The 72,089-nt window shown below is 44.1% G+C and overlaps 2 long non-coding RNA genes across 2 annotated transcripts; one reads left to right on the top strand and one right to left on the bottom strand.

The window, feature by feature from the left end:
* Positions 1-23,318: 23,318 nt before the first annotated feature.
* Positions 23,319-30,896, bottom strand: LOC140911377 (uncharacterized). The gene is made up of 3 exons (XR_012158925.1): positions 30,546-30,896; positions 24,340-24,503; positions 23,319-23,484 (listed from the first exon to the last, which is right to left on the bottom strand). It is a non-coding gene; the product is annotated as an uncharacterized lncRNA (long non-coding RNA).
* LOC140911378 (uncharacterized) lies at positions 29,139-40,959 on the top strand. Its single transcript, XR_012158926.1, has 3 exons — positions 29,139-29,224; positions 33,059-33,153; positions 40,689-40,959. It is a non-coding gene; the product is annotated as an uncharacterized lncRNA (long non-coding RNA).
* The last annotated feature ends 31,130 nt before the right edge of the window (positions 40,960-72,089 follow it).

Here is a 72,089-nt window from a genome sequence, read left to right as displayed (position 1 = left end):
TTTTTCTCTCTTTAAAACGCTCGTATCACTTGATGTTTAACACTCACCATTTGCCTTCAGTTTAACCTTCACCCAGTCTTCCTGAATTCTGCCTCACTCTATTCCAACCTCCCATCCTTCTCTTCTCTTCAGGCAGTTCACTAGTCACCTTCTATCCAAGGCCCCATATAATCTGCAGCAAGATGGATTTAAATTCTGTAGCACAGCACCCTGGATTCTGTGGCACTACTGTGCAGCCAGATGGAAATTCTTTGGCAGCTTTATTTAAAATACTTCCAAATGGAGGTTTTATTGAATTACATGTGGACATAAATAATACAGTCTCAGAACAGTCGTCCATGTACCATTCCTTTTATTTACGGTCTTCAGGTATTTTCAATTTTCAATATGTTGCAGATTTTAAGTATGGAAAATACAGAACCGCATCGTAGTAGTGGGGTAAGAGCTAGGTAGACCCTTGGGGCTTTTGATATCTGGGAGATGTGGGAGATGATGAGGAACTGTGTAATAGCCATATGAGCTGGATGTTTCTGGTATTGTGATCAGCAAATAATTGTCAGTATTGACTGTCATCTTTGGATTTCAGAGTTAATAACCCATTGAGATGAATGGGGCAGTTCACCCATTTCAGAGCTATTTTTTAGACTGCCACAAACTCAGTGTGACAGTGATTTATGCTTGGTTCATGTTATGGCACTGGCAGACCAGGTGCCAGCTCAGGGCCAGGCCACTGGGACTCACTGACCACGGACAAATACATAGGTGGAAACCAGTCTGGCTTGCTTGTGTGTTAGTATTGTTAAAACAGAAGTTAGAGTAACCAGAAAGTGTTGAGTGTTTAGATTTTATGAAATACTTGGAGGATGCTGCATGTATTGATCTCACTTATAATGTGTGTATCGCATGTTATAAAGGAATATTTAAATGTTTGCTCTGTAACTATAAAATGGTTGCTAAGACAATAAACCGCCACAGTCAGGGGAGAAGCATTATCAAGTGTGAAAACTTTACTACAAGAGGTATCATCACCTCCCCAACAAAGGAAAGCCTATAGATATTAGACAAGCCACTGTGGAACATCAGTGGCCAAAAGACTTTGTTGATTGCTTCCCCCACACCTATGAAGTGGATACATACACAAGCCCTTGTCCCATCACAGCTTGAACACTGGGTCGAGGGAATAAAAATCCTTGTTAAGGAGTAATTGTTATCCCTGTGCTGCTTGAACTCTAAGGGGAGAAGATTTCTAAGCATAAGCAAGGGATTCCCAAACTACTTAGCTTTGGTTGGCCCTAATGGATGCACAGAAATTGTACATTACAGCAGCTTCTATTACTTTTGGAACCTAAAACTGTAACTTGTTTGTGTGTGTACGTTGACGTGCTTTAACCTTGTAAATAACTCTCACTTTTTTTATTAGTTAATAAATCTTTAGTTAGTTTATTATGGGACTGGCTACAAGCTTTATCTTTGGTGAGATCTAGGATTACTCCTGGGGGAATTCTGCACCAAAAAATTAAAAATTCTGTGCATAATATTTTAAAATTCTGCATATTTTATTTGTCAAAATAACACAATATAATCATGCCAGTTTCAATTATTTTGGTAATTATTTCAAAATACCTGTCAGCAGGTATGTCTGTAATAATATAGACCAAAATAATAAAAGATTCGGGAAAAGTTTTTTGATGGATTCCTTACCAGACAAATTAATACAGAACCTTGAGTAATTCATTTAAACTAAAAAGAAAAGGAGTACTTGTGGCACCTTAGAGACTAACCAATTTATTTGAGCATAAGCTTTCGTGAGCTACAGCTCATTTCATCGGATGCATACTGTGGAAAATACAGAAGATGTTCTTATACATACAAACCATGAAAAAATGGGTGTTTACCACTGCAAAAGGTTTTCTCTCCCCCCACCCCACTCTCCTGCTGGTAATAGCTTATCTAAAGTGATCACTCTCCTTACAATGTGTATGATTGCGAATACAGACTAACACGGCTGTTATTCTGAAACCTGTCATTTAAACTGCAATACAGAAATGTGTTTCCTGCATGCCTCAGAAGTAGTGCAAACACTTGGGGGAGTCAGTGGTAATTGAGTAGCTAAAGGAGAGGGAAGGAGCCTGGGCATGAATTTGGAGAGTTGTTGGGTGTGGGCGGGAGAAGTATGGAACAGGGTTTTTTGTGGGGGAGGGATTGTTAGGGAGTTGGGAAGCCTCCCCTATGCAGACCCTGACTGACCCCTAGCCTCTCCCATTCAGTTAGGGGCATCTGCCCCCCATCTCTGTGTGTCCCTGCACCCACCATCACCAGGTGGTCCTGCAGCCCCCCGCCCACATCCCCATCTGGCCCTGCAGCTCCCTACACCCATGTGGCCCTGCAGCCCCCTCCCATTCAGCACCTGTCTCAATGATGTCACCTCACTAGTGTCTGTGACCCCCCCCTCAGCAGCCCCGCGTGTCCCACTCTATCTGTCCCGTTCCCACATGCCCTGCCCTCTGACCTGGGCTCCATGGGCAGGGTGCTGTGATGAACATAGCTGTTGCTGTTGGTTCTTGCACCACAGCGGCCTCTGGTGGGTGAAAGATGGAACTGCCGCACTTCTCAGGCAGAATGTATTTTCTGCACAGAAAAAAATTCTTCACCGGACATGAATTCTGCATGTGCACAGTGGCACAGAATTCCCCCAGGAGTATAGGGTGCACATGACCTTGTGTAAGTGACTGGACCTTTGGGACTGTGAGTAACCTGAATATTGATAAAAGAAAAGGAGTACTTGTGGCACCTTAGAGACTAACCAAGGTGCCACAAGTACTCCTTTTCTTTTTGCGAATACAGACTAACCTGGCTGTTACTCTGAAACCTGAATATTGATGTGAGTTTTGGTGTAAGGGACCATCTATCACAGGGCAGGCTTTCCTGGGTGGCAAGTTAGACTGGAGTGCCCAAGAGGACTGTCTGTGTCTCCATATGAAGGCTGTTATAGTGTTTTAGGACTTCACACTTGTTACTGGGTTGATTAAATCTAATTATAGAACATACAACCAATTTGGGGTTTGTGTTCTGCTTCTTGACAGTCTGCCCAGATGGTGGCATCCATGTTCGTGAGCCACTCCAGACAGCATGACGTATGTTTTTAGGAATTTGTTTGTAGTCATTGTGGTGTTACGCCTTCTTCATAGAATTATTGTTATGATATGAATATGGCATAACTAAAATGTGTTTTATGCAAGATGGGTCATGTAAGGTATCATTGGAAAGGTTATGATTTATTGAAAGTGTTTATCCAATTTGTATGCATGTATCATTTCTATATCTAAAGTTAGGAATACTGTTTATGTAACAATTACAACTATGTGCGTATGTGCTTGGGAAATGCCCACCAGACAGTAAGCAATCAGCCTCAATGGGTCATTAGGAAAAAACAATGAGTCTTTGAAGATCTGGATCTTCCCAGGAGTTCCTTGCTGTGTACCTTGCAAATAAACTTGTCTCATGATTGCCCTGACACTGCAAGGTCGTGTGATAATGTCACCTGGTACAAAATACCACCTTGGACACTGCTGGTACTTTTCCACTGGAAACAAAGGCTTCCTGCCTTATGTAAATTTGATTTAAGGCTGGGAAGGAAAGCAATCAGGACTCTCCTCCATTGCCTGCCTAGGAAGGAAGAGTGTTAAAAACACCTGGCGGAAAAGGCAGGGTTGAGTCCAGGCTGAGACAGGGGTCCAGTCTGTAAGGAGAAATAACTGGAACTCTAAGCTACAGAAACTCTGCAACTTGCCTAAAACAACATTGAGGGTGAGAAATTACATTATGTAACCTGTTTCTTACATGTATTAAGCTTAGTTTGCGTGTTTTGTTTTATTTGCTCAGTAATCTACTTTGTTCTGTTTGCTGTCCCTTATAATTACTTAAAATTTACCTTTTGTAGTTAATAAGCTTATTTCTTGTCATATCATCACCCAGTTTGTGCAATTCATATCTGCAGGGGAAAGAAGCTGTGCATATCTCTTTCCACATTGAGGGAGTGGGCGATTTTTATGAGCTTGCGCTGTGCAGATTTTTCTATACAGCGCAAGACAATATTATTTCGGGTTTACTCCCCAAAGGGGGGTGCACATGAGTGCTGGGTGAATACCAAAGCTGATTCCTCCCACAAAGAACTGATCTCAGTGTCTGTGTGTTCATTTGCAGCTGGGTGTGTCCCTGCTTGTGTGTGTGCGCCAGAGAAGGCTTGAGGGCCTGGCACAGCTAGGACAGGGTGAGGAAACCCAGGCTGGTGGAACAGATGGAACCACTGGGACCCCAGCACACCACTTGGCATCCCAGATAGGAGGTCCAACCCATCACACTAATCACAGCTAGAAACTTATTATAGCTTACCTCTTGGAGCATATTTCTTGTACGAGGGATGGATTGCGTAGGAAATTCCATAGCTGCAGAAGCACAGAACACACAAGGCCCTGTTTATAATACACCCTCATCCTTCTTACTCAGGCAGTGGCTGGGTTCGATATCAGGATACTATTCTGCAAACTCATGCCACAATGGACATACCTCCTGCCTAGTGAATACAGACATCCCCAGCACCACATATGCATAACCATGTAGGATAGGATTTTCAAAATCATCAGTAGTGATTTAGGATGGCACACAAATCCCATTGACTTTTAGGCACTTTTGAAGATTCCATGCCTAGAGCAGAAACACATCTGCCTTAAGGGCTGGTCCTAAGTGCTGATGTACAATCCTGGTTGGTGGAGCTAGTGTAGGTGGGTGGCACTGGTGTTACTGGGTGAAGCTGCTGGGACTTAGGGATTAATACTATATGTTTCTGATAACTGGTTGAACACTTCTGGTCTTAAAAGGGGTTTTCATGGTCTGTCACATTTTTTTTCTGTCCCGATGAGTCACTAAATGACTCTGAAGCATGGCCATCACTGTCACCCAATTTATTACATTATTTTTTTCCAGTATTTTTGTGGTCAATTAATGTTAGTTAGATAAAATAACAACGGTGTCACAAAAACAAAGAGCAGATACTATATATCCCTTTCTTTGTTCCTCACGCAGCAAATTCTGAGAGGCCCGTTCAAGTACCTGTTGCTGCTGAGGTTCTTGTGAGTTCCTGTTTTCATGTCTGAGGAAAGCCACAGTGGCAGAGTCTAATACCGTCTGTTCTTCTCATCCCCCTAGACCAATATATTCTCCACTTGAAATCACAGGACAGCTGACGATCCTCTTGAAGCTGGAAACAGGACCTGCTCATGACAGGGGCCGGTACACAATGATACATTGGAGTTCTGAATAATTTATCATTTAAAAAAATTAATAAAATACTCAGGGGATAGCGATTAGGCCTCATTTAAACTGTCTTTTTCACTTGGAATAAACTTCACCTCGACAAGGTCCTTCATGAAAAGTAAGCCCTACATTGCCCTTAAAAAGGAATGGTAGAGGCACTGGCTGTATAGAAAGGTCTTTACTCTGTGGAGGGAGCTCCATGCTTGGTCCAAGTAGGCTGGTGAAGATGACATCTTTGGTGGGAGGCTAAGTGTGGGGCTATTGGATTCTTGTGGCCTGGCCAGAGATTGGGGAAGAGTTCGACTCCCATCCCTAAACTCCTGTAGAGTTCCTCACACAAAGCCCAATTATTTGAGCTGGGAGGGGTAAATTTCATCTTTGAGGAGAATTAAATGATATATCCTTAAGAAGATCACTGATGCTTCCTGGTGAACTACAAGCTTCATTAATGTTCCTAGGACCTCTGCCAAACATAAACTCTGAAGGGAAAAAAAAGGCTCACAGTAAAATCCTTGTTTATCTTCAATAATCTCCCATTGCTTTATAGGCTTATTTTTAAAATATTAAATATAAGGCTATTGTTAGACGTTATTTATTTGAGGATTTAACAGGTTACAGTTTCACACATGAGTGCTCTCCCAGCCTGTTTGTAGCTAATGCTTTCCCTAGGGAAAATGACTTCATCCTTAATGTTACAGATAATAACATGAAGACCTTCTAGCATTTGGTCACACCTCTAAGAATAAAGCTATAACCCTACACTGCACTCACTTTTACAACAATATCCCATAAAAAACACAAAAAGGCAGTTTGAGGCTTTTCTCAGATGATCATCTTTGTAATGCCTCTGGCTCTTATTATCTTATAGGATAATGAGCTCAAGCCATATAAAGTTTACATTTAAAAATATCTTGTTCAATGGGATGGCTGCTGAGGGAGGGAGGAGTTATGTTTTATTAATGACACCAATTTTCATGAGATTATTTTGCATTCCATTTTCATGGTAGTTCTCCTTACAAAATCTTGCATTTCATAAAGGGGAGCCTAAATTCTGTATCTTTAAATATGTAACTTACAATAAAGCAGCATGTGGAGATAGAGAATGTTTAGATACATAGATGCCAAGGGCAGAAGGATCCACTGTGATCATCTGGTCTGACCTCCTGTATAATATAGGTCATAGACCAGTGATACTCAGACCTCAGTGGTTCAAGAGCCAAATTAGTGATCAACATTACCCAAAAGACCCACAGTAGTGTGAATTCATTCTTTCATTTACTGTTTTATATGTATGTACATATATAATTCTCACATCAAAATGACTGAACAGCTATTCTACAACTTGTCAATAACATAATAAAAGCATCCTGATTGGTTAATAATTAAATTGCACCACATTTTAATATCATGTGCAGCAAAAAGCCACAGGAGACACATTAAAGAGCCATTGCAGCACCCAAGCCTCAGTTTGCATATCACTGCCATAGAACTTCCCCAAAATAATTCCTAGAGCCCATCTCTTAGAATCAGGGCTTGGCAACACTTGCCAGTTAGAGCACATTAAAGCAGCCCCGGGCGCTCTAACTCCTGACGTGTGCACATTGGCAAGGCATGTAGAGCGCCTGGACTCTGCGCCCCTGGTAATCCACCTCCATGAGAAGCATAACACTTGCTGTGCCCTGGCTGGAGCGCCGCGGTGCCAGTGTGGATGCCCTGGTCTATTAATGCTCTCTGATCGGCCTCCAGCAGTGTCCCACAATGCCTATTCTAGCCACTCTGGTCATCACTTTGAACTCTACTGCCCTGCCCTCAGGTGACCAACTGTCAGACCCGCCCTTTAAATTCTCTGGGAATTTTGAAATTCCCCTTCCTGTTTGCTCAGCTGGGCATGGAGTGCTCTCAGCGAATCCTTCCAGGTGACCATGCCTCCATGCGTCAGGCGATCCACAGTGTGGAGCAATGGCAAGGTGCTGGACCTCATCAGTGTTTTGGGGGAGGAAGCTGTCCAGTCCCAGCTGCACTCCAGCCATAGGAATTATGATACCTGTGGGCAGATATCAAGGGACATGATGGAAAGGGGCCATGACCGGGATGCACTGCAGTGCAGGGTTAAAGGGAAGGAGCTGCGGAATGCCTACCACAAAATCCATGAGGTAAACCACCACTCCAGTGCCCCCCCCCCGACCCGCAACCTGCCATTTCTACAAAGAGTTGGACGTAATACTTGGGGGCAACCCCACCTCTACTCCAAAGACCACCATGGAGACTTCAGAGCCCAGTTCAACAAGGCAGGAAGAGGAAAGCGGGAGCGAGGGTGCTGAGGAGGAGGGGGACTCCTAGATGTCCCTAGAATCCCTAGATGCATGCAGCCAGGAGCTGTTTTCAAGCCAGGAGGAAGGTAGCCAGTTGCAGCAGACGGTGCTTGGGGAAGAACAAACATCAGAGGATGTGCCCGGTAAGTGGCTTTTTTTTTGGGAAGGAAGTTGTTTGGTGCAGGCTCTTGGGGCAAGGAGGGTTAGCGCTGCATGCATGCCTAGATACGGAATAGGGCGTTGATGTGCTGTCTCACATCGCGGTAATTGGCCTCAGGGATCTCTTCAAAGGTCTCATGCAGAAGCTGGGCAATGCACTTGCTCAGGTTCCTTGGCAGAGCTACTGTACTCCTTGTCCCAGTAAGGCTAACATGTCCGTGCCACTGTGCCGTGACGGGCGGGGGACCCTTGCTGCACACAGGCAAGCTGCATATGGGCCAGGGCGGAAGCCGCGTTGTAGTAGAAGACCCTCCCTTGCTTCCCAGGTCACCCTCAGCAGCGAGGTATCTTCCAAGACGAACTCATCCTGTGGAAAATGTGGGGACAGTGTTCAGTATAGGGGCCCTCTGCAGCTGTTGGCTCTCCCCAAGGCATAAACCCCAGAGGAAACAATCAGTCCCCCTTGCCCCTGTGCTTACTCACCATTTTGGGGCTCCTGTGGGTTATGTGTGTTCACTTTGGGATGGGCAATTTCTGCTATTGTGTAGACTGTACTTGTCTTTAAGTACGGCCGAATCATTGCTCTGTCTGGTGTGAACAATGTTGCCTCTGTTAAGTGTTGCATTTTGGATTTACAGATGCAACCTTGAGATCCCAGCCGTCCTTGTTATCAACGGCCGAAAGACCCCAAAGAATCAGGAAGCGTCTGTGAAGAAGCAAAGAGGACATGCTGCATTAATTCATGTAGCAGTCCCTTAGTGAAAATCAAAAAGTGCAGGAGTGGTGGGAGAGTGAAAGGAGGGTCTGCCAGCAGAATGTGGATCTTGGGCACCAAAGCACGGAGCGGCTGCTAAGCATCATGGAGCGCCAAGCGGACTCAATACAGGCACTCATAGCAATGCAGGCGGAGCACATCCACGCCCCCCCTCCCACAGCCCTTGTCCCAAAACTCTTTCCCTTGTGCCCCCATGTCACCGCCAACCCATTTTTCCCAACATCTGGGTTCTTACCACCACTAGCTGCCTCCAACACCTGTAGCGTCACCACCCAGCCCTGCAAACTACGACCCTTACCCGCTGCACTCAATCCCCATCACCATGCATTTTAGCCAGGCTGAAGAGCAGCACTCATTGCACGGCACTCCAGACAGGAAGGCTGAGTATTATAACCGGACATATACAAATCTCTGATTGTCCCGTTCCCCACCCCACCCCCTTCCCTCATCCTACACAGCACAGATTTGTCATGACCTTTCTCTTTCCCAAGCAGCTGTGTTTCTTTTCAATAAATGAATTTTTTGGCTTTGAAAACATTCTTTATTATTGCATTAAGTAAAAGATGCCGTAGCCCAGGAAAGCAACAGGCACTGCAAGTCAGTGCATCATATGTAGCAAATGCAGATTCCTACTAACACTGGAACCACTGCACTTCACTCCCATGTAGGGGACCAGACATTACTCGTGGCTTTCAGCATCAAATTGCTCCCTCAAGGCATCCCTAATCCTTGCAGCCCCGCGCTGGGCCCCTCTAATAGCCCTGCTCTCTGGGTGTTCAAATTCAGCCTCTAGGTGTTGAACCTCCAAGGTCCATGCCTGAGTGAAGCTTTCACCCTTTCCTTCACAAATGTTATGGAGGGTACAGCACGCAGAAATAACTGCGGGGATGTGGTCATCGACCAGGTCCAGCTTCCCATACTGAGAGAACCAGCGGCCCTTTAAATGGCCAAAAGCACACTCCACAGTCCTTCTGCACAGGCTCAGTCTGTTGTTGAACCGCTCCTTGCTGCTGTCAAGGCTCCCTGCGTAGGGTTTCATGAACCGCGACATTAAAGGGTAAGCAGGGACTCCAAAGATCACAATGGGCATTTCGACTTCCCCTACTGTGATTTTCTGGTCTGGGAAGAAAGTCACGGCTTGCAGCTTCCTGAACAGGCCTGTGTTCTGAAAGATGCGTGCGTCATGCACCTTTCCGGACCAGCCTGCGTTAATGTCAATGAAATGCCCATGGTGATCCACAAGCGCCTGGAGAACCACAGAAAATATCCCTTCCGATCTATGTACTCGGAGGCTGGGTGGGCTGGTGCCAGAATTGGAATATGCGTCCCATCTATCACCCCTCCGCAGTTAGCGAAACCCATTTGTGCAAAGCCAACCACAATGTCAAGCACATTACCCAGAGTCACGGTTCTTCTGAGCAGGATGCGATTAATGGCCCTGCAAACTTGCATCAACACGATTCCAAAGGTCGACTTTCCCACTCCAAACTGGTTAGCGACCTATCGGTAGCTGTCTGGAGTTGCCAGCTTCCAGATTGCAATAGCCATCCGCTCCTCCACCGGCATGGCAGCTCTCAATCTCGTGTCCTTGTGTTGCAGGGTGGGGGCGAGCTCCTCACACAGCCCCATGAAAGCGGCTTTTCTCATCCGAAAGTTTTGCAGCCACTGCTCGTCATCCCAGACTTGCATGGCGATGTAATCCCACCATTCAGTGCTGGTTTCCCGAGCCCAAAAGTGGCGTTCCACTGTGGTCAGCTCCTCCATGAATGCCACAAGTAATCTTGTGTCATATGTGTTACGCAAGTTAACATAATCGTCGGACTCCTCACTGTCAGTTTGTAGCTTAAGGAGTAACTCGACTGCAATTCGTGATGTGCCGGCGAGACCCATCAACATATTCCTCAGCACTTTGGGCTCCATTCCCGCAGACCTAAAGGGAAGACAAACCGCACAGTACAAAAAACGTTGAAAGATGGCACCAAATGTGGACGGAAGCACCGGGATTGCTGGGATGCGAAGCGATGCATCACAGGGTATTGGGACAGGACCCAGAATACCCCACACCCTCACTCCCCCTTCCCACAAGCCACAGCGCCAAAATGGGAAGAGGTGCTCTGTGGGATAGCTGCCCATAATGCACTGCTCCCAATGCAGCAGCAAGTGCAACAAATGTGGCTACCCCAGTGTGCTTGCAGCTGACTATGTGAACACACTGCGGCGCTTTCCCTGCTGCAGTCTCCGAGGGCTGGTTTAATTCACAGTGCTCTACGTCTGCAAGCGTAGCCATGCCCTTCGATAATGTAATAACTCTGAGCTCTTCATTTTATAACTACTTAAAGGGGTGAGTCTTCCTAGTAGACGGTTACAACATGCTGCCTTTTGTAGCTATTAAACTTTAAAGCCATGACCGTATTTTATCACTTGCTTGAGTTTGGCTTTGAAAATAAACAAATGAGAAAAAGTAAATGATCTTAAAGACAAAAATGTCTGCGTATATAGTGATATTGCCCATGCTCTTTGTCAGCGTTTGTGATGCTTTCTGTTAAAAATCTTTTAAGTGAATTCATGCCCCTCGGGGGGCCCAATCCTGCACTCTTTACTCAAGAAAAACATGCATTGTCTTCACCAGAATTTTTGCCTGAGAAAAGGAGTGCAGTCCTGAAGTGTATGCTGCATCCTTGATCTTGAGAGGCTACGTCTATGGGTGAGAGGGAAAATACTTCTGTCCTTGGTTGATACATTTAGTGGTCTCTCTGCTGAGCCTGGCAGTTTATAGTGTCAGTCATGGTGGTTGTTACTGGCACTAGGAACTGGAATGAAACCCACCAATTTGTTTCACATAGACCATGAAGGGGGTGAAAGGTTTCAGGCTGGAAAAAAGGAGTGGCATGCTACTCTAACTCTGCTCACATTCACCAGGTTCACTCAGGGTACAGCTGCACTGCAATTAAAAACCCATGACTGGCCCATGCCAGCCGGCTCAGGCTCATGGGGCTCGGGGTAAGGGCCTATTTCACTGCGGTGTAGATTTTTGGGCTCGGGGTTGGAGCCAGGGCTCTAGGACCCTGCGAGGTGGGACGATCTCGGAGCCTGTGCCCAAACATCTCTACTGCAATTAAATAGCCCCTTAGCTTAAGGCCCTTAACCTGTGTCCACTGGCATGGCGCAGCTGTGGGTGTCTAATTGCAGTGCAGACATATCTTTAATGTCCAGGACTAGCTGGATATTTATGCAAAAATGATCAACAGTCATAAATGACAACGATAACATTTTCAGAACAGTTGTTAATTTTAAAATCTAACACCCAATTAAAATTAATGGAAGCAGTTCATATCTACCTTCAAACTACCGAGCCAAATTGTGCTCTCAGTTATACTTATCTAAATTAAGAGTCACTCCATTGACTTTGTGGAGTGACTCCATTTTGCACTGCTGTAACAGAGAGCAGAACTGGATGCATTGTTTTTATCTTTTTGCAGAATCATGAACACAACATAGCATTAGTTCACATTCAGAAAGTTATCTGGGTAACCCCAAGAGAGCTAAACTTTTTGTTTTTGCAAATGAAAGCTTATATTCTGCAAAAAGAAAAGGAGTACTTGTGGCACCTTAGAGACTAACCAATTTATTTGAGCATGAGCTTTCGTGAGCTACAGCTCACTTCATCGGATGCATACCGTGGAAACTGCAGCAGACATTATATACACACAGAGATCATGAAACAATATCTCCTCCCGCCCCACTGTCCTGCTGGTAATAGCTTATCTAAAGTGATCATCAAGTTGGGCCATTTCCAGCACAAATCCAGGTTTTCTCACCCTCCACCCCCCCACACACAAACTCACTCTCCTGCTGGTCATAGCCCATCCAAAGTGACAACTCTCTTCACAAAACTAAAACTAGACAAGCCATTTACAACGCACACTTTGCTTCTCTACAAAAGAAAAAGGACACTAAACTTTCTAAACTACTACATGCTACAAGGGGCCACAGCAATGGTTCCCTCAACCCACCTAGCAATATTGTTAACCTATCCAACTATACTCTCAGCCCAGCAGAAGCAGCTGTCCTATCTTGGGGCCTCTCCTTCTGCCCCTCCACCCCCACGAACATGATACAGTTCTGTGGTGACCTAGAATCCTATTTTCGACGTCTCCGACTCAAGGAATATTTCCAAAATACCTCTGAACAACATACTAATCCACAGAGGCCTCCCTACCAACATTACAAAAAGAAGGATTCTAGGTGGACTCCTCTTGAAGGTCGAAACAGCAGACTGGACTTCTACATAGAGTGCTTCCGCCGACGTGCACGGGCTGAAATTGTGGAAAAGCAGCATCACTTGCCCCATAACCTCAGCCATGCGGAACGCAATGCCATCCACAGCCTCAGAAACAACTCTGACATCATAATCAAAAAGGCTGACAAAGGAGGTGCTGTTGTCGTCATGAATAGGTCGGAATATGAACAAGAGGCTGCTCGGCAGCTCTCCAACACGAGTTTCTACAAGCCATTACCCTATGATCCCACTGAGAGTTACCAAAAGCAACTACAGCATTTGCTCAAGAAACTTCCTGAAAAAGCACAAGATCAAATCCGCACAGACACACCCCTGGAACCCCGACCTGGGATATTCTATCTACTACCCAAGATCCATAAACCTGGAAATCCTGGGCGCCCCATCATCTCAGGCATTGGCACCCTGACAGCAGGATTGTCTGGCTATGTAGACTCCCTCCTCAGGCCCTACGCTACCAGCACTCCCAGCTACCTTCGAGACACCACTGACTTCCTGAGGAAACTTCAATCCATCGGTGATCTTCCTGATAACACCATCCTGGCCACTATGGATGTAGAAGCCCTCTACACCAACATTCCACACAAAGAAGGACTACAAGCCGTCAAGAACACTATCCCTGATAATGTCACGGCTAACCTGGTGGCTGAACTTTGTGACTTTGTCCTTACCCATAACTATTTTACATTTGGGGACAATGTATACCTTCAGATCAGCGGCACTGCTATGGGTACCCGCATGGCCCCACAGTATGCCAACATTTTTATGGCTGATTTAGAACAACGCTTCCTCAGCTCTCGTCCCCTAAAGCCCCTACTCTACTTGCGCTATATTGATGGCATCTTTATCATCTGAACCCATGGAAAAGAAGCCCTTGAGGAATTCCACCATGATTTCAACAACTTCCATCCCACCATCAACCTCAGCCTGGTCCAGTCCACACAAGAGATCCACTTCCTGGACACTACAGTGCTAATAAACAATGGTCACATAAACACCACCCTATACCGGAAACCTACTGACCGCTATTCCTACCTGCATGCCTCCAGCTTTCACCCTGACCACACCACACGATCCATCGTCTACAGCCAAGCTCTGCGATACAACCGCATTTGCTCCAACCCCTCAGACAGAGACAAACACCTACAAGATCTCTGTCAAGCTTTCTTACAACTACAATACCCACCTGCGGAAGTGAAGAAACAGATTGATAGAGCCAGAAGAGTTCCCAGAAGTCACCTACTACAGGACAGGCCTAACAAAGAAAATAACAGAACACCACTAGCCGTCACCTTCAGCCCCCAACTAAAACCCCTCCAACGCATTATTAAGGATCTACAACCTATCCTAAAGGATGACCCAACACTCTCACAAATCTTGGGAGACAGGCCAGTCCTTGCCTACAGACAGCTCTGCAACCTGAAGCAAATACTCACCAACAACCACATACCACACAACAGAACCACTAACCCAGGAACTTATCCTTGCAACAAAGCCCGTTGCCAACTGTGCCCACATATCTATTCAGGGGACACCATCACAGAACCTAATAACATCAGCCACACTATCAGAGGCTCGTTCACCTGCACATCCACCAATGTGATATATGCCATCATGTGCCAGCAATGCCCCTCTGCCATTTACATTGGTCAAACTGGACAGTCTCTACGTAAAAGAGTAAATGGACATAAATCAGATGTCAAGAATTATAACATTCATAAACCAGTCGGAGAACACTTCAATCTCTCTGGTCACGCAATCACAGACATGAAGGTCGCTATCTTAAAACAAAAAAACTTCAAATCCAGACTCCAGCGAGAAACTGCTGAATTGGAATTCATTTGCAAATTGGATACTATTAATTTAGGCTTAAATAGAGACTGGGAGTGACTAAGTCATTATGCAAGGTAGCCTATTTCCCCTTGTTTTTTCCTACCCCCCCCCAGACGTTCTGGTTAAACTTGGATTTAAACTTGGAGAGTGGTCAGTTTGGATGAGCTATTGCCAGCAGGAGAGTGAGTTTGTGTGTGTGTGTGTGTCCCCGGGAAAAAAGGGGGGGGGTGAGAAAACCTGGATTTGTGCTGGAAATGGCCCAACTTGATGATCACTTTAGATAAGCTATTACCAGCAGGACAGTGGGGTGGGAGGAGGTATTGTTTCATGATCTCTGTGTGTATATAATGTCTGCTGCAGTTTCCACGGTATGCATCCGATGAAGTGAGCTGTAGCTCACGAAAGCTCATGCTCAAATAAATTGGTTAGTCTCTAAGGTGCCACAAGTACTCCTTTTCTTTTTGCGAATACAGACTAACACGGCTGTTACTCTGAAACTTATATTCTGCAGAAAAGGACAGATCCAGTATGAAAATGCCAGCATGATGTACCACTGAGTACTGGCTCAAGCCAGCCCCTGATTTTTTGGTCATTGCTAGCATAAACAGATTCAGAAAACTGTGGTCTCTACAGGAGAAAGATTCTGTATTAATTTATAAAACTGCTAGTCTGTATTGAGCTCTATATCTGTATAAATGTTGCTTTTTGAAAGTTTAGAGATTCATTTACCATGACCAAGCTCAATACTAATGTTGTAATATAAAAATATGGAATTCTCTCACATGAATCTGCCCAGATATAGAGTATACACTACTCTTCCACACAAAACATAAAATAAAAACAAAAATGTGTCCAGCTTACTTATTAAACAACAAGGATTTCAGCCAACACACAACCTAAAAAAGACTAAGTGTTCTCCCCTCATAAATGACACCTACACCTTTAGACACCATGCCTAATTGCATCACTCTTTTTCCTCACAGACAGCTACTAACTTGGAAAATTATTTGATGTAAAGAATCTGCCATCAACCAACTGTTCACTTTTTAAACCCACCCTCAAAAGTCACTCCCTAAATGTGACAATTCTGGGATGTTTGAGAGAACTAGGGCAACAAAAAACAATGTGGGAAGAACCATACATATTATGTTTACTTTATGGTTTGTGGTATCTTTACCTTGTCATATATTAGATATTCAGTTCATGGGTGCTAGCATAACTTTTCAATAACTGGCATTTGCAGTTATCAAATGACTTAGCTTCACTTCAACATTCATTCCACCCCAACCTCAGAAGTCAGGTATTGCTTCTTTTTACGTTATGACATGTAAATAGCTTATTATAACTTTAATACAAATACAGATATTTTACTGACAGTACAAATGAAAAAACAATTATTGCTGAGAGGCCGTGTCATCCAGTGGATAGGGCACTGGACTGGGGCTCAGGAGGCCTGGCTTCTGCCACTCAATGACCTTCAGAGTCAGTTTATCTCATCCTTTGTCTATCTTGTGCATTTAAATTGCATGAGCAATCTCTTACTGTGTCTTTACAGGGCCTAGAACAATAGAGGGCCCCAACAAAGATCAGGGCCTCAGGTGCTCCTGAAATAACAATGATAAATAATAATGATGATGTTGCATATTCTACAGGCATCAATCATAGAAATGCAGGGCTGAAAGGAACCTCAAGAGGTCATCTAGTCCAGCTGCTTGTGCTGAGGCAGGACCAAGTATACCTAGACCATCCCTGACAGGTGTTTGTCTAATCTGTCCTTATACCTTTCAGTGACAGGGATTCCGCAACCTCCCTTGGTAACCTATTTCAGTACCATGGGTGGTGGGTAAACCCCTCCCTTCGGGGATGCTAGCCCCCGCCCCGCCCCTTCCACCCAAAGCCCTGTCCCTACTACCCTCCCTCCCCTGTGGCTGGAGGAGCCCCAGAGGAACCACCCCAACCCCTGGGCTGGCCCAAGCACTGGCTGAAGGATTGGGCTGGCCCGAGCAATGGCTCAGGCCGCCAGCCAGCGTGCGCACCAGCCTGACTCCCACGCTGGCCTGAGCAATGTCCCAGGCCACCAGCTAGCCTGAGCACCATCTGGAGCTGCCCAGGGCTGCTGACCAGCCAAGCCTAAGCCATCTTGGGCCACTGGCCCAAGCCACCTGCAGGCCTCTGGGGAGAGAGGAGTGAGGAGATATGTGGCGGGTGACCTCGCGGTGGAGGGGTGTGGAGGAGAGGAGGGACATGGTGGCCGGGGGTGGGGGGGTTTCACAGTCGCGGGGGTGAAGAGGGACACGGAGTAGTGGGGACCTCCAGAAGTGGGGGTGGACTGGAGAAGAGGAGCGAGGAGGGACTCACCAGGCAGCAATGGGTGGTGGGGGCCTCAGGGAAGGGGCAGAGCAAGGAGAGGAAGAGGTGGAGTGCAGGCGGGCACACCCCAGCCCAGGCGTCTAGGGGTGGGTCAGCGGTAGCTGTGCTAGGGGAGGCTTAGCCTCCCTTGGCCTACTATACCCACCACCCATGTTCAGTACTAAACTATCCTTGTAGTTAGAAAGTTTTCCTCATAGCTAACTTAAACCTTGAGATGACAACCTTGCTTAGCAAGATCACAAGTGATCCCTCCAAAAGGAGTGACAGATCATAAAAAAGGAGTGACAATACAAAAATTATACTGTACTATGCCATCATGTATTCTGTACAGCCTCCATATTTTTCAAAAAATGACTTTATATAATATCATCTCTAAAACATTTCTAAACACTAAAACTCTTAGTAGCCCTCCATCTATAAAGCCAAGTGCTTTAGTTACTATGGTCCTGGTTCCCAACTGCCTTGAACCCCCTAATCTCTCAAATTCTTTATAGAAAACGCTCACCATTTGAAATCTGATATGTCAATCCACTCCAAGTGCAGAAGAAAGTGCTCTGTAAAGTTGGATATATATGTAGTATACACCCTTGCCACCATGCCCTGCCCCCCCCCACATAACTTATACATAAATATAGGCTGAGGGTGTGGAAATTATTTTTATTTTGTGGGGTATATTTTGCTCCTTCATGTTAGTGGATGAGTATGTCATTTAATTGTGTTGTGTGTGGTTGTGACATTCCCTTCTGGTGTTATCTGGACCAGTGATCTGCTAGGTCACTCCAGTCCTTGACTCTGGGAGCCAGTCTTACCCTGCTCTGCTGTGAGAACTCCCACTCCTGGACTGTTCACGCACAGCCTCTGACATGTAAGCTGCTCCCAGCTACTTGCAACCGAATGACGCTAGCCAATATCTCTGGTCCCAGACTCAACCCTGAGAACCTCCATCTTGCAGTGTCCAGTTATGCCTGCTGGATGCTGCAAGCTTATATGAGTTCATCAACTTAACAAAGAAATGTATATGTACCAGGCTTGTTATCCCAAGAGGAGCCTCTGACACGCTTCAAACCAAAGGCACTGCTTCAGGTAGAATAAACTAACAAATTTATTAACTATAAAGATAGATTTTAAGTGATTATAAGTCAAAACATAAGTCAGATTTGGTCAAATGAAATAAAAACAAAATGCATTCTAAGCTGATCTTAACATTTTCAGTGTCCTTACAAACTTAGATGCTTCTCACCACAGGCTGCCTGGTTGCTCTTTAGCCAGGCTCTCCCCTTTGATCAGAGCTTCAATAGCTTGGTGTGGTGTCTGTAGATGTAGGTGGAAGAGAGAGTGAGCATGGCAAATGTCTCTCCCTTTTATCATGTCCTTTCTTCCCTCTTGGCTTTGCCCCCCCCCCCTTCAGAGTCAGGTGAGCATTACCTCATCACAGTTCCAAACTGACCAAAGGAAGGGGATGACTCACTCAAGAGTCTAACAGATTCTTTTGTTGATGCCTAGGCCAGCATCCTTTGTTCCTGGGAGGCTGGACTGGGTTTGTCCCATTCATGCCCTGATGAGGTGTGAACTGCTCCTCTGCTTCTGGAGAGTTTTTGTCTGGGCTTGCTTTAAACCATGAGTAAACATTTTCAGCCTCATAACTATGTACATGAAATTATAACCCATAACATCACTATTGCATCACTATAACAACAGTGCTCAGTACATCATGAGCCTTCCAAAGACACCCATGACAAACTTTGCATTGGACACCACACAATCATTTTACAAGGATGAACATGGGGATGCTGGGTGTTCCCCTGAGGTACAGAGCATCACTGTGGTTTTCTTTTGTTATTGGAAAATTATTCTTATAAGGATTGTTCTTTAAAATAATGGATAGGACACCAAGAATTGTGAAGGGACACCCTTTTTAGCATTAAAAAAATTAACAAATAATATAATGGATACATATCTTCAGCCCTGCATACATGCATAAGAAGTATGGCATGTTCTTTTCTTGTTTCACACTTGTTCTATACATGTTAATGGAAGTTCAAACATGGATAACAAGAATTACCAGTTCTGTTGCTGTTCCATTGCAGATTCATATTAATATGTTGAGCAGTGTTAGAACTGAGTCCTAAGTATCTTTGAGGTCCCTTAAAATGGGAAGTAAGGCATTCAACTAATAGTATTGTGGGGTCATCATAAACATAGAGAGCAAAGCCTGAAGGTTTTGATGTTGCCTGTATGTCAAGACAGAATTATAGTCTTAAATGCATGATTTTGTTTCTTTTGTCTGTGGCAATATACAGTAACAAAGCACATTATTTTTGGTCTCTGCTGTTACGTAGGATCTATCTTGATTATAATTGCCCTGTTCCATTTGTTCCCCTTTGAAGCATCTGGCACTGGCCACTGTTAGAAGACAGAAAACTGGGCTAGATGGACAATTAGTTTGACCCAGTCTGGCCATTCTTATGTGCTCATGTCTCCACTTCTGCTACACCCTCATCAGGTCTCCTCTCCCTGCTTCATCTCTTGTCTCCTACTCTTCCCAATGTCTGACTCTTCCCCCTTCCATAGCACCCTGATGTTTCTTTGTCTTCATCCATGTTTGCTATCTTCACCTGCTACACTAAATGATTGTTAAATGGGTGTAGGCTTCTTTTGCACTTCACTGTTCTTTGAAGTGAGACATCATTGTTTTTATTGTTATCTGGCTTAAGAAGAAAAGGATACATTTGAATATAGCTTTATTTGTGCAAGGAAATAATTTCTGTCACCGAATTACTAATGAAGTAGAGGAGATCTGGACATTGTGAATGAGCTCTAACATAAATCTGGTCTTAGTATATTTATTCTAATTTTTGGCACAATAGTACTGCAAGATCACTGCTGAGACTGAGAAATAATAGCAACACTAAATATAGCAATAATCAATTAACCTTCTTCAGTTTGCTTTTATCTTGTTTCCGTACCATTAGCTGGGCTCCAGTTATCCTAAATGTCTGAGACTGACCTGAATGAATGTCCTGAAGAAGAGCTCTGAGTAGCTTGAAACTTTGCCTCTTTCACAACTAGAAATTGGTCCAATAAAAGTTATTACCTATCCCACCTTGTCTCTCTAAAACTGAATGTGATTTTTACCCAGTTTTCCTACGATGGCTTTTTTATATTTAATGAGTCATATATTTTGCAAAAAATTGTTTATGCCCAGAAAACATGACACAGTGGATAAAATATAGGGTTGAGAGTTAGGATTCTATTCTCAGCCTGCTATGATCTTGCTGTGTGATGATGAGCAAGCCCTTTAACCTCTCTGTTCATCAGTTTCCCCATAAATGTAAATAAATAATGTAAGATAGGGTTAATACTACTTATCGATTTCATAGAGGATTTTGTGTCATTTTATTCTTAAATGTTTGTAACGTGCACTGAGGCCCTTGGATAGAAGGTACAAATGCTATAAAAATCAAATAAAAATTTAAAGTATTATAAATGTACATTAGGTCATGCATATTTACTTTTGGTGTAAGAATAATATATTAACTTGTTATTATTAGTAATAACAAAGAAACTTTAGATATTTTTATACTTTCATTTTATTTTCAAGGCAATTGTGAAGCAGTTCAGTGTTTGGTTTCAAGATGAGAGGTGAGTGGCCCGTCCACATACAGCTGACTATTTCATGTTCATACTATGTAATCTCGTTGACTGAAATGACATGTTTTTGCGGGTGGTTATTGTTGGTTGTTGTTGATGAGACGATTGATAGTTGAAGGGGGATTAAAGGAGTGCTATATTTTATAGTTGGAGATTTAAGAAATTGTAAAAAATTGCCTAGAGCAAGGTGTTATGTTTCTTGGCATGCACCCAGAGAAGTTAGATAAAAACATAAGTACTTTTGCTGGAAGGTTGCAGTGTAATACTACTTTTTTTCCCTTACAATTCAAAACAATAACTCAAAAGAACCCCAAACCAGACTGAGACAAAGCAGGCTGCTCCCTAAAACAGCGAGGCAGAACTCACTCCACCTTACTTTCTGCTGGAAGTCTGCTAATTGTCACGAGGCCCAGATAACTTGCTTCCCTACAGAACTCTAGCCTGCAAGCAGGACCAGAAAATAAAAACCCTAAAATTGAAAGTAACAGCCTTCAATTTTAACACAGTTTTCAATACACCACACCAGGGACAGACACTTCCTTTTTTATGGACACATGTATAAACGTATCTTACCTTATGGTTTTGTATTACTGCCCATCACCAAAGAATCTGAGTGCTTTCCATGGAAAACAGATTGGCAATAGCATGTCTCTAGAAGATATAACGAAGTCTCTTGTTCTTACAGGTGATCAAAGATCTGCTTGTGGTGAGTTTTTTAAATAATCTTTTATTTATCAACAATAATTAGTGATTTTTTGTTTGTTTTACATTTCTAAAAACAGCATCTTTTATAGTGGTGAGTGTGAGCTCACATTTGTGAAATACAGTCCTTTCATGGCATGTTAGCAATAAAAACACCCTGTCCTTTGCTGGCACTGGTCCTTTTAAGCTCTCTCTTGACTTTACATGCAGAATAGTCAGAATTTGCTGAGCATCACAGCTGGGAAGGGGGACCTTTGGAAATGAAGGTGGTAACCATCCCCTTTTGAAAACAAAAATACAATAGTCAAGGAAACTCAGCTTCTGAGGCACCGTAGGATGAAGTGCACCCCTGCATAGAGGTCCAGCACTAGGCACCCTTTAACTCTCAGGCCTATTGCTGGCACTCTACACAGAGCTGAATGATTTTCATCCCTAACAACTAGGAGTCACTATGGGGAGATTCTTGTTTATTTAAAACAGCAGCACTTTGGAATGGACTCTCCTGGTTACTACTCTGACACTATATTTCAGCAGTTAGGAAAAGCATAAGGGGCATTTCTCATGGAAATGTGGCTGAGTGGTTGAGGGGGTAGGTTACACTCAGCGTATGGGCACTGGCCATGCTTGGGACTATGATGCCATGAGTGGGAATCTCCACTACTCCCTCATCCCCTTATTCTACCCTTCTGTCCTCACTACCACATTTTGCCCCCTGAGCCTGCTCACTTGCTCTTGCCTGACCTGTTGCCTTTGCCTCCATTCTGTGTCCGGGCAACTGCCCCATAGCCTTCTGGATCTGCCCCCTCTGCCCTCATTTGCCCCCCTCTCCTCAGTGGCCCCTGAGCTTGACTTGCTGCCCCATTGGCCCTCTGGAATCTGCCCCATTGCTCCTCAATGTGCCCCTTGCTCTCCCTCCTCCCAGACTCGCCCCCTGATGAGCTCCCCCCTGCCCCCGAACCTTTTGTGAGTTCCCAGATGGGATTGTCAGCGTGAAGCTCACCCAGCTCTTCACAAGATGAAGAGACGACCACCCAGGTTTCAGGCTCAGGCCTGGAGCTGATCTGAGCCGAGCTAGGTTGCTAGCTGTACAGCAGAGCCCTACACAGCCCTACCAAGACACAGCCCCAAACATGTGTGTATGTGTAACTGACACATCTTTAGGGAGATGGGTTCCACTGGGTGACTTATTACGCAATAACATTATTGCTGTGCAATACTTATCCATTCAGAAAAACAGCTGAAACAAGAATGCTTTCAAAGGCCAGCCTGATGTGAAAGGGTGTGTGTAATAAGAACCTTTTGTGGGGGGGGGGGGCCACATGCCTCCATCTGAGCTGACACACACCAAACAGACAGCACTTGCACTAACCTTCTCTATCACGGATTCCTTTATATTGTCTTAAGGGAAGCGTATATTATTTTAGGGCCTGGGAAAACAGCACCTTGAGCACGTGAATGGGACACTACCTCTTTCCCAACCCAGTAGAGGCAAAGGCAGAGGTGTTACAAGTTTGACATTTCTATTAAAATGTTATTGAAAATTAACTCAGCCTTGATGTTATCTAAAATACTAAATAAGAGATGCTTTCAGTCCAATTTCTCATTACAGGGGATACACCAGGTATGTTTCTTATTTTTATTTTCCCCATAGTCTGTTAAATTGACTAATCAAGTCAACACAGAGTTCTCTGTGTGGCTTCAAAAAACTCAGTAATTTTGTTAGAAAATGTTGAAATCCAACTCCAAAGTATTCAGCCCAAATATTTAGTTAAAGTAACCCTGTGGGTTAATAAACTAAACAAAGGCAAACCATGCAAAACTGCAGCAATGAAAACCAGGCTAAATAAACGAAGGAAAGTTTATAAGAACCCTTTAGCAGGAAAAAAACAGCGAAGGAAAACTGCATGAAAGTTTAATATGAAGCATGTGATAGACAGGGGCTCATTTTACAGGTACTGGGCTTTACTTCCAACATTCACCATCAACAAGGAATTTCATATTAGTTTTCACATATTTCGAAACCATATCGATGCGACTTCTGTTCCAGATTCCAAAGGCAGATTACATGTGGCCTAAAAAAAAAAAAAAAAGTGTTACTCTTGTTTAGTTTCCTTTCCAAAACTCATTACACTATTAATTTCAGTGTCTGACTGATTTACCTATTTCAGTTTTAGAAATGTGGTTACAAAATATTTATCTTTTGCACAAGAATCTGGCTTATTTTGGTTAGAGACCGATGCTCTGCTGCAATGTTTGCTCATTTGCAAGAGTTCTTGGAAATAGAGATTTAACTAAAGTATCTCATTTAAATCACTTCTTTTAAAACTAGCTAATAATAGGAAATCAGACTTTTATCTAGCTGGATCAAGGTAGTCTGTTAAAGTGACATGATTAACAGAGCAAAGTTTTTGTTATTCAATATTACTGGAAACAGGCTTCAATGCGCTGACAATTTGGTAATAATTATAATCATTATTATTCTGCAGTTTACATCAGGACAAAAGAAACTTTCACGTGCAATTGTTTCTTTGATCAAACAGAGAGCATGGGATTGGTTAAATGTTTTCCTGTGGAATAATGGGTTTCCAAAATTATTTTCTTTTGCATTATAACCCCAGGAAGAAGTCGGGGAGGAGACCACTGGAAAAACAAGCCCCAAAATAACAGGAGATTGTTTAAACTTCTCTTAGTTGCTATTCGTTTTCAAAAAAAGCTGAATAAACAGCCCCGGCCTCTCCCGACGCTGCAGAAAGCAGGTTTGTAATGAAAGAAGGGCAAGGGAAAAGTTTTTTTTTTCTTTTTCAAGCACTTAACGTTCCTCTTTTCAGAAAGTATCTGCATGCAACCCGGGGAGCACCTTATTTACCACGTAGAGGAAACAAGTCCCATTTAAAATTAACCTTCGCTCATGCTGGGAATATACCGACCAAATGTGGGGGCTGTTCCTTTTTTCTTCTCATTCTTTTTTAAACTCCACTGCTTAGCCATCACCCCGTTGAGCTGCAAAGGAAGGGAACGGTCCATTTTGGTGACAAGCCCTGATGAAATTATTTTCTTTTAAAAGATGGGCTAAGCCAGTGAGGCAACAAAGCTTTACAAGAAAAAGAGAGAGAGAGAGTTGGGTAAAATACAACACATTTCTCTATCAATTGCTAGACAAGACAAAGAGGGCTTAACAACAGTTTGAAAAGAGTGGCCTGTGAATGGTTACTATTCAATTTGTATTTTATTCCCCGCTGGTCATGGAATTGAGATCAGAAGAAAAAGTGAAAACACATGGCTGAGGTCAGTAGGATCAGAGAACCACCACATACAGCAAAGGGAAGGAAAAGCAATGGGAACTTGTGTGAAGAAATGGATTATATAAACAGAGCTTACCATCGCCTGCACCCCATTATCCTATAATTTACACTGCATGGGAGCATAGAAATATATTAAACTAGTGATAGGTTTCACCATTGCTTTACAACCTCGCCTTATGCCAATCAATTCCACTATATACTTTCAGACATGTTTAGAATTCTTGAACTAATGTGTTTATTTTAAATATCACAGGGAAATTATTACATCACCAGCAAATAATGCTGGGGAAGGTTGCCTTCCTTTTGAAGTATGCAGCAGTGAAACATGATTTTAATTACATAATCATTTTGAAACTGTAATTATACAATAAACGAGGGGGATTAAGCGGGAAGGATATAGTATATTAAAAATTGCTTAGGTCTTGAGAAAACAAACACAGACACAAAAGAAAAGCTGGTCATGGGGACTGGTTGATAAATTTGAGCAACCACATTTATTTTTTATTTTTGTCCAGGGGCTAAAACCCACCAGCTAGGGCAGTTTGCTTTCTTTTCCGAAGTAAGGAAACCCAGAAGTTTATTCCCTGAGGGTTCAACACAAATCTGTTGACGTTTTGCAAAGTCGAACCCCAGAAATGTGAGTGGAGGGTAGAATCAAGGCAGCAACTGGCTTATTACGGCCTTAGCAGTGTATGTTTGCTGTTATGTTACCTAAAAACAAGTGCACGTTAGGAAAGATTCCGTGTCAGGGCGACCTGGGAATTCAGAGAATGAAGCCAAATGAAATCGAACGGCTCAGCCTTTCAGAACAGTTTTTTCCTTCTTTGCAGAAGGAAGCAGGTCCATCCATCCATCCTACTCACCTCAAATCATCCGCAATCAACAGCAGATCACCTCATTCCAATATGCAGGCTCCTTTTATGTATGTATTTTTGCCCTAAGAATTTTATCTTTTTGCGTTCGAGATCGCTTTTAACGGGACGGGCTGGATACTCCTCAATACCCCCAAACTTTTCTTTATTTAAAGTTTAGACTAACATTCGCCCCGTAAATGTGTGTCACTTCTTCCCGGCCTCTCATTAATCACATTAACTAGTTTCCAACAGAACCCAGATAAAACAGATAGGGTTGAAACAATATAAACGCTAAAGAAATAGCCAAGTCATGAAGAGGGAGCTAGCATCCGTAGCCATAATTCATCTTTTTCATCTGAAAAGACTGAGGCAGACAGAAATCGGTTTCCAAAAGGTGAATTAGTAGCTCTTCCCTCAATTTGGAGATGAATTACATGAAGCCTAATCACTGGGGACGTGCCCTTTAGGTGACACCTATTTTCCATTTTAGCCTTTCTAATCAAACTGTCACAGAATCTGACATCTTGGGTATCTTACATTAAAAAGAATGGAAACAGCAGCCAAACAAAGGCTCGCACGTCACTCAACCCAGAATCCTCTCAGAAAGCGTCCCCTTGGGCTGGGGCTGTATGAGATTCTCTTCCCCCTCCCCCTCCCCCCCCGAAGAAATGCGTTGACTTTCTCTCAAGGGATTTATTTTTAACAAATGAAAAATTAAACAGGCCAATACTAATCCAAGTGAAATCCAGTGGAAGCCTTTTCATAAATGTAAAGGCTAATTTGCATTCAGCAAAAGCCTATTTAGAAATGCATCTGGATCACAAAACCCCCAGGGATTTAAAAGCAAACAAAGCCAAAACAGAACACACTGGAGAGGTTTGGAAGGGATATGAACTCTACCCTTCAGAGCATGAGTAAACCTCTGACTCCGGAGGAGGGAGGAAGAAACTTTGATTCATGGACAAGTCTTCCCATGACTGCCTACTGGGGTTTCTGGTACCGTCCGCTCTGGAGCATCTGATCTTGGCCACTGCCAGAGCCAGGACACTGGACTGGATGGACCGCTGGTCTGGTGCACTGTAGCACTTCCTATGGTCCAGTTTCCTTTGGGAGGGGAGATCATCGGTTCTGTTTTTTAAGTCTTGGTGGCAAAACCCAGGTGTGCAGCGGGGGAGGGAGTCGACTCGAAGAGACGGTGTCTGCTCGGGGCATTAGTGCAGGCAGCCGATTTATTGGGAGGGGGGCACCAGGTGCCCAGCAGAGCGCACTTTTGCTACGGCAGCTCCTTGGAAGAGACAAACCTCGTTTTCTAAGCGCACAGAAGCTGTTTCCCGCCTGAGGGTTCGACGCTGAGATATCCCGTCTGCTTGTCAACAGCTCTTTTGAACCGCACAGAGCCGTGTTGATATCAAATGTACCCAAGCAGAGTGGAAAGAGAATTTAAAACATCGACAGCAACGCGGGGCAAACAGCCCGGCGGAGCGGGGGGTTTCTCTCGCCGCTCCGCCTGGCCAGTCACGCAATCACCCGCGCCTGGGGTCGATCTGTGGCAGGGCAGTGCCCCGCACTGTGTGCCAGGGACACGGCTCCGCCCCTCCCCTGAGGAACAGCTCAATGCTAATTAATAATCCTCGATCACCAGTGGTCAATTAATGGGCCAGATAACGACCCCCCCCCCGGTAATCTGGCGCAACTAGTGTCCCCACAAAGGGGCAGCTCGGGTAGGAAAACATGATACCTGCCCCTGGGCAGTGTTCATTCAGGAGAGATTGAAAACCAGCCCCAAAATCAGAGGCGGGGGCGCTGAATCCTGTGCTCCCCAAGCACAGTGATCAGCCAGAACACCGCCCCGAGGGTGCCAGGCAGAGGCATGCGGGGCTCGGGCTGGCCAGTGCCGCACGCCGAGCCCCGCAGGGGCAGCAGGCTGCCCCGGGAGGCGCACGTGCTGTAGCTCACTGTCCGGCTCGCTAGCGCGCCTGGCTCGGACCTGGTGCCGAGGAGGGTTCATAGCTGGCCTCGGTCTCACCCCCATTCGTCCCGAGACACACGGGAACGCCAGTCGTTTCCAACGGACCATCGACGAGAGGGGAACCCGTAACAGAGGGGCCGGTCCCTGCACTGTTACAAGGGTTTCTGATTTATCTGGGTCAGTTCGTGACTCTGGTTTCCTTATTGCAAGCCAGTGAGCAAAACACAGGACAGCGCGTTCGGGGGCAACACCATTCTACCCCCAGAAGCGAACCCTGCACGCGTGGGTAAAGGCATGAAACCAGTGGCACTGTCTGCACTGCCGACGGTAGGTGCTTTTAACATCAGCTCCCCCACCCTGCATTTCTTATCGTTTCCTTTTCTACACTCAGCTCCATTTATTCCACCGGGGGGAAACCGAAACACAGGACAAACACAAACAAACCCCAAGTCCCGGCTATTTATCTTCATTAGGGAGGGGTGGCATGAGAGACATGTGTAACATTCGTTCCCACCAGAGCATCTGTCCTACCGGTACTCTCAATAACCGGGACTTCATCAATTTGATGTAAGCGATGTAAAAGTGACCGGTTGCGTGGGAAGTGCCTTATAAGCGATCCCACACCAAACTCCCACGTTACAAATTGTACTCGCACTCTGGATAGGGTAATCACAGTGTGCGCTGTCAAATGTACTAATCTTAGTACCTGGCTAACAAATTAACGCCTAAGGGAAGTCATAAACGAGTAAATATAAGCAATGCCGCAGTCGCACAAGTTCATTCCCGATTGAAGAACTGCTTCTATTATAATGCCCAAGTCTCTGTTTACATAGAAACACATCTGAATTGCATCAACAGACGGCGTTTACATGAGATTTCCAATTATAGGCGTTTGTGAGCCTGTATCAAGGGATTAACGTGGCTAAATGGTATAACCCGTTACTTTCTCAGTACATACCGAACATGAAAGTGTGTTATTATTTCAGAGTAGCTTTATTACATTAAAGTGGATTTTCAGTTGATTAGCTTTCCTGATTTTCTCTGCAGAGAATGGTGATTGGATGCTTTCACATATTGATACTATACGGATCACCAGCTGGTACAGACGGTACAAAATTTGTTGACCTCCTGCCTCGCATATTCATATTGGAAACACGCTATATTTTGAATTTCTCATCAATAAATAAAGGCTCGAGGCTTCTGGGAAAGTTTGCATGGTGGTTTAAATAAAAGAGAAGCCATTGCCCCATGCTCATTGCAAAGACCATTCTGGGACCCTTGTGCCTGCAATTCTTGTCGTGGTCACCGTATTTCCTCTTGTGTGTTGTGGCCGTGGCTAAGTCCCTCTCTCTCTTCCCCGGTCTTCCTAAGACTTTAAGATGTCCTTCAGTGAGCGTGCTTCTGGTAAACACGAAGTTCAAAGGAAATCGTGCGTTCTACCCTCCAAACTGATGAGGATTTCACCGAGCTGGGGAGCTAATCGCGCTGCAGCAGTGTTTGCCTTGGCTCAAAGAGCAGGTGCTCTCCAGTCCGTTGCGCCGCCTTTGGTAATTGAGGCAGCCAGACATACGATTTCCCAATTCGCCTTCACCGACAGCCTTGGTGGGAGGGGATCATGGAGCGCGCGAGGGAATGAACGATAATGGTTAACCCGGTTGGACTAGCGCCCCATATGCCCAGCGGCCAGGTAGGACCCTCTTCACCTCTCTGTCCCCCCGATCTCCAGTGCCTACGCCCTCGCCTTGTCTGAGGGGAGGGCAGCGGACAGGGCTCCGCGAGATTGCCAAAACACCCGGGCTTCAATCAATCCAGCTGGAGCCAATCACGTCCTTGCTTGTTCCGCCCAAGGGTTTGGGTTGTTGGTTTTTTTTGTTATTACCAGCAGGAGAGTGGGGTGCGGAGAGAGAGAACCTTTTGTAGTGATAAACACCCATTTTTTCATGGTTTGTGTGTATAAAAACATCGTCTTTATTTTCTACAGTGTGCATCCCATGAAGTGAGCTGTAGCTCAGGAAAGCTCATGCTCAAATAAATTGGTTAGTCTCTAAGGTGCCACAAGTCCTCCTTTTCTTTTTAAGCTGCTCTAAATGACGATCGTGACATAGTCGAAACTAAAGAGCTGCAGTATTGGTTCCAATCACGCATGCGCAGCCTACTTTAAGGCAAGAAACTCTTCTTAATGACCAGTACTGGCGGCTTCTCAGGGCTTCTGTCCCAGCAAACCAAGTCCCGATAAACACATCCTGCTTCATAAATTAGTCTCAAGGTATCTGGATCAACGCAGGCTCCTTTTCTTTCCAGGTTTTATTGTTGCCAATAAAATAGCGAACCAAGTAGTGCCCCTGGGTTTTGCAGGGTTACAAAACGACATTTCTTGATCATATATTAACAGCCTCTCAGGCCGCATTAAGGTAGAACTGGCTGTGGAGTAAAACACCACTCCCGTGCGTGGCTGTGGTCTCCCAAACCCCTTTCTAGTCCAATCCACTCACCCTTATAAAAGTAATTCACAAAAAATAAAATAAAATAAAAGACCCTGAGGGGTCGTTGATCGTCCCAATCCCTGACGATGCCTCCAGAGGTCACATCCCGAGCCTGGAATCCTGAGAATTGATTTTATCCCATACATCTTTTAATACAGCAAAATACAAGGTATTTCCCCCCTTCATGCGCCATTTTAATGGGCGACGAAGCGTGAGACTCTGGTTACACGCTACCTCCTTCACATGTTTAAGCCAGAAGAAACCCATGGAGTTCCACAATAAGGATAGCATAAAACAATCAATACTTTGCCCTTATATAGGTTTCTTTTATCTGAGTATCTCAAAGCACTGCACAGACGTTAATTAGCGTGCACAACGCCCCTGCAGCGTAGCATTTGTTTGTGTGGAAGTTAATAAAGAGGGCACCCATGGAAACAGTCTCTGGGCACGTATGCCAAAAAGTGAATACAAACTACAATACTAGCAAACAAAATGGATCCCTGCCCCCCATAAGTTCTTACTCACAAGCATGCGTAGAAGAGGGGGTGAATGCCAGACCTGAGGACCCTCCACTGAAAACCTTGTCTCTACCGTTTAGATAGCTACGCCTACAGACTGTTAGTAAAAGCCGCTCATCTGATCGCAGCCTTCTTGGCAGAGTCCAGGGGGAAAGACGGTCTCGCAGATACTCAGGATCCAAACCAGAGCGCATGGTGGATCCATCGCCGCTTCGGAATTGTACTCAGGAAAGACAAAAGAGGAGCGTTAAATGCTGCCTGTGTCTGACATTATCACTCTCTAAGTGGGCAGCCACATTCTGTACCGGCTGTAGCTTCAAGAGTTCTCCTACACACACCGCATTGCAATAATCTAATAGAGAGGCTACAAAGGCAAGGGTGACTGTGGGGAAGTCCATATAGGAGGTCTCCTCAAAGGCGTGATTTTAAACCAATTGCAGTGCAAAAGGCTGGGTGGGCGCTCTTACTTTGGGTTAATTCAGGTTAGCTTAAAACTAGCAAGACCACAGAAGGGAAGATAGACTGTCCACTTGGGAGATGGTTTCCTGCACGCAGACTGATTGAATCTGGCACAGCCCGGTGTGCCTTATGTTCTCCTGCCGCACTCTGGTCCTGTTGTGTTGGAGTGGGGATTTACCCGGCGGGGAGGACAGGCGATGTTGAGGCTTCCTATTTTCCCTGAGGATTCTGCCAGGGAGGGGAAGCTTGAAACCACACTGCCAACTCCACAGGTACTTGCTGATGGAGGCAGACGCACTGAATCATTGCATTCTCCATCACCCTGGCCATGCCTTTTCTCTAGGCAGCACACCCACGTTTGGCTGGCCTCCTATGGCCACTGGAAGAGGCTTGCATAGACCTGGGGGGTGAATTTAGCCATTTGATTGCAGCTAGACCTTCCCTGGTAACTAGGACAGGTGCTTGTCTGCTTTCAAGCATGAGAGGGCAGCAATGAGAACATCTTGGAAAGTGCACATCGTTGGACAGAGCCTAATTTTCTTTAAACTCATTCACTGTTCCATTATTAATAGGACGGGAATGAGACGAAACTCTCCCCAGGCTTGGTTAAAAGAACGGATCATCAGAGAAACATTTTATGATGCTAAGGGGCCCCGGAAGAGAATGAGAGCACACAAGTATACCCAGCTCTCAGCTTCCTTCTGTAGATCTAGAACTATGTATGGCTCAAAGTCTGCTCATGTCAGCCACATTTCATTATTTTGCAGGATTACATCTTTACAATAATAATAGTATTTATAAACCACCTCCCTTGGCAAGGTGCTCTGAGCAACACAGCATAATGGAACAAAAACACAGTTTAGAACATTGTTAAAACAGTTCCCAGAACTTCAGATGAGAAGAACAAAAAATATGAGGGGTGGGGGGGGGGGGGAACGGAGAGGAGCTGAAACGGGAGCAAGGGGATTGAGGAGGGCTCCAAGTCTGGGATCAACAGGGATCAAGCTAGAAAAAACAAATGAGGAAAGTGCTGTTTTTAGCTGTTTAAAAGTGTGGTGGGATAGGCTGAGAAGGAGAAGTGAGTTCCATGCCCACAGCAAAGGGATGAGAAGCATATGCAATTGGGGGATCCCTAAAAAAGTGTGTGATGGTTGAGCTCAGATCATGATATACAAGGACCCTTCTTTAAGGCCAAGTGCTTTTTTGCCCTCATGAAAGTGTTGGGGGCTTCATGGCTGGGTGTTCTCAGTGGAGTACTCTGGGACTCCGTTCCCTGCTAGTCAGAGAGCCAGAGCCACCAATAAGACCAGTCTCAACCAACTGCTTGTCTGCTCTATGACACTGGCAGACCAGATGCTAGCTCATGCCAAGGCCCCTAGGCATCACTGAACACTGACAAATGCATAGCTGGAAACCAGTCTGGTTCACTTGTGTGTTAGCATTGTTAAAATAGATGTTAAGTTTATAAGAATGTGTTTAGTCTTTATGAAATGCGTGTGGGTTGCTGCATGCGTTAATCTCATTTATAATATCTGTAACCTATGTTATAAATTAAGATTTAAGTGTTTGATATAAAACTGGAACATGCCCAAACCAGGAGAGAAGCATTACCTAGTGTGAAATACTAGTTTAACATAAGAGGTGGCATCTTCTGCCCAGCAAAAGAAGGCCAGATGAACCATTGTGGAACATCAATGGACAAAAGACTTTGTTGATTGCTCCCCCACACCCAGGAAGAGGGGACCAGGGTATGTGCATGTCCCATCACAGTTTGAACTCTGGGGGAAGGGAATAAAAATCCCTGACCAGAAGGCTCTGTATCACTATGCTGCTTGGAATTTGGAGAGGGCAACATTTCTAAGCATGAGCAAGGGATTCCCAAGTTGCTTAGCTTGAGTTAGCCCTAAAGGACACATAGAGCTTGCACATTACAGCAGCTTCTGTTACTTTTTGGATCCTAAGACTGTAACTCATTTGTGTGTGTATGTTTACCTGCTTTAACCTTGTAAATAACTCTTGTTTCTTTTTCCAATTAATAAATCTGTTGTTACTTTATTACAGGTGTGATGTTACACTCCATATGCTTTTTGAAAATATGCTTGGAATGTGAATATAATGTAACTGGAACATGCTTTATGCAAAAGGTCTCTTGTAAGGTACCATTTCAAAGTTTATAATCTACTGAGTGTGTTCGTCCTATTTGTATGCATGTATCGTTCTTGTATCTAAAACTAGAAATATGAAGTTAACCCTGAGGTCCTACTGTAATTATGCAAAGTGTGGGCCATTAATGGTGGTTTACAATCTTGGTGGCACCCATCTACTAGAACAATTGGCTGTAGATGGTTTATTTACCTGTAAGCCTTCTTGTGGACCTGGGGCCAGCCTGCGGGTAATGAAGAATGAAGTCTTACAGTGACACGTGAACATGTCACCCGATACTTGAATCCATCTTAAACCTGGGGCTTTTCCATTTAGAAGGAAGAGTGGGAACCCAGAGGGAGACAAAGGATTCCCTCCATGTGCCAAATATATAAAAGGGTGTGGAACAGAAGAAAGGGGGCTGCAGTCATGAGAAATCCCCTAGTTACCACCTAAGCTGGAACTAAAAAGAACTGTATCAGGGGAAAGGATTGGGCCCAGACAGAGGGCATGGCTACACTTGCAGATGTAGAGCACTTTGAGTTAAACCAGCCTTCATAGAGCGCAGTAGGGAAAGTGCTACAGTCTGTTCACGCTGACAACTTCAAGCATACTGGCGTGGCCACATTTGCAGCACTTGTAGCAGCATTGGGAGTCGAGCATTATGGGCAGCTATCCCAGCATGCAAGTGGCTGCAACATGCTTTTCAAATGGGGGGGGTGGGGTGGAGTGTGACAGGGAGTGTGTTGTGTGTATGTGGGGGGAGAGAGAGTGGGTTTTTGGGGGGCTGAGAGCATGTCAGCATGCTGTCTTGTAAGTTCAGACAGCAGCAGACCCCCCCTCCCGCCTCTCTCTCTCTCACACACAGCATTCTACACTAATGGTTTCTTTGTCTCGGAGGAGATGAGCAGCTGGCTGCCAGAAACGGAGCTTTCAATGGGCATTTCCGTATTCCTACAGCCAATTCCAAACAATGACTAGAGCGGTCACTTGACTTAAGGGGATTATGGGATGTTTCCAGAGGCTGATCAGAGCGCAGTAAAGCAACACCTTGTTCACACTGGTGCTGCAACACTCCAGCGGGGGCGCAGCGAGTGTTATTCCATTCACCGAGGTGGAGTACCAGCAGCGCTGTAGCCACGGAGTCAGAGCGCTCTACGTGCCTTGCCGGTGTGGACGGGTAGTGAACTAGTGTGGCCAGGGGCTCCTTTATTGCGCTGTAACTTGCAAGTGTAGCCAAGCCCTAAGAGTCTAGTCTGTGAAAGAAGCTTATTGGAACAACTCTGAGGGTGAGATTTACCCAGGGGCGAAAGTAAGTTAAAGGACTTACCGGTACGCCGGAGTCCTGGGCAGGGGGCGTGGCCTCAACCGGAAGAGGCAGGGCCTTAAACTGGTAGAGGCAGCTGGGAGCCTGGGGCCCTTTAAATCACCCCCGAGCTACCAGCTGCAGATGTGGCTGGGAGCCCCGAGGCTCAGGGGCAATTTAAAGGGCCCAGGGCTCCAGCTGCCGCTATTGCAGTGGAGTCCCGGGCCCTTTAAATCACTGAGGAGTCCTGGGGGCTCCCAGCTGCCACCACTGTCCCGGGGCTCTGGGCTCCGCTGTGTTAGCAGCTGCCGGAGCCCCGAGCCCTTTAAATCCCCACCTGAGTCCTGCTGCCCAAGCCCTGGGGTAGCAGTAGCCGGGCTCCACTGGGGATTTAAAGGGCCCCGGGGCTCCAGCCGCCACTACCGCCCCGGCCCTTTAAATCCCCTCCAGAGCCCCGCCGCCGCTACCCCAGGGGTTTGGCAGCAGGGCTTAGGCGGGGATTTAAAGGGCCCCAGGAGGGTAGAGGGGCTGGAGCTCCGGGGCCCTTTAAATCCCCACGAGAGCCCCGCCACTGCCGCTACCGCAGGGCTCAGGCAGCAGGGCTCAGGCCGGGATTTAAAGGGCCCTGGGGGTGGAAGGGGTTGCAGCGGCTAGAGCTCCGGGGCCCTTTAAATCCCTGCTGCAGCCCCGCCGCTGCTACCCCAGGGCTTTAAATTGCCCTCTCTGAAAGCTGGTCCTGGTACAGCGCACCAGCTCTTACCGGTACGCCGTACCGGCTTACTTTCACTTCTAGATTTACCTGTATTCTGTTTTTTAATGTATGAGGCTTAGACTTGTGTATTTTTGTTTTATTTTGCTTGGTAACTTACGTTGTTCTGTCTGTTATTACTTGAAACCACTTAAATCCTACTTTTATAATTAATAAAATCACTTTATTAATTAACCCAGAATAAGTGATTAATTCCTGGGGGAGCAAACAGCTGCACATATCTCTCTATTAGTGTTATAGAGGGTATAAACTTTATACAGAGTAACATGGATTTATTTGGGGGTTGGATCCCATTGGGAGCCGGGTGTCTGGGTGCTGGAGAAAGGAAACCTGCTAAGCTGTTTTCAGTTAAGTCTGCAGCTTTGGGGGCATGGATCAGACCCTGGGTCTGTGTTGCAGCAGACTGGTGTGTCTGCCTCAACAAGGCAGGGTTCTGGAGTCTCAAGCTGGCAGTGGAAAACGGGCTCAGAGGTAATTCCAGCACATCCGGTGACAGGCCCAAGGGGGTCTCTGTGACCGAACCTGTCACAGCAGGATTGACTACAAGCATTGTCTTTGATCTAAGGTACAATTGATCTGGGGTAAGTGATGATCCTTTGGGACTGGGAGTAACCTGAATATTGTATCAGGGGAAAGGAAGTCAGACGTCAAGAATTATAACATTCAAAAACCAGTTGGAGAACACTTCAATCTCTTTAGTCACTCGATTACAGACCTAAAAGTGGCAATTCTTCAACAAAAAAACTTCAAAAACAGACTCCAACAAGAGACTGCTGAATTGGAATTAATTTGCAAACTGGATACAATTAACTTAGGCTTGAATAAAGACAAAGTAAAACTATTCCCCCCCCCCCCGCTGTTCCTCGGACGTTCTTGTCAACTGCTTGTCAACTGGCCCACTTTTATCACTACAAAAGGTTCCCCCCCCCCCCTTGCTGGTAATAGCTCACCTTAGCTGATCACTCTCGTGACAGTGTGTATGGTAACACCCATTGTTTCATGTTCTCTGTATATAAATCTCCCCACTGTATTTTCCACTGAATGCATCCGATGAAATGAGCTGTAGCTCATGAAAGCTTATGCTCAAAAAAATTGGTTAGTCTCTAAGGTGCCACAAGTACTCCTTTTCTTTTTGAGGATACAGACTAACACGGCTGCTACTCTGAAACCTGAATATTGTTGTGATTTTTTATGTAAGGGACCATCTATCACAAAGGCAGGCTTGCCTGGGTGGCAAGATAGATGGGAATGCCCAAGGGGACTGTCCATGACTCCATATTAAGGCTGTTTAGTGCTTGAGGAGTTCACACTGGATACTCTGTGTGTTCTATAACTAGATTTCACCAACCATCAGCTAGTTTGTGGCAGTCTACCCTGAGGTTGACACCCATATCTGTGAGCCACTCCAGGAAGCTTTATATGCTCCCTCCCACAAATCTCATTGTGCTTTCTTCCATGACATCCCTTATGAATGGACCATGCCCCATGCCCCCGACCCTGTCAAATCCTTATCGCTACTATTCCTTCCCGTAATCTACTGCCATCACAAAGCCCACAAAGAGTCTAGAGGAGGAGGGACAGTCGAGGAAAGAGCACTACTTCTTTATATAATTACAAAATATAACAAAACAAATGCATTTACATATAGAAAAGATTGTCTGTGTTTGTCTCCCTCTTCCCCACCTTACATATGTTGCTCAGCTACTTAGACTGGAAGCTCCATGAGGAACATGTTTATCTGTATTCTTGGACAGTGCTTAGCACAGAAGTTCCCAGTGTGGCCCATGGCCCACAGAGCACTTGCTGGATGTCTGTGGAGAGCTGACTAGAAACATGGTGCTGGCTGTCCTCCTTTCCGGCTGCTAATCGCATTAACAGAAGCTAAAATAAGTTAACTAGTTTCCTAATAATTACTTTCCATGTTAGAGATTGTGTTGGTTTTACATAAGAGCCTCGTGGGAACTACAGCAATCAGAAGATTACATTGAAAGAATATTGAGGTTGTAAAGTCAAGCAGTCAAAAGTTAGGCAAAGCCACATTTAAGATAGCCTGTGCAACCCTAATTTGGCCCCCTGTGCATAAGAATTGAGATGTCTCTTCAATGACATCACACTTTTTTTCCCCCAATAGGATCTCTGCCCCATTCAATGCACAGGGTGGGAATGAATAAGGGTTATGTAGTGAATGAGGCTGTTGTCTGTAGAACCCCTGGAAAGTGTTTAGTGAACAAAGCAGGGGACAGCAAGAAGAGAATGGATCATCTCAAGGTTAAGGCAGTTGATACTTTTGTCAATTTTGCCCTTAATCACTCTGTGCCTCAGTTCCTGCATCTGTAAAATGGGATAAAGCCACCTATTCTCACCGGGGAGTTAAGATAAATTCAGTGCTTGTGAAGAATTTGGATACTACCATGAGTGCACCATAGAAACACTCAGGAGGCAATTAATATTCTGCAATCTATGGAGGGTTTGAATGGTATGCATTAAATAAGGCCTGGGGCTACACTTTGGATGAGGATAAAAAGCAATATTCAACAACTACCAGTTCACAGAATGAGGCAGAGTTTTGTGGAAGAAAAATAGTACATAATTAAAGACCATTAAAGCATATGCACAAGATGATTGAATAAAGGTCGCACAGGCAGCATTAATTCTGGCATTTACTAACCATGGAGTGCTTATATTTGCAACCTTAACATTCCTTTAATTAGGGCTATCAATTAATTGCAGTTAACTCATGCAATTAACCCAAAAAAGTTATCATGATTAATTGCAGTTTTAACACACTGTTAAACAATAGAATACCAATTGAAATTTATTAAATATTTTAGATGTTTTTCTACATTTTTCAAATATATTGATTTCAATTACAACAGAATACAAAATGTACAGTGCTCACATTATTTTTATTACAAATATCTGCACTGTAAAAATGATAAAATAGTATTTTCCAATTCACTTCATACAAGTACCGTAGTGCAATCTCTTTATCGTGAAAGCGCAACTTACAAAAGTAGAATTTTTTGTTACATAACTGCACTCAAACAAAACAATGTAAAACTTTAGAGCCTACAAGTCCACGCAGTCCTACTTCTAGTGCAGCCAATCGCTAAGAGAAACAGGTTTGTTTACATTTGCAGGAGATAATGCTGCCTGCTTCTTATTTACAATGTCACCTGAAAGTGAGAACAGATGTTCACATGGCACTTTTGTAGCTGGCATTGCAAGGTATTTACGTGCCAGATATGCTAACCATTTGTATGCCCCTTCATGTTGTGGCCACCATTCCAGAGGATATGCTTCGTGTTGATGATGCTTGTTAAAAATATAATGTGTTAATTAAATTTGTGACTGAACTCCTTGGGGGACAGTTGTAGGTCTTCTGCTCTGTGTTTTATTGGCATTCTGCCATATATTTCATGTTATGGCAGTCTCTGATGATGACCCAGCTTGTTGCTCATTTTAAGAACACTGTCACTGCAGATTTGACAAAGTGCAAAGAAGGTACCAATGTGAGATTTCTAAAGATAAATACAGCACTCGACTCAAGAATCTGAAGTGCCTTCCAAAATCTGAGAGGGATGAGGTGTGGAGCCTGCTTTCAGAAGTCTTAAAAGACCAACACTCAGATGCGGAAACTACAGAACCTGAACATCAAAAAAGAACATCAGCTTTCTGTTGGGGACATGTGACAGATGATGAAAATGAACATGTATTGGTCTGCACTGCTTTGAATCATTATCGTGTAGAACCCATCATCAGCATGGATGCATGTCCTCTGGAATGGTGGTTTAAGCATGAAGGGACATATGAATTTTTAGCTCATCAGGCACGTAAACATCTTGCAATGCCAACTACAACAGTGCCATGTGAATGCCTGTTCAGGTGACATTGGAAACAAGAAGCAGGCAGCATTATCTCCTGCAAATGTAAACAAACTTGTTTGTCTGAGCCCTGGTCTACACTAGGACTTTAGGTTGAATTTAGCAGCATTAAATCGATGTAAATCTGCACCCGTCCACACGATGAAGCCCTTTTTTCAACTTAAAAGGTTCTTAAAATCGATTTCCTTACTCCACCCCTGACAAGTGGATTAGCGCTTAAATCGGCCTTGCCAGGTCGAATTTGGGGTACTGTGGACACAATTCAATGGTATTGGCCTCCGGGAGCTATCCCAGAGTGCTCCATTGTGACCACTCTGGACAGCACTCTCAACTCAGATGCACTGGCCAGGTAGACAGGAAAAGAACCGTGAACTTTTGAATCTCATTTCCTGTTTGGCCAGCGTGGCAAGCTGCAGGTGACCATGCAGAGCTCATCAGCAGAGGTGACCATGATGGAGTCCCAGAATCACAAAAGAGCTCCAGCATGGACTGAACGGGAGGTACAGGATCTGATCGCTGTATGGGGAGAGGAATCCGTGCTATCAGAACCCCGTTCCAGTTTTCAAAATGCCAAAACATTTGTCAAAATCTCCCAGGGCATGAAGGACAGAGGCCATAACAGGGACCCGAAGCAGTGCCGTGTGAAACTTAAGGAGCTGAGGCAAACCTACCAGAAAACCAAAGAGGCGAACGGCCGCTCCGGGTCAGAGCCCCAAACATGCCGCTTCTATGATGAGCTGCATGCCTTTTTAGGGGGTTCAGCCACCACTACCCCAGCCGTGTTGTTTGACTCCTTCAATGGACATGGAGGCAACACAGAATCAGGTTTTGGGGATGAAGAAGATGATGATGATGATGAGGTTGTAGATAGCTCACAGCAAGCAAGCGGAGAAACTGGTTTTCCCGACAGCTAGGAACTGTTTCTCACCGTGGACCTGGAACCAGTACCCCCCAAACCCACTCAAGGCTGCCTCCTGGACCCGGCAGGCGGTGAAGAGACCTCCGGTGAGGGTACCTTTTAAAATACTATACATGGTTTAAAAGCAAGCATGTGAAAGGATTAATTTGCCCTGGCATTCGCGGCTCTTCTGGATGTACTCCCAAAGCCCTTGCAAAAGGTTTCTGGGGAGGGCAGCTTTATTGCGTCCTCCATGGTAGGACACTTTACCACTCCAGGCCAGTAGCACGTACTCGGGAATCATTGTACAACAAAGCATTGCAGTGTAAGTTTGCAGGCATTAAAACAACATCCGTTCTTTATCTCTCTGTATTATCCTCAGGAGAGTGATATCATTCATGGTCACCTGGTTGAAATAGGGTGCTTTTCTTCGGGGGACATGCAGAGGTGCCCGTTCCTGCTGGGTTGTTTGCCTGTGGCTGAACAGAAATGTTCCCCGCTGTTAGCCACGGGGTGGGGGAGGGTTGAGGGGGTAGCCACGTGGTGGGGGGAGGCAAAATGCGACCTTGTAACGAAAGCACATGTGCTAGGTATGTAATGTTAACAGCAAGGTTTACCCTGAAAGAGTGTAGCCATTGTTTTATAAAATGTGTCCTTTTAAATACCGCTGTCTCTTTTTTTTCCTCCACCAGCTGCATGTGTTTCAATGATCACAGGATCTTCTCCTTCCCAGAGGCTGGTGAAGATTAGAAAGAAAAAAAAACGCACTCATGATGAAATGTTCTCTGAGCTCATGCTGTCCTCCCACACTGACAGAGCACAGACGAATGCGTGGAGGCAAATAATGTCAGAGTGCAGGAAAGCACAAAATGACTGGGAGGAGAGGTGGCGGGCTGAAGAGAGTAAGTGGCGGGCTGAAGACAGGGCTGAAGCTCAAATGTGGCGGCAGCGTGATGAGAGGAGGCAGGATTCAGTGCTGAGGCTGCTGGAGGATGAAACCAATATGCTCCAGTGTATGGTTGAGCTGCAGCAAAGGCAGCAGGAGCACAGACTGCCACTACAGCCCCTGTGTAAGCAACCACCCTCCTCCCCAAGTTCCATAGCCTCCTCACCCAGACGCCCAAGAACGCGGTGGGGGGGCCTCCGGCCAACCAGCCACTCCACCACAGAGGATTGCCCAAAAAACAGAAGGCTGGCATTCAATAAATTTTAAAGTTGTAAACTTTTAAAGTGCTGTGTGGCATTTTCCTTCCCTCCTACACCACCTCTCCTGGGCTACATTGGTAGTCATCCCCCTATTTGTGGGATGAATGAATAAAGAATGCACAAATGTGAAGCAACAATGACTTTGCCTCTGCAAGCGGTGATCGAAGGGAGGAGGGGAGGAGCTTACAGGGAAGTAGAGTGAACCAAGGGGCGGGGGGTTTCATCAAGGAGAAACAAACAGAACTTTCACACCGTAGCCTGGCCAGGCATGAAACTGGTTTTCAAAGCTTCTCTGATGCGTACCGCGCCCTCCTGTGCTCTTCTAATCGCCCTGGTGTCTGGCTGCGCGTAACCAGCAGCCAGGTGATTTGCCTCAACCTCCCACCCCGCCATAAATGTCTCCCCCTTACTCTCACAGATATTGTGGAGCACACAGCAAGCAGTAATAACAGTGGGAATATTGGTTTTGCTGAGGTCTAAGCGAGTCAGTAAACTGCGCCAGCGCGCCTTTAAACATCCAAATGCACATTCAACCACCATTCTGCACTTGCTCAGCCTGTAGTTGAACAGCTCCTGACTACTGTCCAGGCTGCCTGTGTACGGCTTCATGAGCCATGGCATTAAGGGGTAGGCTGGGTCCCCAAGGATACATATAGGCATTTCAACATCCTCAACAGTTATTTTCTGGTCTGGGAATAAAGTCCCTTCCTGCAGCTTTTGAAACAGACCAGAGTTTCGGAAGATGCGAGTGTCATGTACCTTTCCTGGCCATCCCACGTTGATGTTGGTGAAACGTCCCTTGTGATCCACCAGTGCTTGCAGCACTATTGAAAAGTACCCCTTGAGGTTTATGTACTCACCGGCTTGGTGCTCCGGTGCCAAGATAGGGATATGGGTTCCGTCTATGGCCCCACCACAGTTAGGGAATCCCATTGCAGCAAAGCTATCCACTATGACCTGCACATTTCCCAGAGTCACTACCCTTGATATCAGCAGATCTTTGATTGCGTGGGCTACTTGCATCACAGCAGCCCCCACAGTAGATTTGCCCACTCCAAATTGATTCCCAACTGACCGGTAGCTCTCTGGCGTTGCAAGCTTCCACAGGGCTATTGCCACTCGCTTCTCAACTGTGAGGGGTGCTCTCATCTTGGTATTCATGCACTTCAGGGCAGGGGAAAGCAAGCCACAAAGTTCCATGAAAGTGCCCTTACGCATGCAAAAGTTTTGCAGCCACTGGGAATCGTCCCAGACCTGCAACACTATGTGGTCCCACCAGTCTGTGCTTGTTTCCCAAGCCCAGAATTGGTGTTCCACCGCATGAACCTGCCCCATTAGCACCATGATGCATGCATTGGCAGGGCCCATGCTTTCAGAGAAACCTGTGTCCATGTCCTGATCACTCACGTGACCGCGCTGAAGTCACCTCCTCGCCCGGTATCGCTCTGCCAGGTTCTGGTGCTGCATATACTGCTGGATAATGCGTGTGGTGTTTAATGTGCTCCTAATTGCCAAAGTGAGCTGAGCCGGTCTGCCGCTTGTTCAAGAAAAGTCCCTGCCGGGCCAGACTGGTTTGTTTACCTGCTGCATCCGCATGTTCAGCCGATCGCGGCTCCCACTGGCTGCGGTTCGCCGCTCCAGGCCAATGCGGACTGCAGGAAGCAGCACGGGCCAAGGGACGTGCTGGTCTGGACCGGTGAACCACAGCCAGTGGGAGCCGCGATCGGCCGAACCTGCAGATGTGGCAGGTAAACAAACCGGTCTGGCCCACCAGGGGCTTTCCCTGAACAAGCAGCAGACCAGCTTTGAGAACCACTGCTCTAGCCTACAGTCATGTGCTGTGTCACCTCCAACCCCTGCTGTCTGTATCCCTGGTGCCTTCTCCACCCTTATATCAGGGCTTCAGTCTCACTCAGTCATGCTCCCCTGACCCTGCCCAGCACTGCTCTGGCCATAATGCTATCTCTTCTTTCTCCTTCAGGGCAGCCAGCCAGCCCGCCCTCCTCAAACTCCAGGGAGTGATTGAAGCTGCTCTGTTCAGCAGCCCTTCTTATATGGTCCAGCCTGGCCCTTATTGGCTGTCTCTCTCTAAACCTTCTCCCGATTGGCTGTCTCTACAAGCCCTTTTCTAATTGGCTGTCCCCTGCACTGCCTCCTCAGGGCTCCTGTAACCCCTCTTCTGCCATAGGGGGGCAGATGCCCCACTACACAGCCTGAGTTTTTTTGGGGAGGCTCTTTTTAGCTCACTCAGGTGACAATATCCCTTTTAGACCCCTAGTTCTCAACAGTGAGGGTTCTCAGGTCATTAATTCTTCTGCTATTAAATCACACGCCTCTTCTTGGAGCTTAACTTTCCAGTAGTTACCATTCAGTCTACTGCTGAGGGTTAAGCACTGAGCATTCCTGGTGGTAACTCCATCGTAAAAAAAATAAAAAGCTTGAGATCTGGGGATATCACTTTGGTCTATCTATCCAAAAGAAGATCCTTCTGCCTGCTTCAGAAGATGGGTTTAGTGGATGCTTTTCACTTTCTCCTTTCTGGGAACTACAGCATCTCAAATACCAGAACTCCTCACTTAAAGTCGTCCCCGGTTAACGTTGTTTCTTGTTCCGTTGTTACGTTGCTGATCAATTAGGGAACATGCTCATTTAAAGTTGTGCAATGCTCCCTTCTAACGTTGTTTGGCAGCCGCCTGTTTTGTCCACTGCTTGTAGGTAGAGCATCCCCTTGCAGATAGCTGGTGGGTGGTGAAAACCAGGGTGGACTGGCAGCCCTCCTAGCAGCTCCCCGCTCCCCTAAGTTCTCTGTGCAGCAGCTGCCCAGTAGGCTATCAATTGCTGGCAGTTCAGCTGTTCCTCCCCCGACTACCATGTGCTGCTCCTGCCCTCGGCTTTGGAGCTCCTCCCCGAGACTCCTGCTTGCTGGCGGGGGGAGGGAGAGGGAAGGAAGAAGGGGGCTAATGTCAGGGTGCTCCTACTCCTGCACCCAACTTACCCCATCTTCCATAGAGCAGGGACACACGACAAGAGGGAGGGACCTTGCCCTGGCAGTAGCTGCGGCTCAGCTTGCTGATCTAATTAACAAGGCAGTGTACTTAAAGGGGAAATGTGCATCTCTCTCTCACACATACACACACACAAGCACCGCTACAGACTACGGACTGAGTGGCTTGGCAGCAGTTCTGCAGAAAAGGACCTAGGGGTTACAGTGGACGAGAAGCTGGATATGAGTCAACAGTGTGCCCTTGTTGCCAAGAAGGCCAATGGCATTTTGGGATGTATAAGTAGGGGCATTGCCAGCAGATCAAGGGACGTGATCGTTTCCCTCTATTCAACATTGGTGAGGCCTCATCTGGAGTACTGTGTCCAGTTTTGGGCCCCACACTACAAGAAGGATCTGGAAAAATTGGAAAGAGTCCAGCGGAGGGCAACAAAAATGATTAGGGGACTGGAACACATGACTTATGAGGAGAGGTTGAGGGAACTGGGGATGTTTAGTCTTCAGAAGAGAAGAATGAGAGGGGATTTGATAGCTGCTTTCAACTACCTGAAAGGGGGTTCCAAAGAGGATGGCTCTAGACTGTTCTCAGTGGTAGCAGATGACAGAACAAGGAGTAATGGTCTCAAGTTGAAGTGGGGGAGATTTAGGTTGGATATTAAGAAAAACTTTTTCACTACGAGGGTGGTGAAACACTGGAATGTGTTACCTACGGAGGTGGTGGAATCTCCTTCCCTAGAAGTTTTTAAGGTCAGGATTGACAAATCTCTGGCTGAGATGATTTAGTTGGGGATCGGTCCTGCTTTGAGCAGGGGGTTGGACTACATGACCTCCTGAGGTCCCTTCCAACCCTGATATTCTATGATTCTAAGGTGTGTATCTCTGTCTGCCCTCCCTCCTTTCCTGCTGTCTTGTAGAGTGTGAGAGTTAACCCTTGAGGGCTCAGCCAATTGCTAGTTCATCTTTTAGCACTAAGGCATTTCCTGGGAAATATCCCACCCTCTTACTCCACCGCCTCAACCAAGCTTCACAATCATCATCACCGTGTACCAGTATTAAATTGTTTGTTTAAAACTTATACTGTGTGTGTATATAATATATAGTCTTTTGTCTGGTGAAAAAAATGTCCCTGGAACCTAACCCCCTCATTTACATTAATTCTTATGGGGAAATTGGATTCGCTTAACATCATTTCGCTGAAGTCGCATTTTCCTGTATTCCCTTAAAGTACATGACTGAAACAATGTTATTGGGTTTCTCACATATTGGTGAGTATTATTATTAGAAAAGGCATTAACTTGTTTTCTCCCACTTAATGCAGTAGAATCCTGATTAGCTGTTAATTCCTTTTGTATTGACTCTCGATTATCCAAACTGATTTAGGGTATGTCTTTACTGCAGAGTTAACTTGTGTGATTGGTTCACGGGTCAGCCTAGCCTGGGAGCGAGCAGCCACACCTCAAGGCCTACCCGAGGTTCTGTGTCCTCCCTGATGCTGCATTCTCCCATGTGTGTCGCTAGGACTTCTGGGGGTATATCCCATGGTTCTTTGCACTTCCAGCAAGTGAGGCACATTCATTCTCAATGAATTGTGAGAGAACTTGTCTGTCTGTCTTTCCGGGCACACAGGGGAACTGTGGGTAGGTATTGGAAGAGTATCAGCGCTCAAGTGATTTAACCTGTGTCCTCCCTGCAAAGTGGGCAGGTTAACTCTGCAGTGAAGAAATACTATCAGTGTCACCGAAGCAATTGGTAAAGGGCCTGATTCAACCACCATTGAAATCAATGGAAAGACTAATTCCCTTCAGTGAAGATGGATCAGGCTCATAACCAGGATCATATTGAATTTTAACAGAGATATTGATATTAAACTTTTGGGGGCCAAATTCAGCGCTGGTATAAACAGACACATTGCTAACTGGAATCAATGAGAATTGCGTCTGTTTTTGCCAGCCTGAATTCAGCACTGTCTCTCTTCCCTAAAAGAGTGAGAAAGAGAGAGGGAGAAAGGCATTCCCTTTGCAAGGAGAATGAACATGTCTTATTACATGACGTGTGCAATCTGGCTAGAATTCTTGACCACACTCACCTGTCTGTCTTTCTTTTCTTGGATAAACTAAACTTCAGTTTAAAGTGGCTGTTTGGGGTTTGACATTTTATGTTTTCTCTCTCATTCTGTCAGTGAAACGTCTGTTCCAAATGCTGCCCATAAAAACCTGGCTCATTTAATGATTTTTTTGGCATTATGTTAGTTTGTATAAAGAACATTCCACAAGTTAAATGGTCAGAAAGAGCTCAGTACCCAACTACCAGTTATTTTGGTGTCTAAGTGGGAGCTGAATTATTTAGAAAATCTGGCCCACAGTGGTTGTCACAGTTCCTGAGCTCTGACATCTCCTGATCTCTTTGATGGCTTGAAGCCCCCCAGTTATTGGGCCTCAAGCCATCACCTCCTTCTTAGAGTGGAGTCACGTGGTTCTTCCACTCTCAGATTGGGCCTTGGGCTGCAGGCCCCAGCTGCTAACAGTTGTTACCTCAGCTGGCCTGATTTATCTTCAGCACCTGCAATTCTGTTCCCTCCAGAAGCAATGATAATGGTAACCAGTAACCAAACAGCCTTTTTGAAGCAAATTATTATTTATTTCGAACAAAATATTTAAGAAAAACAGATCTTCAGAAAAATCAAGCAGTCTGTCTGCATATCTGCCTTTCCCTACAGCTTACCATTCCCTAGATCTGGGGAAAGATCCAACTCTTTTAAATGCCTGCACAGAGCCTTTCTCTGTGTCAGCCTATCTTCCTGACAGCTGCTGACAACTGACCCCTCTTGTTCTCCTGAGAAAGAAGAGCTTTTTTACTTTTCTTTTGATCTCCAGGCTCCCAGCTTTGGTAAAACAAAGTTTGCAATTTGTTAAAGACATGATCCTTGAAGCTAACAGTCTGCCCCATTGTCTTTCAAGTGTGTGCCTGGACATTCTTATCTGGGGATCCATTGTGTTGTCTTCCTGCACAGTCCTCAGTGAAATCGAGCAATATAAGCATCTAATAAACGTTCCACTACTCTCAGTGTAAGTTATACAATCTATCACAATAACTAAGGGCATGTCTACACTACAAAATTAAGTTGACCAATATTAGGTTGGCTTACAGCCAATGCAGTAATTTCTACAATGGCTGACGTCCACACTACCCTCCTTCTGTCGGTGGTGTGTGTTTTCACCAGGAGCGCTTCCACCGACTGAAGAGGGGCAGTGTTGGGCACTAAAAGCCAAGGTTTCAGCTCCACGCAGCTCCCCACTAGGAGCTCAGCTGCTCCTGGGCTTCTTGCCTCTGGTGGGGAGATCCGTGCCTGGAGTCCAGTCGGCTGCTGTGCTCCCGGCAGGGATTGGGGAGCTGGGAACCTGTGGGGGCTGTAGGGCTCCTAGTGGGGAGCCGAGGCAGCAGCCCAGCTTGGATTGGAGACCATGCAGCAATGCGGCTTGGGAGCTGGGAGCCGACTTTCTTGTCAATTTCATGGCTCCACCAACAGCCAATGTAAGAGAGACAAGACCCAGTGTAAGGAGCACAGTGTCTACACAGACACTATGTTGCCCTAACTATACCGACCTACGCCCTACACCTCTCGTGGAGGTGGAGTTATTATGTCAGTGTAGTAGGGCACTTACATCGGTGGGAGCAAGGCTGTAATGTAGACACTGACATAGTTAGGTCGATATAAACTGCCTTATGTTGACCTAACTGTAGCGTAGACCAAGCCTAAGTTGCATATCAGTATTCTTCGGTTATGATGATTTTCTTAGGTTATTATGATCTGTCACACTAGCTACTGGGGAACGGACTAATTCTCTTCTACCTCTCTCACTTGTGAAAAGATCAGTGTTTGTTATATGATGTAAAAAACAGGGTTGTATTTTAAAAAAGGAGAATGAAGAAACCTTTGTCTCTTGCAAAGTGATTCTGGAGTTTATCAGCATTTTACATGATATTTATATGGTACCTTCCACATCAGGATTTCAGAGTGCCTAAACAAGAATTAAACACCTATATATAGATGAACATCATTTGTTGAGGAAGAGTCAACATGGTTTTAGTAAAGGGAAATCATACCTCACCAATCTACTAGAATTCTTTGAGGGGGTCAACAAGCATGTGGACCAAGGGGATCCAGTGGCTATAGTATACTTAGATTTTCAGAAAGCCTTTGACAAGGTTCCCCACCAAAGGCTCTTACACAAAGTAAGCTGCCATGGGATAAGAGGGAAGGTGCTCTCATGGATTGGTAACTAGTTAAAAGATAGGAAACAAAGGGTAGGTATAAATGGTCAGTTTTCAGAATGGAGAGAGGTGAATAGTGTTGTCCCCCAGGGGTCTGTTCTGGGACCAGTTTTATTCAACATATTCATAAATTATCTGGAAAAAATGGGTAAATGGTGAGGTGGCAAAATTTGCAAACAAAATTACTAATGATAGTTAAGACCCAGATAGACTGTGAAGAGCTACAAAAGGATCTCTCAAAACTGGGAGACTGGGAAACAAAATAGCAGATAAAATTTAATGTTGATAAATGCAAAGTAATGCACATTGGAAACCATAATCCCAATATACATATAAAATGATGGGGTCTAAATTAGCTGTTAGCACTCAAGAAAGAGATCTTGTAGTCATTGTGGATAGTTCTCTGAAAAAATCCACTCAATATGCAGCGGCAGTCAAAAAAGTGAACAGAATGCTGGGAATAATTAAGAAAGGGATAGATAATAGGACAGAAAATATCATGTTGCCTCTATAAATCCATGGTACTCCCACATCTTGAATACTGTGTGCAGATGTGGTTATCCCATCTCAAAAAAGATATATTGGAATTGGAAAAGGTTCAGAAAAGGGCAATAAAAATCATTAGGGGTATGGAACGATTTCCGTATGAGGAGAGATTAATAAAACTGGGACTTTTCAGCTTGGAAAAGAGATGGCTAAGGGGAGATATGATTGATGTCTATAAAATCATGACTGGTGTAGAGAAAGTAGATAAGGAAGTGTTGTTTACTACTTCTCATAACACAAGAACTAGGGGTCATCAAATGAAATTAATTGGCTGCACGTTTAAAAGAAATAAAAGGAAATATTTCTTCACACAATGCACAGTCAACCTGTGGAACTCCTTGCTGGAGGATGTTGTGAAGGCCAAGACTATAACAGGGTTCAAAAAAGAACTAGACAAATTCATGGAGGATAGGTCCATCAATGGCTATTAGCCAGGATGGGCAGGAATGGTGTCCCTAGCCTCTGTTTGCCAGAACCTGGGAATGAGCGACAGGGGATGGATCACTTGATGATTACCTGTTCTGTTCATTCCCTCTGGGGCACCTGGCATTGGCCACTGTCAGAAGTGGGCTAGATGGACCTTTGGGTCTGACCCAATAGGGCCGTTCTTATGTTCTTATATGCTATAGATTAATAGATTTTAAGGCCAGAAGGAATGTTTCTGCATAACACAAGTCATAGAATTTCAGCGAGTGATTCCTGCTTCAAGCCCATTATTTCTGGTTGAGCTAGAACAGTGGTGCCCAACCTAATTACACAGGAGGGCCACATAAATCTAAGCCAGACCTTGTGTGGGTCAAACAGATTCCACATATTTTAACAAGTTTTAAAATAATCTATACTGGTTTAGCTTTTAAATTCAGCTTGTTTCATATGTATTTAGGTACTGTATGTAATACTGTACATAGAAACAACCTATTTACACACTTGTGTAAACTAAAATTATGTCAACATGATGACAAAACATTAGTATATTGTGTTGAAGCAGGCTGCGAGCCTTATGAAATGCTCTGGGCAGGGGGGCATAGGTTGGGCACCCCTGAGCTAGAGCATATCTTTTAGGAGATATTTTAAGATATTTTAAGAGACAGAGTCTCTTCCACACCCCTAGGTAAGATGTTTCAATGCTTAATTGACCTCACTGTTAAAAATGTGTACCTTACTTCTAGTCTGAATTTGTCTAGTTTCAGCTTTCAGCCACTGGATCTTACTAAGCCTTTGTCTGAGAGATTAAAGAGCCCTTTACTATCAGAAATCTTCTCCCAGTGTTGATATTTATAGACTGTGATCAAGAAGTCAGGCTTCCTGCAGTGACTCAAGAGAGTGGGCACCAATGTCAGGGCAGACTGCTAAGAACTGGGGTATCAACCCCAAATTGTATGTGAGTTCTGTATTTAGATTTCATCAGCCAATTATCAAGTGTAAATTCCATGGGCACTATAAACAGCCTTAACCTGGAATCACAGACAGTCCCCTTGGACATGTTAATCTATCTTGTCCCTAGGTAAGCCTGCCTTTGTGATAGATGGTCCCTTATACCATGAATCACAGCAGCATTCAGCTTCCAGTCCCAAAGGACCAGTCACTTACTCCAGGTCAATTGCACTTTAGATCTCAAACCAAAGACAATGCTTGCATCCAATCCTACAATAAACTATTTAAAGATTTATTAAATAGGAAAAGGAGGTAAGAGGGTTATTTACAAGGTTAAAGCAGGTAAATTATACACAAATCTTAAATCTCAAAAGATAATATATGCTTCTATAATAAGCAAGCTCTATATGGCCTTTAGGGCTAATCCAGACTGGGGATCCCTTGCTTATGCTAGAAAACTAGTCCCCAGAGTCCAAGCAGCAATGAGATCCAGTTCCTCCATGTTAGTCATTTTTATTCCCTTCACCTCTTCTGCTTTGAGGTGCAAACTCAGCTGATGGGAGGAATTTGCTTGCAAGACTCATCTTAACGGGGAGTGGGAGTAAAAAACAAAGTATTTTGTCTGCATTAATGTCCCACTCTAGTCTATCTAGTGTCATTGGGCCTTTCTTGCTGCACAGGATATAACCCCTTCTGTTGGAGACCAGCATTTCACACTAGTTAATATTTCTCTCCTGTCTGGTGATTTACACAACTTACAGAGGCTACAGTGCAAAGACTCAGTTATTATCTTACAATATGGAATACAGATGTTGTAAGTGAGATTAATGCATATAACAACCCACACGCATAAAGTCTAAAGACATAAACTCCAACCTATTTTAACAAAACTAACACACAGATGAGCCAGACTGATTTCAGCTATGTGTTTGTCAGTATTCAGTTGAGCCATGGGGACCTTGGCATGAGCTGGCACCTGGTCTGTCAGCATCACACAAATCACCTCTTAATCTTCCTTTTGATAAATTACATAAATTGAGCTTTTTAAGTCTCTCACTGTAAGGTGGGTTTTCTAGACCTCAAATAATTTTTCTAACTTTTTGCTGAGTCCTTCTGCATTTGTCCAAATCCTTTAAAAAGTGTGGACACCAGAACTGGACACAGTATTCCAGTAATGGCTTGCTAATATTATATACAGTCGAAGAATTTCTTTATCTATGTAATATATGAATATATTTTGATGGGTTAGATCACAAAACCCCCCTGGGAGCTGCCACCTGATGTGCCAAGACTACTTCTGCTCCTGCTTTCCTGCCCTGCCAGCTAGGGACTCCAGCACCCTGCCTGGTTTGAGCCAGACCTGCTAGCCTGCTGCAAACCCAGACCCAGGTCTGAACCAACTTCCCCTACCAGCTGTAGGCTTGACTGAAAGCAGCTTACAGAAGTGTGCCTGTCTTTAACACTCAGATGCCCAACTCCCAATGGGGTCCAAACCCTAAATAAATCCGTTTTACCCTGCATAAAGCTTATAAATTGTTCGCCCTCTATAACACTGATAGAGAGATATGCACAGCTGTTTGCCGCCCTCCCCCCCCCAAGTATTAATACATACTCTGAGTTAATTAATAAGTAAAAAGTGATTTTATTAAGTACAGAAAGTAGGAATTAAGTGTTTCCAAGTAGTAACAGACAGAACAAAGTGAATAACCAAGCAAAATAAAATAAAACCCTCAAGTCTATGTCTAATAAAACTGAATACAGACAAAACCTCAACAGTTCCAGTAGACTTCCTTTTACAGACTGATCTCCTTCTAGTCTGGGTCCAGCAATCACTCACACCCCCTGTGATTGTTGTCCTTTGTTCCAGTTTCTTTCTTGGAGGTGGAGAGGCTCTTTCTTTAGCCAGCTGAAGACCAAAGGGAGGGATCTCCCATGGGCTTAAATAGACTTTCTCTTCTGGGCGGAGACCTCCTCCTTATCCCTTATCCTGATCCCTATCAGCCATAGATTTTTCACTGATGCCTTTAACTGCCTGTAATAGTTTTCTGCATTTCATAAGTGCTAATTTATAGTCATTCCTATAAACTTTCCTCTTTTTCACTTTATTATACATTGAATTTTTATTGCTGCTTTTTGTGGATTCATAGAGTCTGGGGCTAGAAGGGTCCACTAGATTATTAAGTCTGATTTCTATTTCACAGGCAATTGCATTTCACTCCATTACTCCTGAATTGAGCCCAATAACTTGTGTTTGACTAAAACATAACTTCCAGAAAAATATACAGTCTTGATCTGAAGGCATTAACAGATGGAGAATCAACTACTTCCCTTAGCAGTTTGTTCCCATGTTTAATTACTCTTTGGGTTCAAAATTTGTGACTTTTTTCTACTTTGAATTTGTCTGGCTTCAGCTTCCTTCCAGCCATTGGTTCTTGTTATGACTTTCTCTAGTAGATTAAAGAGTCCTTTAATACCTAGGATTTTCTCCCCATGAAGATCCTTATACACCATAATCAAGTTAGTGCTCAATCTTTGTGATAAGGTAAACAGATTGAGCTCTTTAAATCTTTCACTGTGAGGCATTTCCTCCATTGCTTGAATAATTTTTGTCTCTTTTCTGCACCCTCTCCAATATTTCAACACACTTTTTAATATATGGACACCAGCTGCAGTTTTACAGTATCTGTCTCACGAATGCTGTAGACAAAGGTAAAATCACCTCCCCGCTCATACTAGCTGCTCCCCTGTTTATACAACCAATGATCACATTAGCCTTTTTTGCTACAGTATCACACTGGGAGCTCACATTCAGTTGATTGTCCACTATAACCCTTAAATCCCTTTCAGAGTCACTGCTTTCCAGGATACAATCCCCCATTCTGCAGGCATGGACTAGATTCCTTGTTCCTAGATGGATAATTTTGCATTTGGTTATATTAAAATGTATTTGGTTTGAATGCAGCCAGGTTACCAAGCGATCCAAACTGCACTTTCTGACTGCCCTATTCTCATCACTCCACCAATCTTTTTGTCATCTGAAAATTTTATCCTCAGTGATTTTATATTTGCTTCCAGATCACTGATGAAAATGTTGAATAGCATTGGGCCTAGTGCCAGTCAGTGATGATTCCCCACTGACAACTGCTTTCTGAGAGCTGTCAGTTAGTCCATTCTTAATCCATTCAATATGTGCTCTGTTGACATTGTATAGTGCCAGTTTTAAAAATCAGAATGTTATGCAGTATTAGGTCAAATGCAATCTCATCAGAGAATGAAATCAAGTTTGTTTGACAAGACTTACGTTCCGTAAAACCATGTTCCCTGGCTTAATTATATTCCTATCCTTCTTTATCACCTGAATCCTATATCAGCTTTTCCATTATTTTGTCCAAGATTGATGTTAGGCTAACTGAACAGTAGTTACCTGGATCATCCTGGTTGCCCTTTTTGAAAATTGGCCCTTTTCTAAGTTCTGGCACAATGCATGGATTCCTGTGAATCTAAATTGTTTCTTATAATAGATACTGTTGTCTCAGATCCAAGGTTTTTGGTATGAATTCTTCAGCACTGAATGATGTTTTCCCCTCTGGATTTAGACTACCATATAATTTTTTGTAGATATTATGTCTATCATAGTATGATCCTCACCAAAGTAGTACAACTGCTTTTGAAAGCTTATATTATGATTTTGTGAGTGCCAAGAAAAAAAATTAGGCTAACTGATTATATAAACCTCAGTGAAAACCAATCTTGTAAAGCAGTGTTGTTTTCATGTAAATAATATCTGCTTCTGTGCAAAGTGCATGCTTGCATTTTTTCTCCCTTGTACATAAAGGAGCCTTACTTTTGTTTACCATATCATTATTCTTTAAAAACGAGAATGGTATGGTGTAGTGGTCTGAGACCACAGGACAGGAAACCTGGAATCTGTAGGTTTGAATCCTAGCTCTCGCACTAACTTCCTTTGTAACCTTAGGCAAGGCATTTAGCCCCAGATTTTTAAAGGTATTTAGGTGTTGCTGCTCTCAATGTTGTAACACCTGCGTCAGGAGCCTAAATCTCATTTTCAAAAGGGATTTAGGCACTTTGGAGTCTAAACCCCATCGTCTGTCAAAGGGATTTAGACTTAAATGACTAAATTCATTTTGAAAATGAGATTTAGGCTCTTAAATCAGTTAAATGTTACAAAGCTTAGCACAGCAACACCTAAGTACCTTTAAAAAACTGGGCCATAAGCCAAAACTCTCAATGGATGTTGTAATTGTGTCTCAGTGGGTCACAACTGAGAATACCAAATTCAGGACAAACTGTTGAGAAATAGGGCAGATACACCTCAAAACTGGTGGTTATTCCCCCATAAGATATACCAAACAAGCAACAAAAGTAAAACTTCTCTCACCACATTGGCTAAGAAGAAGTCAGGAAAGCAGTTTCCTTAGGTATCCCAGTCCTTGTATCACCACCAAAAACATGGGATTTAAAGATGAGTGGTTCTTTAAAACCAGCCTCATCAAACAAAAGGGTCTTCTGATCCCAAAGGACCAGCCACACACCCAGGTCAGTATATAACTGAGATCTTACCCCAAAATCATGCTCATGCTAATCCTTTAGTATCTAAAATCTAAAGGGTTATTTAAAGAAAGAAAGAAAGAAAGAAAGGTGAGAGTTAAAATTGGTTAAAGGAATCACATACAATAATTGCAAAGTTCTTGGTTCAGGCTTGTAACAGTGATAGAATAAACTGCTGTTTTAAGTCACATCTCTGGTTGCTTCCAAATCATTGGAAGGACCTCAGTCCCTTGGTTAGAATGCTCCCACTAGTATAAGTCCAGAGGTCTGAGCAGGAAAGAGGTAAAATGGAGGTGTTTCCAGGGTTGTGCTGAGTGATCACAGTGCCTGGAGGGGCTTGCTGGTGGTCACTAGCAAGGCATTGTGAGAGACAGCCCAGGCTGGAGACAGTTAAGGGGGCACAGTGGTCCCACAGTCCCAGGCTGCACCCCTGGGGGATCCCGTCACAGCTTCTATAGGCAGTTTTTAGGACAAGAGTGTCCCAAGGCCTGGCAGGTTCACAAGAGAGGGGATAGGGTATAAGACTAGTGGTGAGGGCTTCTCAGCCATAGTCCTTCAATGAGGTGTTAAGTGCCTTTCTAGGGGAGGGTTGCTGTCTGGGAAGCAATTCAATAGGCTTGCCCTGGGCAAGGTTAGCCATGAGTTTACCACATAACACAAAATGCTATTCATAATTTGAGCCAAACATACTCCATTCCGTCACATATCTTTGGAACTCAGTGAAACTCAGCCTGATGGCTGTAGAGCTGCATGTAATCCTCATATAGTCTGTTCGGCGGAGTTCTGTTTCCTCTGCCTGACACATACGAGATGGCATGGGCAATCTTGGACCAAGTCATTGGGATCTCGCCCCAACCCTCTATGAAGCCAGGAACAGGAGGGGAAGAATAGATAATATCAGCTAGAGTCACAGAGCCGCCCATCTTGATACTGCACGGTCATGGTCACCTCACAGCATGTGCTGATGATGAGTTATGCTGAGGGAACATAATGCAAAAGCAGGACATCACTGTGGGACTCCATGTATTACCAGTCAATGGCAAAGACGTTTTCCTGTTCTTCAGCATGGAGGGCCAGATCCACAGGACTGGCCATGTGCAGCCTGGTGCAACTCAGTGGGGATGAGGATCACCAAGTAATCTTTGAGACTCCCTGATCGTCAAGCCACCAGGCACCAACCTGGTTTTGGTGTGGGTGCAAAGCAGCTTTAACAGACCAGCGAATCTGTTCCATTATTGCTACTAATGATGGCGTGGCTTCCTTAGGCATCTGGTATCAAAGCAATATTTATCAACAGAAATGTTGCCATTTCATTATGAACTGTTCACAGTGTCTTTGTCATGCATCAGTTAACCCTTTCAAGTGAAATAATTTTATGGCAAACAAGAGTTTTTGATATAATGTGTACTGTCTAAAAGATTACTTTATTATGAACTTCATTCCAAGGTTTTCAGTTTTGAGGCCTCTGACTGCAATGAGAAGGCACTGAACTATTCCTACTTTCTTTCTTTTCCTTACACATAGATTTAATAGGTAAAGGTCTAAAAGGAAGGAAACAGAAGTGATGCAAACGGCAGATTATACTTTAAAGTAACATGATATGAAAATGTGTAAGTTTAGTGACTGATAGAATATGATTTAAATTGTCAACATCTTAAAGTAAATGAGTGAATGAAACACAATAATTAATATAATAGAATTACATAATACTTTTTGTTTAAAACATTGCCTTTCTAGAGTCTTATGACTACAGAATTTAATACTATAATCCTGTCATTATCTAACTAGAACAAAGTACGAACATTGTTATATAGAACTTGAATTCCACAACTTTTGTATTTTGGAGAGGTAAGATATACTTACCTATGTTAACTGATTTGACAATGTGGAAAAAGGATACATAGGCACAAAACAACATGTTGGACAAGATTAGGAAAATATACAGGCTTTTTCACTCACAAGAATGCAAACCTTTAATTAGATTTCCACAATAAGTTCTTTAGCTAAATACAGTTCACATTACTTTTTAGAAATACTCTCTGGCCTCTAATTATTTTCAGTCCTTAACAGCTTTCAGATTCCTTCAGCATTTGCTTTGGTGTGGCACTCTGTAAATAATTAAAAGGGTTAATTATTGTAAATAGAATTATTGGATTATGCTGTAAGTATTTATTGTTCTGTGGTTTCACTGTCAAAGTTAGGCAAGTCTACGCTGTGACATTCATTTGAAGAACTGCAAACATCATGCAGATACTTGACGCTTTATAGTTTTTCAACTATTCGTATTGGCTAGTTCATTTCTAATGTACAGTATTGGTCCTGCTTATTAATTTTATATTGTTAAAAGTTAAAGCTACAGGGTGAAATCTTGATGTTCTTACACAGCCAAATCCCAAAGTCAATGAGAATTTTGCTTGACAGTAATGAACTATTACAGCTGTTCAATAGAAGGGCTTTAAGCCTTATTAACACAAGCCTGTATGTCACTTGGACCCCTGATTGACTTGGATTCTATTTAAAGGAACATTCTACACTGAAACTACTTCCTTGCCAAATCTTTCCCTTGCAGCTAGAGATAATGGGAGTTTCCCCTCCATCCAGTGCAGATCTGGGAGTGGGTTGTTTTTTGGTGAACACTTTCCTTCTTTCAGCACGCCATAAGAGCTGAATATGGTTCTGAGGACACTAAAACACAAATGAAAACAAGAAGGGTTTCTAGGCAACTGGTGTTGAAATTGTTTGGAATTTTGCCTAAGCAAGGACTGCGGGAGTAGGTCCCACATGCAGAGAACACCTCACAGACTTCAATTTGAAAAAGTCATCAGGATTTGGAGAAAACTTCTGCTCTCCCTTTCGTAAGGGCTGCCTCTATCCTGGGAAACCTGGTACTTGTAATTCATCACCAGTGCAGCTCCCCTAGTAATAGCAATGATAGAAGCTGCAGCATCGAATAGGACTCAGGCAGCCTCACATCTATGTTCCACCATATTGTCTAATCCTATTCTGAGCCCTAACAATGGTAAAAAAAAAACCCCAAAGAAACAGCTGGGCCATGTTACATTACAGCTTCTCCCACTGCCATCATCAGTGGAGCAACACAGGTTCCATTTTTGTCAATGTAACATGTAATCTCAGTGTTTGCCAGAAGTTGAAATATGCATTGAAACCATTTAGCTGTGGGAGATTAGGCAATGGGCCCTTTAAAGATGTGGTAAATTGTTTTATGTCATAATGAGCTCCTCTCACCATCAAAATATTCACAAATTCACCACATTTTTGCGTACTGTATTCAATATTTTTCCTAATTATCATGAAAAATGTACCCTAATGTGTGCAATAAGAATTTAAATTTATTTTTCAAAAAACTTAAATTTCTCTAAGGACATGTTAAAAATGAAAAATTAATATTCTGAAGATGAAAATAATACAAAAAATCTATTTTTATACTTGTGATTATATTTACATGTATAATAATTAGAGCTTGTGAAATGTTTATTTCAAACCACCAAGCACTCAAAACCAACTTTGATCTGAGTTGGACTTCCGTCCATGAACTAGAAGTGGTTTCTTAGAACTTCTTTTTTTGTGTCTGAACTGTTCATCAAAGATCTTTGCAAAATTTTTTTTGCTTTATGAGGCTATCCACATATGTCCCCAGGCTGCTATTGCTGGTAAATTTGAACTGTGTTTGCTTAGTAATGTACAGGGATAAGCTGCATGGTGTTCTAATATGGACCCTAATTGCACATGGATTCCAATGAATCTGAGTGAACATGAAAGAACCAGTTGAACACAATCCTAGCCTTTGGGTTTGCAGTGAGATTTTGCAATGGAAAAATGGGTCCATTCAAACCCAAACTTTTTCAAACATCAGGACTTGAGTGCCCATGAAGATACACACTTGGGCCTTGTCTACACTACCCGGGTAAGTCGACCTAAGTTACGCTACTCCAGCTACGTGAATAATGTAGTTGGAGTCGACATAGCTTAGGTCAACTTACTGCGGGGTCTACACTGCGCTGCGTCGACGGGAGATGCTCTCCTGTAGACTTATCTTACTCCTCTCGTTCCGGTGGAGTAGCAGAGTCGACCAGAGAGCACTCTGCCATCGATTTAGCGGATCTTTAACCCCCGCTGCATTGATTGCAGCAGCATCGGTCCCGGGTAAGTGCAGACATGGCCTAAGGCTATGTCTACATAACAGCCTATGTCTAGGGTTGCCAACTTTCTAGTCGCACAAAACTGAACGCCCTAGCCTCACCCCTTCCCTGAGACCTCTTCCCTGCCTTGCCCCCTGCTCGCTACATTCCCCCTCCCTCAGTGGCTCGCTCTCTTCCACCCTCACTCACTTTCAATGGGCAGGGGGTTTGGGGTGTGGAAGGGGGGTGAGGGCTCTGGGGTGGGGCCAGAAATGAGGAGTTCAGGCACGGGTGCTAAAACAATTTTTATAGTGGGAGTGCTGAGATCCATTGAACCAAACTGTAAACCCTGTATATAATGGAAACCCCTTCAATCCAGGGGGTGCTGCAGCACCCCTGCATCTCTAGTTCCAGCACCTATGGGTTCAGGGTACAGGAGGGGGCTCCGGGCTGAGCCAGGAAGTTGGGGTGTGGGAGGGGGTGAGGGGTTTGGGGTGCAGGAGGGGGCTGCGGGTTGAGGCAGGAGGTTGAGATGCAGGAGGGGGTGAGGGCTCCAGCTGGGGGTGCAGACTCTGGGGTGGGGCTGGGGATGAGGGGTTCAGGGTGTGGGAGAGGGCTCTGGGCTGGGGGTCAGGGCGTGAGCTTACCTCAGGCACCTCCCGGAGAGCGGCACAGCGAGGGGGCTAAGGCAGGCTGCCTGCCTGTCCTGGCACCATGCTGCACGCACCCTGGAAACAGCCAGCAGGTCTGGGTCCTTGGCGGGGGGGCTAGGAGGCTCCACACGCTGCTCTCGCCTGAAGGAACTAACCCCCCTTCTCCCATTGGCCAGGAACCGGCCAATGGGAGTGTGGAGTCGGTGCTCAGGGTGAGGGCAACGTATGGAGCCCCGTGGCCCCCCGCCTAGGACCCGGACATGCTGACTGCCTCTGGGGCACAGCGTGGAGCCAGCCAGGACAGGTTGGAACTAGCCTGCCTTAGCACTGCAGCACCGCTGACTAGACTTTTAACGGCTCGGTAAGTGGTGGTGACTGGAGCCCCAGGGTCCCTTTTTGACTGGGTGTTCCAATCGAGAACCGGACACCTGGTCACCCTACCTATTTCGGCATAATTTACTCTGCTCAGGGATGTGAATAAACCACCCCCGTGAGCGACATAAGTTACATCAACATAAGCATCCCTGTACACAGCACTATGTTGGTGGGAGAGCTTCTCTGGCCAGTATAGCTTCTGCTGCTCATGGAGGTGGGGTTTTTTATGCTGAAGGGAGAGCTCTCTTCCACTGGCATAGAGCATCTTCTCCAGATACACTGCCGTGGTGCAGCGGGTGCAGTGCTGTGTGTATAGACATGGCCTAATTTAATACAAATGCATTTGAATCCAAGCACCCAGTCCTATAAAGAGCTCTGTGGCCTCCATCCCCATGTAAGTCAATGGGAATTGGGAGTGCTCAGCAACTCTTATGATCAGACACCTTTTTATACAGCGTTAGGAAAATTCCACTTCATGTATATGGAACAACAGACCAGTTAAACCTCTAGATGCAGTCCATACTCCCAGCCAATCAGGCTTCTCTTTGTTATGCCACTTCAAACTTCCCCATCACACTACCTCTTTGTGGGTTTTGATTTGTCAGCATTGTAATAAACTAAGTAGAAAGGCTGATTTGAACCTTAGAAATTACATGGACTGTATCGTAAATGATTGAGGACTCCAGAACTATTCCCAGCTGGGTTTTTTGTCATTTTTGCACAAGTGGTTGATTTAATAGGAAGCACATTATTTTTCAAACTTATAGGAAGCCTGCATTTTGTAAAGCTGTTTTATGTGAAATATTAGTATAAAGTGTGAATTATAGGTCCTGGATCACCATCTCAGTTCTTAGAAAAATAGCAAGCTGTGGTCAAAATATTTTTTAAAATGTATGCAGAGCTGTTATAAGAACATGCTGAAGAACACTGGGACGGTGTGTGTGTGTGTGGGGGGGGGATAGAATGTGAATATTCTGCAGATTTGGCTTTGGTGTAAGGATAAGGCCTTTTCCTGCAGAGAGCAGCAGCCATTAGCTAAGAAGCAGAAAGTCACATCCTCACATTCCATCTAAATTACATTAAAACAATGTAATATTGGGCTGTTAGGAAGGTGATCCTATCCTACTAGTACCCACCATCACCAGATAAAGAAACAGATCTTAAGATAGTTAAAGAAAACTTTGTCTGACAGTATTCTATCTGGCAAGAAATCACTTATCAACAGTTGTGATTGTAAAATCTATACTTCTATTGTTTTGTTTTTATGGTCCCCACTTCTCTATTGTTTATCTGTCTGGTCCTTTGATTGTTTCTGTCTGTTACATAATTAATTTTGCCAAGTGTAAATCAGTTAAGGTGGTGGGGTATGATTGGTTAAAGGATTGTTTTACAATATATTAGGATTGTTTAGTAATATTTTAGTAAAATGATGGGTTAAGGTACAGCTAAGCATGTTTCACTATATAAACTGGGGACCAAAAGGAAGTTCTTTGGAACCAACTCCAGGATACAGCCCCAAGATCAGGGCTGCAAGACCTCAATACTCTGCTAATGACACCATGCAGAAGTTGAAGTCCCCAGATGACCTGATCCTGACTGGCCATCCCGAAAATTCATCCGCCTTATTGGGAGTGGTGCGCATTGTATTCTTAGCATGTGTATTCTCTTTTGGTGGTTGTTAATAAATAGAGGTTAAGTAGGATATTACTGTGTAAGGCTCTTTCAATGGTAAAAGATCCCACAAACCTGCAGAGTGTTAGGTTACACCCTGAGCTCACGGAAGGGTAAGGATGGGTGCCTAAATTAAGAGGGTTACACCTTGATCCCTAGGAACTGGGTAAAGGTGGGTGCCCCTAGAGTGTACGAGTAACAAAGAATTTTGTGCATGTAACATTGGTACAATTTTGACCATGTTCTGTCTCATTGGTTGTCACAATCTGGGATGCAAACCAGAGCAGTGAGGGGTTGTGTCACTTCCTGCCCTGTAACCTCAGGCACCGTAAATGCTCTGCTGCTGTGGCTCACAACCTGAACACTGACAACCTGCAGACAAGCATGCACTGCGTGTCTGTGCATTCAACCACTCTGACTCAGCAACTCTGATTCCAGCAGCCTGTCTACAACACAACAGCCCCAACTGTAGTCTCTCTCACCCAGTTACCTTATGCAGAGGTGTCCCCAACACACTCCCTGTCCCAAATTTCCCCAAAACCATCTGCCCTGAAGTTCCCAGCCCTCTCCTGGAATACTCAGAATTCCTAAAAAGAGACAAACTTCACAGTTTATCCCATTGACCAGAGTTAACAAACACTAATTCAAACACAACACTGTGGTAGTTTAGATTAAAAATAAAACAAGTTTATTAATGAAAGGAAATAGGATTTTAAGTGAATTCAAGTATAAGGGAAGTGTTAGAAATGGTTACAAGAAAATAAGAGTGAAAAAAAGCTTTCTGATGTCTAAGATTTAACACAAAAAGCTACAGCCTTTGTTCAAGGTATTTTCCTTTCCAATGTGTCTTCCAGCAAGATGGCTGACCAACCCCTCTGGTCAGTTTCTCCCACAAAGTCCAAAGTGCTCTGTTTCTTTGTCATCTTAGATGAAAGACAACTTGGGATTCTTTGCCCCTCTCTTTTATAGTCCAGGGGACCTTTGAAATTGATTCTTCTGAAGATTACACTCCAAAGTAAAGTTCATTCAAGCTGTGAGGAAGGCAACATGGATTGTCCAAGTAGAGGAAGTACCAGGCTGGCTTCTTCCCATGCTGGTGTTTGCTAAAATGTACATTGATCTGCTTCCTGCTATCTCCTCCCTGTGCTGTGATGCTGAGTGATTGTCTCCTCCCCTTGCTGGCATGATGATCCTGTTTACCTTCTATGTCAATTGCATTCCCATTGTCTCAATGTACCTTAGAAAAATCTTCCATATGGCAGAACTACATTCCTTTGTCGAGGGTTGGGGTTATGTTAGCCCTGCCTGGAAGACACACTTTAAGAACATAATTCTCAATGTTTGTAATTTTGAATTTGTCTTATGTATATATACCATGCAATAATATTAATGATCGTTAAGATATTAGCTTTCTATTAATGTCTTTTAGAGCACCTTTTAGATAGAAGTTATGACGTTAGTGAGTTGCGGTACATTCAACTGGTCAAGCCATCTGAAATTGACTACCAGACACCAGTGAGCCCTTTGCCCTCTTGCATTGGTATTCATGAATTCACAGCACTTCGGAGGTGGTCCGGATGGTTTGGTCAAATACACATACTTGGATTCACTAGTGCTGTGAGAAACAGGCTGGAAAGAGATGTTTATAAATCTCCTTCATCTGACAATTCCCTAGGGATCCTGCTTCTCTATTAATATGTCCTGACAACTCTCTCAAAAAGTGCTCACACTATCAAGTCCACCAGAGAGAAACAAACCCACAATGAGTTGCGTCCAGCTTAGGTCATCAAATCGTGGACCAGAAACTAAGTCACATGACTCAAAGCTCAAGTTGCCATTTCCTCGCTCATGCTATTGAATGAATATTTCTGAACACCGAATAGATGCTCAACTAATAGGACTGGTTTCTGAATCCCTCACCAAGCCAACTCCTCTCCCCCATGTTTACAAATTTTAGTATTCAATTATCAGCATTTAACCAGCTCCAGTTAATATTTCTACTGTAGAATAAATGTCTATGTCACTTTAAAAACACTTCAAATGCAATGGACCAGATTCTGATCTCAGTTATGCTGGTTTGAGTAAAACTGAAAGCTAGCCCATAATCTCCATTCTAAAGAACTTATAGTTACTTTGTACATTCATGGAAGCAATGCCATGTTATTTAACTTCCCTTCTACCCCATATTCCCACTTTTTTGTGTGCATTCTCCCCACATTTTTAAAGTTCAGGACATCCACATTGTTTGGATCTCTTCTTTTAATTATTTGACTGTTTGCAATTATTGTACAGTTCATAGCCAAATAATATATAATATGTTTTGCTGAATATTGCATAAATAGATGGTACTGAATTTTGCAATACTTCTGCTGCCATATGTGTCACTCTAAATTGCACAATCTGAACATATTGGGTAAGATAAATGATACCCCACAACTATTTTTCACATCAAAGGGTTTCAGTGATCCTTGGACAAAAGCTTGAATCCGCTGAAGCCCTTCAGTTAACTTTGTTTCAAATTTCAGTGACAGTGTAAGTAATATCATTAGCAGAAGGAGAAAAGGCAATTAAAACACTCACAGATGACGTTGTCAAGAAATGCTTTCCCCTTATATATATGACAAAAATATTTGGCCTGAAGATTATAGAGTTACATTAGGAGGGAAAAGGTTATGAGACAAATTTTGTTCTCAGTTTTATACCAAACAAAACTTGGACTAACTCCTCTGAGGTATCTTCAACTTCAGTAGAGTTACTCCAAACTTCCACCTGGTTAAAAGAACTGAATTTGGCCTGGTACATTACTTATAGCTATGGGTCATTGTTATTACATTGTACAACATATTAAAAAAACCCTAACATTAAACTAAGATGAACCATTAATCCAAACTCCATAATTTATGCATAATAAAGTTCTGATAGACCTTAGAATTACTGTCAAGCATCAAACAGTATTGGATGCATTTTTTTTAAAAGGACATTTAAATCAGAAGTGGGCCAGTACCAAATCTTAGATCCAAAAAACAATGAACTTTGGGAATGTTTGGACCTGGATTTTGATCTTGATCCAATCTCTGTGGTTCAGACACACATCTACTTAAAGGCAGATGCAAGGTCAAGAATCAGATGACTGTTTGCTCTCATATGCAGAAACCAAACAAAGAATACTGCACAGCCAGATGAAAATAGTCCAAATGAAATATCTCCAAGATTTTATTTCTCTGTGCCTTTCGAGCCAAATTTTGCCACACTGCATGCATTAACTGCATCCACAAAAATTGTGTGTGCACCCATTGTGCCTGCAAACAGGCATTTGTGTGTGCAAATAGGGTAATTTGCAGTTCCAGTTGTGTTTGTATGCATCCACCCTGCTAATGACATTTTTGGAGACACGGACGAGTGTTTATGCCGGTACAACAGGTGCACATGGGCATTTGGTAGGTGCAAATCCTGTACTCACCTTTGGAAAACCTGGCCCATGCTGAGTTAGCCCCATAAAGTCTGAGGATTTATTCTAACAGCTTCAGCACATATTTCTCCCTCCAGATTACTGTACTGGTGCCACAAGACAATACAAGTGTGTTTATCATCATTTTATTATTTTCATAATCTAATGGCAATGTACAAAGAATGGGTCCTTTGTCTTTTGTAAAAGTATTTGCTTTGGGGTGGAAAGGGAGTATCAGTCATTTGTTAATAATAAGGTCAGACTCCTTCCATCCCTATAGTCAGACGTGGCAGCTCAGCCTGAGGAAACAGAGCCCAGGAATTACTGTTCTCCCCTTGCAGACAGAGAGGAGTTCAGGGTCCTCCCCGCACCCCCTTAATCACAACAGCCATTTCTATCTCTCCTCCTGAGAGCTGCATACTTTGCATTTTCCCTGTACAAATAACTGCTCAGGCCTTTCTTTCAAAGGGCCTTTATTAAACCACCAACTATTTGCTGTCGAGACATTTAGGATGAAATCATCGTGTTAAACAAATAAACGCAGCTTCATACAGATCTGTGCTCTGGGAGCAAAGTAAGAAAATAATTTCTGTCTGCTTACCCCAAAAGCGGCTGGAAAGGCCAAAAGGAAAATATTATTTTTACTTCATTGTGTGAAATATCGTTTTAGAGGATCTGACGCGTTGAGCGTTTGAAGAGTTTTTGCTGGCAGGTTTCAAGGGTCCCCTGGGTTGACCCCCTGGGATTGTTTTCTTCATTAATAAACTTAGCATGATGTGTGTTAAAAGGAACATTCTATTTGCTTTGTAAATAAGGGATGTCAAACAAGAAGCAGAAGCCTGGCAGACACTAGGTGATGTGTTCTTCAAGGAGGAAAAAAAGCCCTGGAAAACTTGGGAATATCAGGGTTGCCTGAACCAAGCTGAAGCTTTGTTGGGAAAAACAATTCAGTCTGTGAGCCCAAACAAGGTATTTTCCTTACTCATCCTGGTGGGAAAGCTGAACACTCTGCCCCAGAGCAGCAGGGGATGGGCTTGGGAAGGAAAGCTCGCAAGAGTCCATCCCAGGCATAGCGGAAGGTACATAATATATACCCCTGTTTTTATTTGGAAGGCACATTAGGTCAGCTGTGAATGTTGCCATAGGCTTGGGACAGGGGGAAGGGAGAAGTTTTTTAATGATATGATTTTTAATCTCCTGCCTTATTTCACTGCAGCTGGGGTAGTTACCTTGGTAAAGCTTCTGATTCAAGGGGGTCATTTGCAAGAGAGCAATTCTTCTCCTCCCAGAACTGGGGTTCCTACCCTAATGCAAAGCATGATGGAGCAAAAGAGAAGCCTCTTGTTTATCTATATTTTATTTTGTATATTGTCTGCCTCCCAGCTGCCTTGCCTACTCATGGTTCTCAGAGTTCCTGAACCCATTCACTTTCCCTCTGCTGCCTGTCCACCTCAACAACCTTACCGGCCCCCAGAAGGCAGCTTTGCTCCTGTCATGTACAGATGGATTCTGGACTTTTCAGGACTACTGCAACCAGGGAAAGAAAATAAACAGTCTTGAGAGCTTGGAGAAGACAACTCTATTTGGAGGAGGGCTGGTATTCATGTGGGAGGGCAGCAGTAAAACTAAGGGAGGATTGTGGAGGTGGGTTGAGAACAGTGGTAGTAGCCCTGATGGCATTCTCATTAGAGAAGCCAAAAACCAAATGGATATGGAGACTAACTTCTCCTGCTCCTAAGTGACTCCTCCAGAGGGCTCAGCCTTGTTAGTGAGGTGCCATATGGAAGTTTGTATTGTTGATGTACTTGATCTATAAATAGAGGTCTTCAGGCTCTTGCACTGTCATGGTGCCTTTTCACAAGCACTAAGCGCACCATCCTCCACTCCACAATTGCAATGGACGATTTTTGAGGATTTGTCAAGAGTTGATTTAGCTGTGTGCTGGCATCCTCAAGACTACACACAATACACAGACAGCAAAAGAATACTAAAGTACTGCCCACACAGCAGTTCCAAAGTTGGATTGTCATCACATGTGGCCTTGGGAATCTCCAGTGCCTCCACACAGTGAACAATAGAATGATGGATGTAATAGCCACCCCACTGGTGTTCTGGGCGGAAGCAATGAAAGCCTGTTATGGTCTCAGATCCTAAGGAGAGACAGTGCTCTCCTTATAGGAGATGTCCGACATGTGCTGCCCACAGAGATTAGCATGGCTGGCTCAGCCCAACGGCACCCAGAACTCCTGACATCGTGGGCAGGGTCTCTGCATTCTTACTTGGTTAGTTCTGAGATGTCACTCAGATCAAAGGGTTGCAGTGTGCCCAGTGCCACTCTTTTCACAGAGCTGGCTCTGCAGCTTTAAATCCAGTCCCAGCTGCATCTATCCAGCAGGCCACTCCTCTGCTGTGCATACCTGATGGTAGCTGGATCTCCTTCCGTAGGCTCTTAGAGTGGTAATTCTTAAATTAGCCTTCTGGCCAGCCTCCCTGCCTGTCCAATCCCCCTCATTGTTCTTCCTCCCATGCTGACCTTCATGCTGAACTTCTCTGTCTCCCTCTCCCTACTTTCAACGCTGCCGCTCTCCCCTTTCAATCGCTCCTACCAATACTTACTTCTCTTTACCTCTGAATTTAACAAAAAGGAAGGAAAGGGTTAACATTCCTTTGCTGTAGCCATTAAAAACTGGTAGCCCCGAGGTCACTGCAACCTACAGCTGGGTTTCATGGTGGTCCAGTTGGGAAACAGTGTGTTCTGTTACATAGGTGGACGCGCAGTGTGCTGGGATGAGTTGTCTGGGCAGCTTGGCAGCCTGTGCTTTGGCTCCTGTGTGGGTAGGTAAGAGAACCCATTCTGTCCCATGCTGTTGGGTGGATGGCCAGTCTGTTCTGTCAGATAAATGGAAACCAATCACTATGTGGTGGCGTCTGAGTCACTAACAAGGGTTGTGTCTGTTTTACTTTCTGGTTATATTGGCTCTTGCACTTATACAACATCCTCTGCCCAAGAGCCCCAACGTGCATTGCAATGAGCAGTAAGCATTCTCCTGTTTATAGATAGTGAGGCACCAAGAGGTGAAATGACTTGCCCAAGTTGATGGAGTGGGTTGGGAATGAAACCTAGGGTTTTGTCCGCCGGTTCGCTGTTTTAGTCACCTGTTCGAACTGCCTTCCAGCAACTGAGACTCTTAATTTTTCTAAAGTATTCTAAACCCCCAAACATGCCTGGGAGATGGGAATGTATTGCTCTCCGCATGGAAACAGTGGCACTGATAGTTCACGGGCAGAGCTCAGAAGACAGTCTCTGACTCTCCTGAGCTTGAAGTGGGAGTTAGAGTATTTTTTAAAATCAGAGCTGTTAAATTCTCTTTCTATAAAATTAAATTAAAATGTTCTTATTGTGCCATTGAGATAGTGTAGTTTACGATCACCAATCCCGTTCAGAAGCCAGTTCAGTGACTTGAAGGATGCTCGTCTTTTCCTTAAGCCATTTAAAGGTTATGTATTGCAGACAGAAAGTTTCAGAAGCTCTCGCTCCAAAGTCCTCTACAAAGATGTTTTGCTGCAGTTTTTGATTTTTAATAATGAACTCTTTCCATTGACGAGTTTTCTACAGGGCCTATTTTGAAACCTTGGTATTTGAAAAAGCTTGCCGCTGTTTTCTTAAATTACATCCCCTTGCAGGTCCATAAAACCCTGAAGTTATTACAAATAAATAAATGGAGTTTCTCTTCATGATATAAACCAGCTTTGAATGAAGTCATTGAGTGGAAGGTTGACTTGGATTGCTTCTGAAAAGCTGCTCAGACCCAGGGCAAAGTTCTGCTTTTCCTCCCAAGGCTGAAGAAATTGGTGAGCAGCTGTTCTAAGTCAACTGAGTGGAGAAAATCCCTGTTGCTTAATGTCTTGTTGCAATTTCCAGTGGGAAAGGAAATATCAAGAAGTCCATTCCTCCCTGCACCTTTCTCTCTCTCTCCCAGTTTAGACTTGGGACTCTCCTGAACACATTGTGCAGCTGAGACCTAATGAAGGAGAGAGGATTTGAGTGGCTCAGTAACCTTCCTTTCCCCTCTTCCCTCTACTGGAAATCTGATCCCATCCAACAACACAGGGGGCCTAATTCATCCCTGGTGTCAGCAGAGTTTGCACTAGTGTTTAATGACCCATGCTTCTCTGAACTGGGCTACAAACGCTTGGTGCCAGCATGACCGATACAATGTAAGTTGTGAGCTCAAGCTCCCAGAGTTTGGTCTCTTGGAACAAATGCACAGTGGATCCTGCAACATTCTATAAATTGCACCCAATTCTCCTCTCCCTTTCGCTAGCTTTAGACCAGTACATTTCCACTGATTTCGATAGAATTATTTCTAACTTACTCTTAATGAAAAAGAAAATCAAGCTGTCTGTGTCCACCACCAGATAACACCCTCTGCATGGGATCGGGCCCAAAACACATTCTGCTTCAACCCAGTTTTATTCCAGCATTCACTTGGGGAAAACTTCTGGGTTTTGTTAATGTGTTCATGAAATTTCCTGGATCCATGAGTTTTAGTACAAGTTAACAAACATAACATATTAAAAGAATATCTAAAAAGAGAGAGCAACTAGAAATAGACGAACAACAAACTCCTGGTATTGATTTTTGGATGAATAATCAGTTTGTGCTGAAATTTGTGAGTCTTTCCAGGTTCACCAACACTTTCACAAATACTCACCAATTACAGCACCAAGGAAACATCACCATGACGTCTCAGAACTGAAATATTTCCATTTCCAGGCATTGCTTTTTGATGAAAAATGGAACGTTTCCATGGAAAGCAGAGATATTTTTCCCACAAGAGATTTCATCGAGTCTAAAACTTTGTTTTTTTAATGGAAAATTCTTGACCTTCCCTAACAGGCACTGCAACCTATCCTGAACCTTTTATTACCTTGAGAACCTCTGTTCCAGTTGACCCCCGCTGTTTTCTCTTCCTCCACATAATGTCAAGATTTGTTCATCTCTTGGGATTTTCAGTGAGCCCCTGGATCCTCACATTGACTGCCAAATCCAAATGACAGATCCAGTTCCACAAGACACTAAGAATGAGAGAGAAAAAACAGGTAAAAACAAAGAAAAATTGCATGTATTGATATTATGGTAGCTCCATGAGGGCGCAATCACACTTGGGCCCCAATGTGCTCGGTGCTGTACAAACAGTAAAAAATAGCCCTTGACCTGAATCACTTACAAATTTTAATTAAGGTAAGACGCAATACGAGGATGTAACAACCAGTCAGTAGGAATGGGGGAAAGAGGATCAGGGGACCAGTAATGCCACACTAGTAGAGCTTTCATGTTAGTAGCAGTAATTATGATTACAGATAATTATAATTTACATGTTAGAAATTGTACTTGGTTCTCCTTTCCATTATTAATCCTCGGAGATGGAAGCCTATGTCCTTCACTGGGTTCCTAATAGGGTATCAGTATGTTAATTGCCCCCTCCCCAATCTTTGGGTTAATGTTTGGCTGTCATTATAGAAAAGGCCTTCCAATAGCTCAGAGGTACAAACTGGACTCATTCATCTCAATGAAATTTTAACTCTTACATGTATAGATGACAGTTTAGATACCAACCTTGTTAGCTATTTCACTGTAACCCTTCTGCCAGGTGTTGCTGGCAGCAAAAAGGGCTAGGTTCCATTATCTAGGAGTTCCTTCTGGTATCAAATAACACCGGCTCAAGTCCCTGCCCAGAAACCTGGGAAAACTAACTATCCTCCCAAAATCTCCCTATGTGTCCCTAAGGCCAAAAGCCCCAATCATCACCTAACTAGCTTCCAAAACCTCCAGCTTCTTTGGCATACTGAAAATTGAAAATGTGAGACCAGCATAAAATACATTGAATATCCAAAGAAACAACAGAGGGGCTACTGTACTGATTGCATTTTTCATTTGCATGTTTAAAGGAAAATTTGTGATTTTTAATTAAATGAAGTTGCCACAATATTTAATCCCAGCTTGTCACAGAGTATAGGGATCTCTGAATATAGTATATATGAATGAGAATATACAGAAAGTTATAGATCAAGCTGAGATATAGTTAGCTCTTACAGTAATATAAAGAATTATGGCGAAGAAGATGACACGTTGCCTTGGGAATGGTTTATGTTCTCCTCGTGTAGTAGTTAAGATACAATCCTGGTCAAATTGTTTTTGTTCAAAACTTGTTTTCAGTAGAAAAATTGCCCTTTTCACTTTTGAAAACTTACAGAGTGGCAAAATGAAAAAAACAAAATAAAGGAAAATGAAAAGTGAAATAAAAACCTGGACATAACTGGCTATATCATAGTCAATGAGGAACAGGAAAATATGGAGGGAGGGGGAAGAAAAGGAGGAAACAAAAAAAAACAAATTTTCAAAATTTATTAACAAAATGTTTCATTAAATTAAAAAAAAAAACCAAACCACCAACACATTCCATTTTGGAAAGAAAACTGAAATTTCCAATTTTTTGGCAAAAAAATCTTTTCCTTTTCATGACCAGTTCTCATCACAGCCTTGAGGAGTTGTGGTAATTAGCATAATATGTAATACAACTCCTCACTTAGTGAAGACAGGGACCGTCGTATTTAGCCTCTTGTGCCAATTAATCATAGGTAATCCCATAGGTTTGTCTACAATCATCTGATAGGATATCAAATGTGATCATCCCTGCCTAAGTGTTGACTACAGACGGATGTTTAGTGTTGCATTAGTTAACATGAGTCCTCAAGGTTATGCTTCAACATGACCCAATTGTGAAGGCAAGCCCTGGGAGATAGTCTTAAGCCAATACCACAGTAAAAGGCATGGG

Source organism: Lepidochelys kempii, chromosome 5 (genome assembly GCF_965140265.1).
Source record: "Lepidochelys kempii isolate rLepKem1 chromosome 5, rLepKem1.hap2, whole genome shotgun sequence".
In the NCBI taxonomy this organism is placed as follows: Eukaryota; Metazoa; Chordata; order Testudines; family Cheloniidae; genus Lepidochelys; species Lepidochelys kempii.
The sequence above is the reverse complement of the archived record's forward strand: the minus strand, read 5'-3'. Positions and strand labels throughout refer to the sequence as shown.